The sequence below is a fragment of the Phoca vitulina genome, unplaced genomic scaffold (assembly GCF_004348235.1).
Source record: "Phoca vitulina isolate PV1807 unplaced genomic scaffold, GSC_HSeal_1.0 scaffold52, whole genome shotgun sequence".
NCBI lineage: Eukaryota > Metazoa > Chordata > Mammalia > Carnivora > Phocidae > Phoca > Phoca vitulina.
The window spans coordinates 1088520-1159344 of record NW_022589755.1 but is presented as its reverse complement, the minus strand read 5'-3'; the positions used below and the strand labels follow the sequence as shown (position 1 = coordinate 1159344).

Here is a 70825-nt window from a genome sequence, read left to right as displayed (position 1 = left end):
AGTTTGGGAGTCCTTTTCCACACCTTTCTTATGTTCATGCCCTATCTGCAACCCCAGCTGAAAATCCTTTAGGGATTAAAAGAAATAACTTCAGAATATATCAAGTGTCTAATGATGCTGTACCCAGTACCGCTCCAACTTTGATTGCAGACCTCATTCCCTCTCACCTAGATGTCTGTAATAAGTCATCTAGCTAGTCATCCCTTGGCTTCCAACCTTACCTCTCTTCACTTACTCAGCCCACCTTCTCTTCACTTCTCATTCAGGCACTTAGCATGATGTTCCAGTTCCTGTCATGATTCCTCTATCAATCTGAGTAAAATGGAAAGTTTTTCCAGTGGCCTACAGTGCCTTTCATGATCCAACGTACCTTCTACCAAGCTGTTCCTCACTCACACGCTTTTGGTTGCATTAGCTTTCTTACTCTAACTGGAACATGAAAGGTATGCACTGGCCCAAGGCATTTATTCTAGTTGTTTCCTCTGTGGAACACAAGGCTATACAAATGGTTAACCCCACATTCTTTTATTTTTTTTTTTAAGATTTTATTTATTTATTTATTTGACAGAGGGAGCGAGAGAGGGAACACAAGAAGGGGAGTGGGAGAGGGAGAAGCAGGCTTCCTGTGGAGCAGGGAGCCCGATGTAGGGCTCGATCCCAGGACCCTGGGATCATGACCTGAGCCACCCAGGCACCCCTCCCCCCCACATTCTTTTATTAATGGAGCAGCCTACTCAACTCTCTTTTTTTTCCAGCTTTATTGAGGAATAGTTGACAAACGCTCTTCAATATCACAACCGATCTGCACTCTCCTGCACTTCTCATTGTTGTTACCCTGTTTTCTATTTCAAAGCACCTATCCCCTTAAAAGACACTATGTTGTTTATATTTACTTTTATTATTCTGATTAATATCCTTAATATGATTATAAGCAACATGAGATAGGGTTTGTTGTCTTGTTTCCTGAGACATAACCCACCAAAAAGACTAACACACCAATATGCTCAATAAATGTTTATTGAAATAAAAAAAATGAGACACCGCTGCCTCCTTGTTCATCTTTACTACACTAGAAATGTTTTCTTAATTCTCTTTCTCTGTGTCTCCCTCAAATCTGGTATTTTTAAGTATCCACAAGGATTTTTAAGACATCACATTTGGAGACAAACCCTCAGGATAGCCAGGAACCCAGAATGCAGTCTGCTCACATCATTACCTTATTTTATAGGACAGAAGGTCCTTTGCTCACCTGCTATTGATATTTAAATTATCTCAATAATTAAAGATATGTATTCTCCCTGGTATTACTGGCACTTTTTATGGGTAACATTAATATCAGTAGCATTCAGGGACTTGCACATTTTGCAAATGTTTTGCAGAGATCATCTCAACTCTTCATGTAGATGCAGTCACAGCAATTAGAGGTGAAGTGATAATAACTTCCCAGAAGGAGATGAGATCACAGATACAGAGACCTCTATCTCAGGGCTCATATATTTATTTTCTACACGTGCATGGATACAACCATGACAGCCACTGTCCTGGCAGCAAGTGACAATTTGGTAAGTGCTATTTCCAGATAAGTGTCAAATTATAAGAATAGAACATTATGCAAATCATAAATATTATCTTGAAAATCAATTCTGCTTGTTTGGGTTGGGACATAAATACAAAGAGAGGCACTGGGATGGTTTCTGAGGGACCCAGAGACATGTCACCCTTGTCTACTTGCTTTAGGGTTACCTACTTTTCCGTGTTCTCTCTGATAGCCTGAGTTCATCTTTCATCTCTGACCAAACTGACTGATCCTCACAATACCCAGTCTGAAGCCTCCACTATGCATGAAGTGAAGATCAGTAAGAAGGTGTGTTTAACTTACAGCTACTGAGTATTCTTTTAGCATTTCTATAGCCATTATTGGCATACACATTTTTTTTTTTCATTTTCAGGCATAATTTGCTAATGGAAGTTGGTAGGAATATTTTTTTCAACCCTTTACTGATGTTTTCCCAGAGCTATCCTGCCACTATCTTTGAATGACTACATAATCATTATTAATGGTTTTCAGTGATTTTCATTTCACAACTTTTTCTGAGATAATTGCAGCTCCTCATACAGACACCCTCCCTGCAATAACAGTAGGAATGATAATAACTTCCCATCAAATGGACGAGATGTTGGTGTCCCAAAACCTTACCTCATGGTATCCCCTTTGCACATGTGCTCCCATATTGGGAACACTGTAGACACTGTCCTATTTCAAAATGACATTTGGTAAGTGGCTCTTTAAATAGTTGTCAGATTCCTAAAAGGGACTGATGTATCTAAGGCTATGGAGTAAGAAATACGGATATAAAACCCATGTTCCTCAGAGTTGGACACGATCGCTGAGAGTCATTTTCTGTGGGAACCCCAAACAGAGTTCCACCCTTGTCCTCCTGCTTTACAGCAGCCCAACATCCCTTTTGTATCTTCTCTGTTCTGTCCCTGTGTGGAGTCTTTTTCTTGTGTTCTTGACCCAGCATACTGAAATTCACAAAACTGACTCTAAGGTTTCAAGCTAGAGGCACTTGAAAAGAAAAAAGATAAACTATTAGGTGGATACATTTTGTGTCTGAATGACTCTAGAACAGATTTATAGTCATTGGGAGCATCTGAAATAACACTGAGAATTCAGGAGAATGCTAAGCTTCAAGAAGTCTGAAATGTCTCTAAACACAGGTGATCACTTGATCTTAGTCAAAAGGCCGAGAAGCGATAAAACACAGGTGATCAGTGGCAGACAACACTCCTCATAAATCTTAAGTGCAGCCCCTGAAAGGAGAGAAGGCCCTCCCCCACCCTCGGAAGCTGGAGACACCACCTCTCAGTATCTCTCCCTCTCAGTCCTTCCCCGTGGGTTTCCAGGTGAGCGACGACCAGCGCCAGGGCTTTTCAGCTGTGAGAACTACATTACCCAGAGGGCGCTGCGCCGGTCGCCGTCGGCGTGTAGCTAACGGAGGCTCCTGAGAAGGGCAACTTCGCGCGTGCGCATCGCGTCGGGGCGGGACTTCGGCGTCCTCTTCGTGGCGGTTGTTTTGGCTGCTCTTAGGTCTGTTCGCTGAATCACACCCTCTGATGCGCCGGTGGAGACTGAGGTAACAGGACCGGGAAGGCGCGAGAGGAGGCGCTGTCCCCTGGGGTCCGCGGCTGGCGACGCCGCCCGGGCTGCCCTGCGCGGGGGCCGGGACGGGGACCGCGGGTCCGGGTGTCCGCTCCGCCACCGAGTCCGATGGCGGCGGCCGCGCGCAGGGCCCCGGCTCAGGTGAGCGCTCGTCCCCCGGGCCCTCCCGCCGTCCCCCCACCCAGACCCCGAAGGCCCGAGCGCGGGGCGCCGGCTCGCGTCCCTGCGGCCCAGGCCCCGGTGTCCGGGACGGGGAGGCGGCGGCGGGCGGGGGCCCCGTGCGGGAGCGGGCTCCGGGCCGAGGGGGCTGCGGCGGGAGGACTCTGCCCTCAGGGGACAGCGCGTGAGGGGGTCACGCCTGGACTGCGGGCCGAGGTGCCGGACCTTCGTTCCGAGGGCCCTGGAGGGTCGTGAACAGAAGAGGGACACAGTCAGTGTGAGGGTGTTCACAGCTTTCCAGAAGCTGCTCAAGGGAGTGAACAGGTTGGGATGGGGGTGATGAAGGCAAAGAGGCCCCGGAAGTGGAGTTCTTGTCCAGGGTCGCAGAGCTGGTGGCAGCACTGCAGACTGAAGCACAGAGGTCAGCCTGAGGTCACGGGGTTCCAGGGCTGGGTGAGACGCAGGGGAGCCTGGAGCCCATGGAACCCTGCCACGGTCACCTGCCTCTCGCAGCTCTCTTCATGCAGATTGTTACAAGTACAGAAGCACTTAGGGAACCGCGAGAGGTGAGTGAGTGGGTGGTGTTCCAGAACCTCACTGGTCCTGATCCCTCCCATGATCTTGGTGATTGTGGTGTCCTGGAACTCTTCACTTACCATTCTTCCGGGCCTTGGGCCTGGGGACTGGAACAGATTCTAAGCCAGGGTCCTCAGATCAGGCTAGAGGTTATATGGAGTGGTTCCTGTTGCTGGCAACCAATGGAGTGAGGTGTGGAGGAAGGTTGCCCCAGCATAGGTACCAGTGTGTGCAGACCCTTGGAGGGGAGACTGAGCTGAATAAGGGAACCTCAGGGTCCTTTCTTGTGGGAACGGAGAGCAAGGGGGCAGGAGCCAGACCTGGATGGCACCCTGAGAAGTTGGGTGTCTATTTGTGGAGTGGCAGACATCATAAACACAAGTGAAAGACAGAAGTGGTGGTGGGAACAGTGTAGAAGTGTATGAGATGGCCACCATGTACAGACGGCCAAGGCTTCTGAGGGATGAGATGCACCTGCACATGAGGTGGATGCAGAGCCATAGGGGTGGTGGAGGCAGTGAGGCCAGGACTGCTGCTTATTCAGTGCTCTGGGGTCACCAGGATTTTGTCATGACCTTGGTGTGTCAAGGGAGTTTCAGCCAGGCACGTGGATTAGCTCAGGGGCCCAGTGGTCATGTAGGAGAATTGCTGGACCTGGGGTGGAAGGTCTCTGGCACTGGTTTTGAATGAGGGTTAGGAACAGAGGAAGGCTTGACAGGCGAGAGCCCATCGAGTACAGCACAAGTGGAGGAGGGTCATGGGTGGTTGTGAGTGGCTGAGGTTGAAGCAAGGACTAGTCAGGCAGGGAGAGCTGTAGAGCAGGATTCTGGGCTGCCTCTGCCACTGGAGATGGGGCAGTTCTGGATCCTGTTTGAATTGCCAGCACTCTATGCCATGTGCTGAATAACATGGAGCAAGGAGAACTGGGGGAGGGAGTGGGAACTGAAGGCCCGAGGGCCCTGGCATTGAGGACATCAGGGTGAAATGGGAGCCACACCCTTAGTTATGTCTGGGGGTTATGATCTGGGGGATCCTAGCAGAATTGCTTAACGAGAAAGAGTATTTCCCTGCAGGCCAGGCCCAGAGCTTAGGTATCGTCTAACTGCCCACCTGCCTGTGGCTGCTGTGGATGGATATAGTGATCAAAGGGACCAGGAGGAGAGAGTGGGCATCAGTGGCATCAGGGCATCTCTTCTCTGAGATGCGGAAATGAGGAGGTGGGTGAGCAGGGGAAGAATGAGTGGGTAGATGAACTTGGGGTCCTAGGAGAGAAGCTGATTATAGAATGAACCGTCCCATTATTGGCAGAGTTGTGTGACCTTTGAGGATGTGGCCGTGTACTTCTCCCAGGAGGAGTGGGGGCTCTTTGATGAGGCACAGAGGTTCCTGTACCACAATGTTATGCTAGAGAACTTTGCACTTACAACATCCATGGGTAAGGCCTTCATTTTCCTCTCAGTATCCTGAACTGTCTTTCTCCCTCTCGCAGAACCAAACCTTGGGCTTCTAACTTCCCACTTCCTTGGCATATGTGTTATGGGTGCCAGTGCTGAGCTGTGTGCCCTGTCCCATGCAATGCACTCCTCAAGCAGCCCTAACACCTGCGACCCCATAGTGTGCAGGGAAAGGTCTAGGAGTCTGGAGTCTGGCAACCACCCTAATGGACCTCACTTCATTCACTCTCTCCCTGGTGGGATGACTGTGTCCAGATCGATGGCACCTTGTGCCCCAGGTTTTGCCCCTTCTTTTTATTTTATTTATTTATTTGACAGAGAGAAAGCGTACAAGTGGGGAGAGGGAGAGGGAGAAGGAGGCTCCCCGCTGAGCAGGTAGCCTGATGCGGGGCTCGATCCCAGGACCCCGAGATCATGACTTGAGCCAAAGGCAGACACTTAACCGACTGAGCCACCCAGGTGCCCCTGCCCCTTCTTTTTTTTTTTTTTTTAATTGAGATGTAATTGACATAACATTATGTTAGTTTCAGGTGTACAGCATAATGATTTGATATTTATATATATTGCAGAATGCTTACCATATTACATCTGATTAGCATTCATCACCATACAGAGTTCCAAATATTTTTTTCTTGTCATGAGAACTTTTAAAGATTCCTTGTGATTGCCTATATCAGGAATTGTAAGCATTGTCATGGTCACTATTTACATGGTCCATAGACCTTTCTTTTTCTTTTCTTTTTTTTTTTTTAGATTTACTTATTTTAGAGAGAGCACATGCGCATGAGGGCATGAGCAGGAGGGGCAGAAGGAGAGGGAGAGAGAATCTCAAGCAGACTCCCCGCTGAGCATGGAACCCAACGCAGAGCTTGATCTCATGACCCTGAGATCTTGACCTGAGCAGAAACCAAGAGTCAGATGCTTAACTGACTACACCACCCAGGCACCCCCTATGTGGTCCATAGACCTTTCTTGAAAGACCCTCTTTTGAGATTTTATTGTAATGTTCTTTCCTGTGGTCTAATGTTTCCTGAGTTGCTCTGGGCCGGTGCTGACCACTCACCTGTCCTGTCTTTCCCTAAGGACTTGCTTCATTCGGGTCCCATGTAGTTACACAACTGGGAGTCTAGGGAGCGCCCTGCTTGCTTCACAGGGTGAACATGACAGGATGGTCTCCGAGGAAGCCTGGCCCTGGTGAGTGGCTGCTGGTGGGGGGTGGGGGGCATGACATCAGGGCTGTGTTCCGAGCATACCAGGAACCTGCCCTGTGTCCACCAGTGTTTTGGTACATTGCCACTGGACACATCATTTACACTGTTTTCTGCGTACTTGACACTTTTCTGATTCTGAGTGACATTTCATCTGTGACTTCCATTCCCTGGCCGTCCCCAGGTTTCTGACCTCCATGTATCATTTGTTCCTCTCCACTGCATGGTCTGTAGTTCTCCCACACGTAATGTGTTGTGAGGTATGCACATAGCCTTAAACCCAGATACTCAGTCCCACTTGTATTTCCCTCGGCCTGGACACAACCATCATTCTGTGTAGCGCGGACTTGTCCCCAGACAACAAGTTCCTGCTGAAGGCTGTTGGAGAGGAGTGAATCCGTGATTCTGCCTCCCCTCCCTGTGTTGCACCCCATACTTGTGCCCTTTGTCTCAAAAGGTCTCCCTCATTCTCATCTTTAGAGGCCCAGTACTGCAAAGCAGCCCTCCCTTCACATTGCTGCCTCATTCTGAAATTACTCCCATGGATTAAACATTTTATTTATTTATTTGAGAGAGAGAGTGAGAAAGAGCATGAGAGGGGAGAGGGTCAAAGAGAGAAGCAGACTCCCCGCTGAGCTGAGAGCCCAATGTGGGACTCGATCCCAGGACTCCGGGATTATGACCTGAGCCGAAGGCAGATGCTTAACCAGCTGAGCCACCCAGGCGCCCCTATAACACACATCCTTGATGGGACTTCACTCTCTGCAAAGTTAAAATATACTGTATCAGTATTTCTCCACTTTTCACATTGTTGGTTTGGAGCAGAGGATGAGGAAGTACCTTCTGAGCAGAGCGTTCCTGTTAGAAGGAGTATCACAGGTCAGGACTTCTAAGGCAGACTCATCAATCCAAAAGACTCATTTCTGTGAGAATTGTGTCCCAGTATTTTTTTTTAAAGATTTTATTTATTTTTTGACAGAAACACAGCGAGAGAGGAACACAAGCAGGGGGAGTGGGAGAGGGAGAAGCAGGCTTCCCGCTGAGCAGGGAGCCCGATGTGGGGCTTGATCCCAGGACCCTGGGACCATGACCTGACCCAAAGGCAGATGCTTAACTGACTGAGCCACCCAGGCGTCCCTGTGTCCCAGTATTGAAAGACGATTTGCACCCTTCTGAGCCAAGCAGCATATTCTGGGCAGAAGTCATACTTGGGTGGGGCATCCAGAGGCTTCTGGTTTGGTGCAAACCTTCACCAGTACCAAAAGCATGACAGTGGAGAGAAAATCTTCAGAATAGATGTGAACAGTGCCTTGTTTGTGATGAGCTGCAGATTCCATGTATCAGGGAAGCCCTTCACCTGTGGGGAGTGTGGAAGGGACTTTCCAGCTACCTCAGGCCTTCTCCAGCACCCGGACACTCCCAGCGGTGAGAAGCCACAGTGCAGCATTGAGTGTGGGGAGCCCTTTAACAGTGGAATAAGTCACAAGTGGATTGAATGCAGGACAGTTTTCAGTAGCACTCACATCCTTCACCACCAGTGACTCCACACTGGAGAAGGTCTTGATGAATTTAGCAAATGTGGAAAAGCCATCAGCTACCTCTTCAGCACCAGCAAATTCACGCTGGGGAAAGGGCTTACGAGTGTAGTGAATGTGGGAGATGCTTTAGCCACAAAACCCGTCTCATCTGAGGAGTTCACGCTGGAGCAAAGCCTTACGAGTGCATAGAATGTGGCAGATCTTTTAGCCAGAAATCTGACCTCATTCAGCACTGGAGAGTTCACATACAACATGGTGAGTTTGGACATGTGTAAACACTTAGGAAACCATCATTGTTATCAGTGATGATGAGCATGTCCGTCACCTGCGTCTTTTCCTTATTCCCTTTTATAATCTCTCCTTGACCCTCCAGGCCACCTTTGATTTACATTCCTTTACAACTGATTGCATTTTCTAGAATTTTATGATTGATCATAAAGTGTTTACCCTTTTTTTCTGTTTTCTTGACACTGCTTTGAGATTCATAAATGGTGCTTATAGGACTATTTAATTCTTATGCTTTTTCTTTCATGTGTCGTCAACAATATTTATCCATTCATCGGTTTATGGGTATTTTGGTTATTTCCACTGTTCAGCTATTGGAAATCTGATGTGAAAATTTGTTTATAATTCTTTATATGGATATATGTTTAATTTTTCTTATATTAATGACTGATGCACTGTCTGAGTCATAGGGTAGGTAAATATTTAACTTTTTAAAAAATACTGCCAAACTGTAATCTAAAATGGTTGTGTCTTTTTGTACTCCCACCAGCAGTTGTGAGACTTCCAATTCCTTCACACCCTTGTCAATGCCTGGTAAGATGACTTTTTAATTTTACTGTTTTAAAATAAGCATTGGTATCTCATTCATTTTAGTTGCATTTCCTTATGGATTGATGATGTTGAGCATTATTTCATGTATTTGCCATCTATTTATCTTTTTTAAAATATTTTATTTATTTATTTGACAGAGAGAGAAAGAGCACAGCACAAGGAAGGGGAGCAGCAGGCAGAGGGAGAGTGAGAGGGAGAAGCAGGCTTCGCGCCGATCAGGGAGCCCGCTGTGGGACTCGATCCCAGGACCCTGGGATCATGACGTGAGCCAAAGGCAGACGCTTAACCAACTGAGCCACCCAGGCACCCCTCTATTTATCTTTTTTAATAAAATGCCTATTTTTCACTTCGGGCTAGTTTCTATTTTATGAAATTTGGTTATTTTCCCTTTAATAACACATAAGATGATGAAACAACAAAGACTTATGTTGGAATTTTATTTGTTCTTCAGTAATGTGAGCAACTTCTTTGTTGTGTGGAATAATTGTTTTTGAATACTGGAAGAATATTCTGTCATTTTTTTTCTTTAATTTTTCTTGGGGGCATGTGCAATGTAGTGGCTACCTATACCATTTAGTAGCATATTTTCCATCACTTTTCTAGGTGTAGACATTTGATATATTCAGCAATACAATAAATTAAGCCCTAGTTTGCAGCATTTGCCAACTTCCTTGGTATAAGTTCTCCCACGATGGCCAGTTTCAAACCGAAAACGAGGTTGGGACGAGTTGGCAGGAGCACACCGTTCTCTTCACCCTGTTGATACAGTAGCCAGAGATAACCTCAAGAACACGTATGATAAAACAGTGAATGACAAGGGAGTGATGCTGTTTGGGTATTTGTAATTTAAAGTTTGATATATAATTGACAAATGCACATATTTGAAATGTATATTTTGATGTTTTGAGTCATAAAAACTAAAGTTTCGGGGCGCCTGGGTGGCTCAGTCGTTAAGCGTCTGCCTTCGGCTCAGGTCATGACCCAGAGTCCTGGGATCGAGCCCCGCATCGGGCTCCCTGCTCCGCGGGAAGCCTGCTTCTCCCTCTCCCACTCCCCCTGCTTGTGTTCCTGCTCTCGCTGTCTCTCTCTGTCAAATAAATAAAATCTTTAAAACAAACAAACAAACAAAAAACTAAAGTTTCCATGTGCCCTTTTTAAATTCGTTCTTCCCGCCATATAGAATTACTGATACGAGGACATACTCTATCATTTGAATTAGTAATGGCTACTTTCAAATATAAACAGAAGTGGAAAAGACTCTCATGGAGCCTCAGTCTTCCATCGTTTTTTATGGTCTTTCTGGTTTCATCTTCCTTTGTACATATCAGTGGGCTATTTTACCCATGAAACATAGACATCATGTTTTTCAATGCATACTAAAGAATGCTTTTCTAAAATGTAAGAGCTTTTTCATAATGCTAATAACTTTCTCCCAGAATAAAAATATTTTAAATTATGATAAATATGAAAAATTCAATGATGAATTTTATCAGTTTTCTCAAAAATGTGTTTGTTCTTTAAGGTAGACTAGTTACAGGGGCACCTGGGTGGCTCAGTCGTTAAGCAACTGTCTTCCGCTCAGGTCATGATCCCAGGGTCCTGGGATCGAGCCCCACATCGGGCTCCCTGCTCTGCGGGAAGCCTGCTTCTCCCTCTCCCACTCCCCCTGCTTGTGTTCCCTCTCGCTATGTCTCTCTGTCAAATAAATAAATAAAATCTTTAAAAAAAGGTAGACTAGTTACAATCAGGATACAAAATACGGGGCGCCTGGGTGGCTCAGTCGGTTGAGTGTCTACCTTCAGCTCAGGTCATGATACCATAGTCCTGGGACCGAGCACCACATCGGGCTCATGCTCGGTGGGGAGCCTGCTTCTCTTTCTCCCTCTGCCACTCCCTGTGCTTGTGCTCTCTTTCTTTCAAATAAATAAATAAAATCTTTTCTTAAAAAAAAAAGGGTACAAAATGTGTTTTGTGGGTCTGTTAACCTATAGGTGCTGTAGGAAACAGAACGCCACAACGACCACTGGTGCATGTTCGTTCGGACTCTGAGATCTCTGAGAAAACTCGAGATTGCAGGGTTAAAAATAACCCGAAAGGATCAGAGTGAAATGCCCTTGGGACGTGTGTGGTCAGTTCTAAAGTACGCAGCAGAAGATGTTTAGTAGATAGGAAGCCAGCTGTGAACAGCACACTGGGCACTCCCCTCTTTGTTCCTTTATTCTGTTTTAAAGATTCTTACGTGCTTGACTAATCCTGTATACGTGGAGGAATGTGCCTTCCTACGCCCCTGCTGTAAATCATTAGAGATCTATATCGCTGTAGAAGGTATGTGAGAGGATGGAAAATAAACCTCGGCGCCTCGGGCAGTTTGCTCGGGGTCCCCTGTGCCTCGCTATGCTGTCGTCTCTTTTTCTCAGTTACTTCGCTGCCCCAGGTCCCCGACTCTCAGAGGTTGACAGGTGCCACTTATCTCTTTTTTAGTATTTACTTGTTGAAGTGATGAGCCATGTGTCCATTACAGTTTGCAGCGTTCTGGCTTTGGCTCCCTGTAGCTCGTAACATGCTGACCCTTCCCCCAGTTTCCTGTGCACTAGGTATCAGTGAATGACGCGTCCCCGCAGATGGGCGTCTGGTGGTGGCAGCACCTGGAAACACGTTCAGGTGTTCGAGGGGATGGATGCGTGGCGACGGCCTGCAGTGCAGCCTGGGGACACACACACACTCAGGTACAGGGAGCCCTGTGTGGCAGGCGTGTGATACTGACTCCCCTCAGCACGTCCTGGGAGACCTGACGTGCACCCTGGGAGCGTGCGTGACGAGTGCGCGATGCCGACATCCTCAGCGTTGCGTGGACATGCATGCAGACACCATGTCCCCGACACTGATGGTGGGGACAGATGGGAGGCGCTCACAGCTGGTATATGTAGAACTCACTGGGGACCTGAGAGGTAGACATGAGGTCTTGACACCTCCTAGTAAGTACGGGGACACAAATTGCACAGACACTCCACAGGGACTCGGGACAGGCATGGTGTAGGGGCACTACTGAGTCTGGTGTGTGGGCCACGCAGTCATGGTACAGTCCCCCCGGACCAAGTACAGTGTGGCAGGGGCAGCCTGGTTTGGAAGGAACAGCCCTCTCCTCTGTCACTGCGGGTTTGAGTGCACTGATGGGGGCAGAGGCGGGGCCTTTATAGTCATCCCTGTTTCCTTAAGGCCTGGGCCACAGTCCTTAGGTAGGGGAGATGGTTTTAGAGGGCGTGCTGACATGGCATCAGGTGGCATAGGTGGGCATTCTGGGAGCCAGTCCTTCTTCCCTTCTCTTTCCTTCCTGATTGGCATCAGGAGAAAGTCTTGGTTTAGTGCTGACTCTGTATGCCCCCCCCTAAATATTACTGACTTCCCCTTTGGCAAACAGGGAGCAGTCCTAAGCAGGCCCCATGAGTTTGCTAGGATGTAATAGCATTATTTTGATTTTATTGTTGTGTTTTCATGGTAACCTATCCTTTATGGCAAGGAAAACTTTTTCCCATTTACCAGAAAGATGTAAAGACTACAATAATTTAAGAAAAATAAAATGTGTATCCGTTTAAAGAGAAGAAAGTATTTTTCTTTAAGATCTATTTATTTTGGGAGAGTGAGTGAGTGAGTGGGGGGATGGGCAGAGGGAGAGAATTTCAAGCAGACTCCCTGCTGAGTGGGGAGCCTGATGCGTGGCTTGATCCCAGGACCCTGAGATTATGACTTGAGCCAAAATCAAGTTGGCTGCTCAACCAACTGAGCCACCCAGGCGCCCCTAGGGAAGAAATTATTAAAAAAAAAAACAAAAAAACAGAGCTAACATCCCCTGAACACCAACCACACGTCTGGCCTGTTCAGGGCCCCAGTAGTGCCTCACTCAGTTAATCTTCCCCGTACCTGTCACCTCAGCGGAGTAAGGAATATGTGCCCACCGCAGGAAGTGCCTCACATCTGAGCTCACACGCTGTAGGTGACATGCCTCTGGCTTCGGTGGTAAGGCTTCTTCAGGAATGTTGGAAGTGTTTGGAAATGCTGGGAGGTGGATGATACTTGGTGTCTGGGTAAATGTGTTTATTTTATTCAGTATAGATTAGTTTGCCTTTTTTAAAATTTCACATAAATCTAATCCTTACTCCTTGTGTGGCTTCTCTTATGTGGCACAGTTATTTTGGCATTTATCTCTGTGGTGTCATGAATAGTTAGGATTTTTTTTTTAATAGTATACTATATAGATATATATTTTATACTCTACAAATGTAACACCATTTGTTTATTCATTCATCTGTTAATTAACATTTGGATTGTTTTTCAGTTCTTGCTTTTTACAGATAAATCTGCCACAGATGTTTATGTGAAGTCTTCATGGAAATATGTTTCGTTTCTTTTGAGTTCATACCTAGGAGTAGAGTGTCTGAGTCAGGGGGTAGGTAGATATTTCTCTTATTAAGAAACTGCCAAACTGGGGCACCTGCGGGGTGGGTGGCTCTGTTAGGCATCTGCCTTTGGCTCAGGTCACAATGATCTTGGGCTCCCTGCTCAGTGGGGAGTCTGCTTTTCCCTCTCCCTCTGCCCCTGCTTGTACGCTTTCTCTCTGTCCTTTGCTGGTTGAGTAATCATTCCAGAGGGCAGTCTCCTATTTGTATGAAAATGAAGGAATCCAAATTATAATATCAATGACCTATTTTATAGTAGGATAGTAACAGAATAATTCACCATAAGCAAATTGGATTATTTTGTGTGAGTACAGTTCCATATAAGGATGGCAAAGTCAGAGATTTACTCCTGTTTCATTCAGATGCAAATGTACAATGGCCACTACCACACTATTACTACCCCCAAACAATAGGGCACGCAAATTAAAATAAAAACACTGTAAAGGAAAAACACTAAAGGATCTCATTTGTAGAGGATATAATTACCTTCTTTTTATATGTAGAGGATTAATTTAAAATGTAGTAGAATTAATGATACCCAAATATAAGAAAAACATACAAAATTAATAGTTTTCAGATATCTCAGCATTAATTAATATACATATATTTTAAATACCTATTTTACAACATCCTTACATATTCATAAAAACTTGAATAATGAGGAGAGAGTTATCCCAAATGTCTTTTTTCAGGAGGCTGGGCCTGTGGTGACAGTCACCACAATCAGAGGATGGGTGGTGGGGAATCAGCAGAACCCTAAGACATAATTTAAAATTCTCTGATCTCACCTCAAATTATCCAGTCACCTGGTGCAGTAATGACAGTGCCTGCTTGGGGAGTTGAGAATAACTCTGGAAAGCTTTCTGTCTCTTCTATCGATTAGCAGAAACAATAGTGATTAATAATGCTCTTCCAAGAAGCAGGGGGAAACATTAGTGAGAGAAACTTTCCTGTGATCTGTGGAGACTGAGAATCTCCCCAGAGGGGGGCAATAAATAGTGAGATCTGGGTCAGGAGATACTGCAGCCCAAGGAGATAGTCTAAGTGGACAATGTGCTTCCATGATAAGGTTTCTATCCGTATTTATTATTATTGTTATTATTTAAAGATTTTATTTATTTATTTGACAGAGAGATAGAGAGCACAGATAGGCAGAGTGGCAGGCAGAAGGAGAAGCAGGCTCTCTGCTGAGCAGGGAGCCTGATGCGGGGCTCGATCCCAGGGCCCTGGGATCATGACCTGAGCTGAAGGCAGACGCTTAACCGACTGAGCCACCCAGGCGCCCCCAAATTTATTATTAATATTAACGATTCTTCAGACCTCAGAGAAGCATCCTTATTCATGATGTGGGCAGAGAAATAACATCTTACAAAAGAACCAGAAAATGAGTTGTGGATAGATAAGGAGGAAAAGGAAGACTGGGAGAGTATAGATTGGATTTCAAGAAAAGAAAGAGCCTAAAAGCATCCAAAGATACTAGAGTGGCTACTTTTAAAAGACCTGGAAGTGACCATTGCATTTAGTGACCGTAAGCTTTAGCTGACCATGCTGACAGCAGTCCTGGAGGACCTACAGGCCGGAGCCCGTGGGTCGTAGGGGGCAGCCTGCCATGAGACAGGGACAGACTAGATACCCGCTTTTAGCTCTGAAAGGAACAGACATGGGGCGCCTGGGTGGCTCAGTTAAGCGTCTGCCTTCGACTCAGGTCACGATCCCAGGGAGCCTGCTTTTCTCTCTCCCTCTGCCTGCTGCTCCCCCTGCTTGTGCTCTTTCTCTCTCTGTCAAATAAATAAATAAAATCTTTAAAAAAAAATAAAGGAGAAGACATGAAAACTTCCTCTCCCTTAAGTCCTCCCATACAACTAATTGAAGTACACAAGAAATGAAGACAGAAAAAAATGGTCAACTCTTCAACTCACCAGTCAACATTACTTTGTCAGTGTAGGAGTCAGAGAATGTCAGTCATTTGGTTAACACCTTGCAATGTTCCCTAGCTTTTCTGAGAAAAGGCAGAATCCTTGCAGAGTCCTGGGGAGCCTCACTGGCCTTGGTGCCGTGTTGCCTCTCTAAGCTCTTCTCTGACGAGCTCCTTCCGCTCTCCTGGTTCTATGTGCATGGCTGCCGGCTTTGCTGGGTCACGACTGCTGCCTCTTCCCTCTGCTTTCATCTCACCTCCCCACTACCCACGTGAGCCTCCCGCCGCATCTCTTTTCTTTTCTTTTTTTTTTTTTAATATATTTTTATTTATTTATTTGACAGAGACACAGTGAGAGAGGGAACACAAGCAGGGGGAGTGGGAGAGGGAGGGGCAGGCCTCCCGCCGAGCGGAGAGCCAGATGCGGGGCTCGATCCCAGGACTCCGGGATCATGACCTGAGCTGAAGGCAGACGCTTAACGACTGAGCCACCCAGGCGCCCCCCGCATCTCTTTTCAACTCTTGCCTCACAGTAAGGCCTCTCCTTATATCTCATCCTATCCGCACCCCTACCCTACTCTTTCCCCTGACTGTTTTTTTTTTTTTTTTTTAAGATTTTACTTATCTGACAGAGAGCACAAGTAGGGGGAGTGGTGGGCAGAGGGAGAAGGAGCCTCCCCTCTGGGCAAGGACCCCCAAAGCGGGACTTGATCCCAGGACCCTGGGATCATGACCTGAGCGGAAGGCAGACGCTTAACCAACTGAGCCACCCAGGCGCCCCTCCCCTAACTGGTTTGGTGCTGGTTTTCTGGCTTTCTTCCATGATCTTTCTCATACACTGAGAATAATGGGTGACAGGTTATGTGCTTCATGGATTTGTTGATTGAAACAGTGCCTAAAGTTTTCTCCACTTTCTACAGGTTTGTCTCTAACACTCTGGCAGTTCCTTCTCATTTCCCCCTCATTGTTCTGCTCTTCAAGGTGGTTACTGCACATGGTTCTCTGAAATAAAACGTGATCCTAGTTGGGAGACACACCCTCAGGTTGGCCGCAAACACAGCTGCCCCTGTCCCAAGTCTCTCCGGATAAAGTAAGTGGTACTTACTACAGCATACAGGAATGTAAACCCTTCTCAAACCTCCTTCTGGGATCATCTTAAGTCCCTGTACAGGCATGGTCAGTACATTATAGATGGGATGATAATTACTTCCCAGCAAGGGGGCTGACCTCATGGTGGGCCAAACCATTCTCCTGAGGATAAAATGCCCCCTTTTCATTTGTGCTCTGTGACCATGACGGCCGCTGTCCCCCCAAGGAAATGTAATTTGGTAAATAGACCTTCTCTTTAGGCAAAGCACAGAAATAGAATATTTACTAGAAAACCTAATATTCCTGACACTAATATAGCACTGTATGTTAATTATACTGGAATTGAAAAAGAAAAGGAAAAAAGAAAACCTAATAAATAGTGTGTGGAAATTTAATGATCTTGTTTCTCCTGAGGTTGCAATATGAGCCCTGATAAATATAGGTAGGAGGCATATTTTCCAAGTGTTCCTCAAATGTTTAGTCCTCATCTTCCTGTCCAGGGGTGCATGAGATTTAACCTCTGTCTTCTCTGTTATTGCTGCATCTGGAGTCTTCCTAAGTAAATACACTGAACTCAAAGTCTTCGTCCTCTTACATCTAAGCAAATGTTAATTCTATTTTAGAGACTAGATTGTACAGGCAGGAAAGCCAATCTGTGCCAGTTCAATCTGTTTTTGTTATAGAAATTCTTTAGTATGTAAAATTTTTATCCTGTTAGATCAGATTATGGAAACTTGTTTTAATTTAGTTATATACACATGAGATGCACAATTTATTTAATCGCCTTTTAATTTTTCTCCCCCTGCATCTAGGGGTCTGTTTTCAAATCAGTAAGTAATTAAGAACTAGCATTATGCTTGCAGCACTTGCATTTGCTTAGTACCTGGGGGTAAAGTTCTTTTCCCCCCCCTCCATCTTAGGCCCATGTCCCCTAGAGCGGCATGCTTTTTTTTTCCCCCTGAGGCTTTGCTCCTGTCTTTGGTTGATAAGCTGAAAGTGGGAGGAGAAAGGGCCCTGGTCTATCCAGGCAGTAGCCTCCCCTGGTAAGGCCCCAACTACAGGATAATCAGCCGTTTTTTGCCTTTTTTCTTTTTCTTTCTTTTCTTTTCCCTCTTCTCTTAGCAAAACCTTTTAGAATGGCTCTTATCTGTAGGCAGCTAATTGTTACACCCCCCCACCGCCCCCGTGGGCTGTCCATCTGACCATCTCTCCAAGTGGTGTTCTCCCTCTCCAGGGCGTCCCGATCAGCCTCAGAGGGGCTGGGACCACGAGCGACCCCAGGAGGGATGAGGGGTGGGGTGGGGGCAGCCAGGACCCTTAGGAGGGGTCGGGGAGGACTGTGCGGGGAACGTGCAGCCTGCCCCCAGAGGGAGGGGCGCGAGTGATCTTCCCCAAGGGCTACTGCGAAGCACCGAGCGGGTCTCCCTCTCGGCCCAGCCTCCAGGCAGCGCGCAGCGGTGTGCCTCGGGGGAGGTGCGCAGCTCGGTGGCTGGAGACCTCCTGAAATCCCTGTCACCAGAGGCGCACTGAGAAGTATTGCTTTACATGCCGGGTGGCTGGGAATCCGGGAGCCAGGGGATAATTACCCCTTCTTGTCGGGATCGCGGCTGTAGAGCGGTATCTCGGGTGTATTGTTGGGATGGGGACAGGGTCCGCACTTTGAGAGGCAGACTTGGCTACACTCGGAAGGAAGGGCAACACCGAGGAGCGCCGAGCAGGGCACTGAATGCCAAGACAGGAAGTCTTCCCGGAGGGCTCAGGCAGTTGGCGCAGTAAACAAGCCAGGCAGTAAGTGCTCAGTCAAAGGCATCTCTTGGGGGCGCCTGGGTGGCTCAGTTGGTTAAGCGACTGCCTTTGGCTCAGGTCATGATCCTGGAGTCCCGGGATCGAGTCCCGCATCGGGCTCCCTGCTCAGCAGGGAGTCTGCATCTCCGTCTGACCCTCCCCCCTCTCATGCTCTCTCTCATTCTCTTTCTCAAATAAATAAATAAAATCTTAAAAAAAAAAAGGCATCTCTTGGGGACTTTCCCCAGAGTTCAGAATCATCCCCTCCCCCTGGCCAAATGGAGGAATAATTCCCCTTTAAGGGAATTATTAATTATTACTAATCTTTAAGGATCACTCCAACACGGCAGCAGAAATTACACTTGGAGAGGCATATTAAAGAATTTATTATACTCACAGGTCCTAGAAGAGAGAGGCCAGATGCAGACTCAGGAGCCAGATGGAGGAGAGCTCAGGAAGCCGGTTCAACCAAGCAGGAGGGGAGCAGAGAGAGACAGAGACACAGAACAAAGACCAACCGGAGTCAGAGACAGGAGAAAGCAAGAAGGAACACTTGTGGCAGGGGCCAGCCTTATCACGCTGGTGCATTGGTCACCTGGTGTTCACAGCCTGTTTGTGGGGATGTTGAAGCATCAGGGACATAGGAAGTTTAAAAATTTTAGTTCACTGAGTGTGTGTGTGTTGTTTGATTGTTTTATGGGCTACGTTGTGTTTGGGTGTCTCTAATAGCATGTCTCTAAAAATAGTGATAAGCGTGAGACTGAAAACCTCCACCTTCTTCTCTTTTGTTTGTGGGTTCAGGATTCTTTTTGTTGTGCCTGTGACATTAGATTTCTAGTAAATATCTGTGGCTGATGCAAAGTAGATTAAACTTCATTTCCTATTTAGAGAAATAGAAGTCATGCTAAATAAAAAGTGATACAAAGGTTGCAAAAGTTGGAGAGCAGGAATGACCAGGAATTGTAGATGGGTTCCATGTGACCCCGACATGTAACCAGATGTAAAAGTGCTTTGATAGACTCTGAACTCAGCACTCGCTTTGGATCTGCGGAATTTGTTGGGATTTCTAAAGCTTTCGCCTCTCTCAGCCTTTGATTAGTGATAACTTAGTCTGTCTAACTGCTTAAGTCCCAGCCAGAAAAACTGTGGGGTGGGCATTTTCCTATTACTGTCCCTGAAAGAGAGATGCACCCAGCTTAATCCCTAATTGTGCCTGCACAAGGAAATGAGATAGGACTTTATTTGTCCATGAATGACTGCAGTTCTTAACAGCATGTTAATCTAGAATTCACTGAGATTCACAGAACATTTGTAGACTCAGTTCACCTTTTTTATTTTTAAATTTTTTGATGACTTTCATCTTACATAAATTATACACTTTTACATACTCTCATTGAATTACGTAATTTTTAGCTTCTATTTTTGGCATTGCTTACTAAATATTTGCCCTAACTCTTGGAAGAAATACACACATTTCTAAGTGGTTTATTTATGTGCTCCATACACACTTGTTAGAACAGTGCGTAAACCTGACACTTCAGATTCCGTGTTTATGATTACTCTTCCAGCTACTCTAAATGTCCTCTTCAACTCTCTCTCCAACCTGTTATTGCTCACTGTGCTCATGAATGAAAAAGAATCACCTTTTGGAGATAATAGCCTCAGAGTGACCAAGGTTCCAACACAGACACATGCTCTCATACCTAAATGACTTCTCAAAGTCACTGAGGTCTTAAATTTTTTCACCCTTCCCTGATGTTTCCCCAGAGCTTCCTGCCACTATCTTTAAAGAAATACATAAACATTATCAATAACTCTGTCATTTCTATTTCACTACTGTCTTTCTGAGATAATCTGAATTCCCCTTGCAGAACTTTCCCTTCAGTAACAGAAATAATCATTATTTCCCAGCAAGCTGATGAGACCATGCAGTTCAGGTGCTCCCTTCCTCTTGAGATTCAGATACCCCCTTAGTATTGGGGTTCGTTGCTCCTTTTGCACTTGTGCTGCAAGTGTGAAAACTGCAGCTACTGTCCCATACCAAAGTAGCATTTGTTGGGGCGCCTGGGTGGCTCAGTTGGTTAAGCATCTGCCTTCAGCTCAGGTCATGATCTCAGGGTCCTGGGATCAAGCCCCACCTCAGGCTCTCTGCTCATCGGGGAGTCATCTTCTCCCTCTCACTCTCCCTCTGTGCTCTCTCTCTCTCAAATAAATAAAATATTTTTTTAAAAACAGCATTTGTTTAGTTGCTCTCCATTTGAGATACATATCAAATTCCTGAAAGGAGTTGGATATCTTGGAATATGGGGAGAGAAATATCCTGTGGATTAAAGTGTTCCTCGATGGGTAGGACACAGTCACAGTATATACGCGGGAGAGATGTTTTCTGTGGGAACCAGAGGCAAAGCTTCACCCTTGTGCGGTTGCTGCAGGGCAGCCTCCACCTCCCTCTTCTGAAGAACCTGTCTAGAGTCTTTTCCTCCTGTTCCTGACCAAACATACTGAAACTCACAAAACTCACTTCTAACTCTTGAGGTTTCATGCATGTGAAGAACAATAAGATGATGTTTATTAGTTTACAGCTAAGAACGCACATATTTTATGTCGAAATGACTTGACGGAATGATATGTCCACTTGTATCAGTAGCCTTTGGGGACACCTAAAATACTGTTTTATTCTCTGGGAGCCTGCTGAGCTTCATGGGGTCTGAAATCATGTTTCTAAGAACTTTTGAGCACTTGCAGACAGCACCCCCTATAAGTCTGCGTGAATCCCTTAAGGAAGCCTCCGGAACCTTATTAGACCCTCGCAGAACCTCAGAGCCTTTGGGATGGTTCCGGTGGGGAGCATCCTCTCCTCTACCGCCTCTACTACATTACCCAGAGGGCGCCGCGCGGAGAAGCTGCGGGTTGAGCCAATGAAGGCCCAGGATAAGAGCTCTTCCGTGCGTTTAACAGCGCTTGGGGCGGGACTTCCGGCGTCCTCGTGGTGGCGGTGGTTTTGGGTGTTCCTGGGTTTGTTCCGGCACCGTCAGGCCGGTTCGGGACTCTGGTGACAGGACCGAGAAGGCGCAAGGAGAGGAGCTGTCCCTGCCGCACAGACTGGGGCCCCCGGCTAGCGACGCCGCCCGGGCTGCCCCGCGCCGGGGGCCGAGACGGGGACCGCCGCTCCGGGTGTCCGCTCCGCCCACCGAGCCCGATGGCGGCGGCCGCGCCCAGGGACCGGGCTCAGGTGAGCGCTCGTGCTCCTCCCTCCCCCCACCCAGACCCCGAAGGCCCGAGCGCGGGGCGCCGGCTCGCGTCCCTGCGGCCCAGGCCCCGGTGTCCGGGACAGGGAGGCGGCGGCGGGCGGGGGCCCCGTGTGTGAGCGCCGGCGTGCGGGAGCGGGCTCCGGGCCGAGGGCGGCTGGGCAGAGGCTGGAGGGGGCTGCGGCGGGAGGACTCTGCCCTCGGGACAGCGCGTGAGGCGGAGACGCCTGGACTCGCGGGCCGAGGTGTGGTTCCTCTGTCCCGAGGGCCCTGGGAGCCGTCGATGGTTGTGAAGAGAAGAGGGACACGGTCTTAGGGCTGTGAAAGTTTGCACGGGCTGCTCCGAGGGAGAACAGGCTGGGCCGGGAGTGATGAGGACAGCGAGGCACTGGGAGGTTGAGTCCAAGTCACAGAATTGGGAAGAGGGAGTACTGAGAACTGGAGTACAGAGTTTATTTAGCCTTTCAGCCCAAGGTCTGGCCTCCAGGATTGGGTAGGGGTACAGGGGAGGTTCGAGCCCGCTGAAATACCCCATGGCCCCCAGCCTCTCTGACTTGCTTCTGCGCGTAGTTCTCTGAGGCTGAAGTAGCACTTACGGAACCTACACAGTGAAGTGGAGGGTGTCCCTCCCCTCACTGGTTTGGGTCCCAGCCATATCAGCTTTGGGACTGTGGTGTCCTGGGACTCTTCACCTGCTTTTCTGCCAGCCCTTTTGGTTTGGTGATCTGGGAGAGATCCCAAGGGCAGGGGGCAATCTAGATTCACTTTGAGTCCAGGTTGTATGGACTCAAGGGTTATATGGAGTTCTTATACTGGCCACCAATGGAGAGAAGTGTAGACGCTTATCCCAGGAACAGGGCACAGCATTTAGAAACTCTTAGGAACAAAGAGCAGGGGGACTGGAGTTAGTTTTGGGAATGGCTGCCTGAGACGTAATGGGAGATTTGGAACAGAGGAGGGAGATGATCTTACCCAGGTTTAAGTAGGCTCCATCTGGTTGTAGAGTGGAAAACAGACTTCGGGATTGAGGGAAGAGGAAGGGTGACCAGGGAAGAGGCGACTGCGATAGTCCAGGAGAGTGTTCATGGGCCAGAGTGCTGGCTGTGGAGGTGGGAGAAGTGGTTGGATTCTGGATCCATTTTTCAAGAAGGACTGATTTTGAGGGCGAGAGAGAAAGGAAAGAGTCGGAGATGACACTAAAGTTTGGTCTTAGCAGCAAGAAGTGTGGAAGTTAGATCAACTGAGATGGGAAAATCAGTGGTAGGAGTGATCCCCCACTGGGGATATCAGGAGCTTTGTTTTGGACCATGTTAAGATTCTAGATACTTCAGAGACCAAATGAGTAGTGGCATCAAAGGGGCACTGGACACAGGTCTGGAAATCTGGAGTGGGGTTTAGGATGGAGGCATCCAAAAGTGGTGACTAGTATGTGCACCAAGGTGGAGCTGTGGATCATATTTAGAAAGTAGAATTCAGCTCATGGCAGTAATGTTATTAGCGGGTCAGAAAGAAGAGTAAGAGTTCCAAGGGCTGGATCTATTGCTCGGGTGCCTGTTTGGGGGTTATGGGTATCATAAATACAGATGTAGGACAGAAATAACCACGAAGGGCGTATGTGGGGAGGCTGGTCTTGCAGGTGGCCAAGACTTCCAAGGGAAGAGTGGACGTGAGATAGATGAAGAGAACTATTTGAGATAAGATGGGTTTATTATAATTTTTGGTGGGCTTTGGTGGGTTCTGGGGTATTTGCTGGTGTGTAAGGTCTGGAGCAAATGTGGTCATCTGTGAGAATCACTGTGCTTGGTATGGGTACCAGTATGGCTGAGCTTTGAATGAGGGTTAGGTGGAAAGAGGAGAGTGTGGCTGCTGGGGGACGGCAAGTGCACACAGAAGTGGGAGAGGGTTGTGTGTATCTGAAATTCACATATGGCTCCATGTGACTAATGTTGAAGCAAGAATTAGAGACAGGCGGAGAAGGCCTTCGAAGCAGCATCCAGGGCTATCCCTGGTGTTGGGCTCCATCGGAGGTCTGGGGTAGGACTGGATCCTATTTGAATTTGCCAACTTCTTTCTGGATGCCATGTACCAAGTAGTATGGAGCGAGTCCAGGGAGATGCATATGGTGTGGGGCAGGGAGTTGGCAGTGGCTGTGGGGATGCAGCTGTGGGGTGTGAGGATGTGAGAGCTGCATGTGGAGAGAGGGAGTGTGAATTTATGGTCCTGGGCCCTGGTACTGGAGACTTAAGGATGATAGGTGACCCCAAATTTTATTGTGAGGCATGATATGGAGGACTCCATGGAAATTGCCTGGCAGGAAGACATGCAGCCCTGTAATCCAGTTCCTGAATGTAGATGGTGTCTCTCTGCCTACCTGCCTGCAGTTGCTGAGAGCTGGGCACGTTGATTAATAGAACCATGAGGAAAGAGCAGTACCAATGGCATCAGGTCCTGGTTTCTCCTCTCAGGTGGGGAGCTTGGGAAGGGGATGGGCATGGGGTAGATGTGTGAGAGTGGATTGTGGGTCCTCAGGAGGGAGGCTGTGGTTTCATCTGTCCCCAACATGACAGGACAGTGTGACTTTGGAGGATGTGGCCGTGTACTTCTCCTGGGAAGAATGGGGTCTCCTTGATGAAGCTCAGAGACGCCTGTACCATGATGTGATGCTGGAGAACTTGGCACTGATAACCTCTCTGGGTAAGTCCATCACACCTACCACAATGACCTCGGGTAGCAACTTTGCCTTTCTGCTTTTCCCTACGGGCTGCTCTGTTCTTCCATCCAGACCATGGGCACTACATCCTTTCCTAGTTCCCTGGGTAGGTGCTGTTGTTGCTAGGACTGGATTGTTCGCACTGCCCTCTTCTCTCCCTACTACCTCAACACCTGCTGCCCTGAAGTCTAGTAGCAAAGGATTCTAGGTAATCCTTCTAAGTCTTTGCAGTCAGATGGATCCCACCTTGCTTGCTCCCTCCCTGGCTGGGTGACTTCTGCAGATCCATGGTACCTACTTACTTCAGGTTTTGCTCCCTTTTTCTGATAGTTCTACATGCCTACATGTGCCAGGAATTGCCATCACTGACATGGACACTACTATGTGCACTATGGGCTGCTTTTGGAGACCTTTGTGTGAGGTTCCTTTTGTAATGTTTAGTTTTCTGTGATTTGTCATGTGGGCTGGTAGTGGCCACTTACATGTCCTGTCTTTTCCTTAGGACTTACATTATCCATGTCCCATGTAGTTGCTCAATTTGGGTTGTGGGGAAGACTTCTGGGCACTTCACAGAATGATATGACTCCTGCCATGGCAGGAGGGGCTAGAGGAGGCGTGGCCCTGCTGATTGGCAGCTGAAACAGGACATGACATCAGGGCTGTGTTCACCTAATACCAGGAACTTGTTCGAACTAGTGTTTTGGTGCCATTTCCATTGGCCACACCTCATTTTCACCTTTTCTTCCCTATTCTTGATACTTGACTAGTTTGTCATTTTTACTCTGACCTCTAGTCCCTGGCTGCTGGCAACTTCCCTGCATCTATCAGTTGCCCATTCCTTTCCACTGCTGCCATTGCAGTGTGCCCAGCATTGGCTCATGCATGACAGCTGGTGAGCACATATCCTCAGTAGTCCTTGAACACTAGCTACTCACTAGCAATCATTTTTCTGTTCCTGGACAAAAACTTCTTCATAATACTCACATGTGAGCAACACCCCTCCTGGAGGTCATTCTGAGAGGAGTAGGTTGGAAACTCTGCCTGCTTCTCCTTAACTGTGCTGCGTCGCATTCTTAACTTCTTTCATTTTGTGAGGCCTCCCTACTTCTTAGAGGAGCCTTTTAGAATCCCAGTACTGCAAAACAGCCCCTTCCTCATCTTGCCTCCCAACTTCTTCGTCCTGAGAACAGTCTCATGTATTCATTCTTTGGTATGTCAGGCACATATTTATAATGTGGCTGCCACCTGTCCCCAGAGACAACATACTTTACTAGCATTTCTCTGTTTTCAGATTGTTTGTGTGGCATAGAGAATGAGGAGGTGCCTTCTGGACAGAATGTTTCTCTGGGAAGAATGCCACAAATCAGGTCTTCAGAGCCAAATCCATCCACTGAGAAGGTTCATTTCTGTGAGATGTGTGTTCCTGTCATGAAAGATATTTTGTACCTGGCTGAGCATCAAGAAACACATACTGGGCAGAAATCATACACATGTGTGGCATGTGGGAAACAATTCTGTTTCAGTGCAAATCTTCACCAACACCAGAATGAGCACAGTGGGAGAAAACCCAATAGCAAGGACATGGACAGGGCTTCCTTTGTGAAGACCTGTAGAAGTCATTCATTAGGGAAGCCTTTCACCTGTGAGGTTGAAAAGGACTTCTTGGCCAGTTTGGGACTTCTCCAGCATCAGGCCACTCCCAAAGCGGTACTGAGTATACACAACAGTACTAAGTGTGAGGGTTCCTTTCACAGTGGAAAAAGTTCTTACAAATGTGGTGAATGTGGAAAAGCCTTCTGTCGCAAACGTACACTTGTTCAGCACCAAAGAATTCACACTGGAGAAGGACTGTTTGAGTGCAGTGAATGTGGGAAAACCTTCAGCTACAAGCATACATTTGTTCAGCATAAGACAATCCACACTGGAGAAAAGCCTTTTGAGTGCAGTGAATGTGGAAAGGGCTTCAGGTTCAAATATAAACTTGTTCAGCACCAGCGTACTCACACTGGAGAAAGGCCTTATGTGTGTAGTGAATGTGAGAAAGCTTTTGGATGCAAATCCAAACTTGTTCGGCACCAGAGAATTCACACCGGAGCAAGGCCTTATGAATGTGCTGAATGTGGCAAATTCTTTAGACAAAGTTCTAGCCTTGTTCAACATCGGAGAATTCACACTGGAGCAAGGCCTTACGAATGTGACGAATGTGGGAAGTCTTTTAGCCAAAGCTCTATCCTCATTCAGCACCGGAGAGTTCACACTGGAGAAAGGCCATATGAGTGCAGTGAATGTGGGAAATCCTTTAGACAAAGCTCCAGCCTCATTCAGCACCGGAGAGTTCACACGGGAGCAAGGCCTTACGGGTGTAGTGAATGTGGGAAATCATTTAGCCAAAGTTTTAGCCTCATTCTACATCGGAGAATTCACACTGGAGAAAGGCCTTACGAATGCAGTGAATGTGGGAAATCCTTTAGCCAAAACTATAGCCTCATTCAACACCATAAACTTCACACTAGAAAAAGGCCTCAGGAGTGCAGCCAGCCTGAGAAAGTTTTCATTTAACAGTCTTCTCTGATTCAACACCAAAACCTTCATTACTCACATCAGTTTTATGAATCAGATGTGGAAAAACCTTCAGCCAAGATCTAAACCCATTCAGCATGAAAAAGAAATTCCACGTAAGATAATGGCCTTAAACCTTCAGGGAATATGCTATCTCCTTGTTCAGTGTGACGGCACTAGAGAGCCTCTGTGAGGAGCCATCTACCATGCATTCCAATCAGGAGTTTTCAGGAGCTGCATTTCATATTCTGACCTGCTCAGACCTTGCCAGAACTCTGTCACTGCCAGTGGTGGCAGAAGTTATCTCCCTCTGACACCTAGCAGGTCCTCCTCATGGCATGCATGTCACCTTAGCATGCTCAGAGAAGACAGATGTTTGTGCTCTCTCCCGTTCTCTGCTGGAAATCATAGTCTGAACCCCTGGGGTGGGAGCTTCCCATTCCCTTCTCTCTGACTATGGCATGGACCTGATCCACTTTTTGCCCAAAGAACTCAGTCTAGGAACCACTGATATTTTGCAAGTTTTACCTTCTTCATGGCATTGTTGGTCTTATGCAATATTTTTTATGGATTTTCCAGCCTCCCAAGTCACTGATGTGGGACCTGTCTGCCTCACATTTGCTCTGATTTGTGCAATAATAAAGGTCTTATTAAGTCACATTTAATCTTAAGATTTTTATTCATTGTGTGGAGTGGGTTGAAAACAGTTGGGCTCTGCCGTTGTGGAGAGGTAGACAGCTTTCTTGAGGACCTCAAGGGGGCAGTATAATATCAGAGACTACCTCTCACTATAGTTTTTACCTAATCAGCATTCCTATCTGGGTAAAAAAAAAAAAGAAGAAGAATTAATTTGGTGTTTGTCCCCAGCTCCTGGCACAGAGCTTCTAAAACCCTTGGGATTTCCTGGATAAGAGTATCTTCTCTGATAGTGAAATGGCTCAAGGTGGAAGACAATAAAGGAACTTCAGGATGGGAGCTGGTCACCAGACATTAGAGGGTTCTAACTTTAAGCCCCACCCTTGACATCTGGGGAGGGGAAGGAGCTAGAGATTGAGTTCATTCACCAGTGGCCAATGATTTAGTAAACCATGCCTATGTAATGACACCTTGATAAAAACCCCTAAACAGTAGGGCTTAACACCAGCCAGCCAGGACGGGGGTGCACACTGATTCTACTGTGATAGAGGTTCTTGCTCTTGGAATTCTTTTGGAACTCACCCTATGTACCTCTTCATATCTTTGTTGATTTGTGTCCTTTATAATAAACTAATAGTAAGTATAGCATTTTCTTGAGTTCTGTGAGTTATTCTAGCAAATTAGCAAACCTGAGTGGGTGGGGACTCAAGGCAACTCCAAATTTGTAGTCAGCCTGGTAGAAGTGGGGGTAGTCTAGGGACCCTATTTGCGCCTGGCATCTGAAGAGACAGTTGTAGGACTGAGTCCTTAACCTGTGGGGTCTCTGCTAGCTCCCAAGCAGCTAGTGTCAGAATTGAACTGAACACCCAGTTGGTGTTGGAATGACACATTTGGTATCAGAAAAGGCCGTATACTGCATGAGGCCTTCTAAGAAAGACTACAGGTATCTGTGGTCCTGATTTGTGGCCTGGATGCCGGGATTTGTGTAGGCCCAAAGATCACCCTGAGGAGGGTACAGCTGTGACAACCAACAATGCTTTTGGAAAAGGCTAGTACATGATAATTTCTCCCAGTTACAGTGATGGAAATCGGCAGCACTTGAATTATGCTTGAACATGACATTAAGGCCTGATTGTCTAAAATGAATTAGGAAAATGCAAAGTGCTTAATTTTTCTCTGAAATTATTGAGATGCCTGAGTATTAAAAGCAGGGTTTGTTTGGTTTTTTTTTAAGATTTATTTATTTGAGAGAGAGGGTGTGCACACGTGTGCATGATTGGGATGAGGGGCAGAGGGAGAGAGAATCCCAAGCAGACTCCCCACTGAGCACAGAGCCTGACATGGGGCCCAGTCTCATGACCCTGAGATCATGACCGGAGCCGAAATGAAGAGTTGGATGCTTAATCGACTGAGCCACCCAGGCACCCCTTAAGACCAGTTTTAAAAGGCCTCATGGGAGCTTGGGAGTTGCCTGAGAGGCTCAATCTGTTAAGCGTCTGCCTTAGGCTTGGGTCATGATCCCGCGGTCCTGGGATCGAGCCCTGCATCTGGCTCCCTGGAGTCTGCTTCTCCCTCTTTCTCCGCCCCTCCCCCACACTTGTGTGCTCTCTCTCTCTCTCCCCTTCCCTCGCTCCCTCTCACTCTCAGATAAATAAATCTTTGAAAAAAAAATAAAAGGGGGCGCCTCGGTGGCTCAGTCAGTTAAATGTCTGCCTTCGGCTCAGGTCATGATCCCAGGGTCCTGGGATCGAGCCCCTCATCGGGCTCCCTGCTCGGCGGGGAGTCTGCTTCTCCCTCTCCCTCTGCCTGCTGCTCTGCCTACTTGTGCTCACTCTCTCTGTGTCAAATAAATAAAATCTTTAAAAAAAAGAAAAGGCCTCATTAGTAATGGAAATCTTATTGACACCATTGATGGTGACTTCCTCATTGCACAACGTCCACTTAGATTTTTATCGGCCCAGAGAACCTTTGCTGCATTCTCCATGTTCTGTTTGCTCAGTCATCATCTCAAAAAAAGAGCCTCACTTGCAAAGCTGAGATACAATTCTTTTTTTTTTTTTTGAGATACAATTCTAAGGTGTTTTATTGTTTATACCCCAAATCTGCAATCTTTGATCTGACATCCAGATGCTAAGAGCTTCTTGAAATCTTATTTTTGCATTGTACACTAACCACACTTCAATTCATATATGAACTCAGTAGCATCTTTATGATGTGTTATAGGCTATTTGTAGCAGAATACATAATTCCTATTTATGATTCTGATGGGAACTTTCCTTACAGCAAAACCACTAGATCCAAAAAATTAGGGAAGTGTACTTGCACCCTACCCCATAACCCTTGGCCCAGTGGCACATGGCTGCCATTTATATCATGGAGCATAAGCTGGTCGCAGATAGAGGGGAAAGCCAGATCCACCGTCTGGGATCACAAACACGTTCTCTACTCTAGAGCCATGTACATCCCTGTGCTCAACAATTACTGCTCTAACATTCCGCTGTTGCCATTGGCTAAAAAAGACTCCATATTTTGATTACTAATTGGGCTTGTTGCCACCACCATCAAACCTCACATCATTTAGTTGGGAGAATCCAGAAAATCTAGGACCTCTCTTCTAACCTGAATTGTCCTAATAATTATCTATAAAGAGGTCATTCCATATACTCAAAGAGCTGTCATTACTGATCTGTCACTTAAAAGCTTCCGAAATCCTAGTCAAGGACCTTACCTCAATCTTCCAGCTGTCCTCTACTCCTGCAGCCCCTTTTGCTCTTCTGTTACGTGCCTGTCCATCTTGATGTTCCTAGTTCAATATATTCACTAATCTCAAGAATGCCAAATCTGTTTTTTACTTTAAGAAGTTCCTCCAGTATTACTTTTGTCTTTGTTAATATTCTGCCACATTTATACAGAGAATAGAAGATCATTATTTGATATTGTTTGACAACATCCCTGCCTCCTAAATCTAAAACAAATCTCTTGTGGGCTGCCTGTGTTGAAATGGAAATGATGCCTCCCCTCAATTTAGCATCAATCCCTCCATCCCGCCTATGACTTTCCCATGTCTTAGCTTCTGAGAGGTTTTGTTCTTGATTTATCAAATCTCTTGACTAATAAATCACCCATCACTGATCTTCAGTCTCTTAATCTCCTTGACAAAAAACATCAATACAGTTTGTGTACTTCATAAAATAACTACCCTTCACTCTGAGCTAGTACATTTTCTTTTCTACTATTGCTCTCCCTCATCCTTTATTGCTAAACTTTTACAAGCATTTTCTCTCCTTTTGTTTCTATTACTTCAGTTCCTATGTAGTTCTCTACTCATGTGTATGAAAGTTTCTGTCTTCACAACTCCGTCACCATTAATGAACTTAAAAACACAGTAATGACATCTAAAATTTTCTTTAACGTTTCAGCAGCTTTTGTACCATGGGGTTTTTGTTGTTGTTGCTGTTGTTTTGTATTCTTAACTGAATATGCTGGCTTAAAAAAAAAGAAGCATTCTCTTTGTACTGTAATGAATAAAAGCCCAATCAGCAGTTATTTCTTCACAGTCTGTCTATGTTCTGTTGGTCATCTTACGCAGTGGCATGGTTGTAAATATCATTATAAGCTCAAAACTTTAGTGTGTATCTCCATGTAAAAATCCTGTGATCCTCTATCTAATGATCTACTTGCAGCCTGTTCCGGGACATCTAGTAGACATCACAGACTCAACACCTTTAAACTTCTCCTGAGCTTTCTTTAAAAAACTTTTTAAAAAATAAATCTTATTTTTTTTAGAGAAGTTTTAGGTTCACAGCAAAATTGACAACAAGGTACAGAGATCGCCTCTATATCCCATGCCCTCACATATGCATAGTCTCCCTCTTTATCAACATCCCCCTCTACAGTGCTACATTTATTATAATTGATGAACCTACAATGACTTGTTATCACCCAAAGACCATGGTTTACATAAAGGTTCATTCTTGGTGTGCATTTTATGGGTTTAGGTAAATTATAATGACATGTGTCCACCATAATAGTTCATACAAATTAGTTTCACTGCCCTAAAATTTCAGTTTCTGCTCTAAAAATTCTCCACTAATTGTCCCTCCCTCCTGCCTAACCTCTGGCAACTACAGATATTTCTGTTGTCTCCATAGCTTTGTCTTTTCCAGAATGTTATACAGTATGTAACCTTTACAAAATGGCCTCTTTGACTTAGTAATATGCATCTAAGTTTCTTCCTTGTCTTTTCATGACTTGACAGTGCTCTAAGTGTTGAATGATATTCCATCGTCTGGATGTACCACAGTTTTATTTATCCATTCACGTACTGAAAGACATCTTGGTTGCTTCCAAGTTTTGGTGATTGTGAATAAAGTTGCCTGTAAACATCCATATACTGGTTTTTGTCTGGATATGTTTTCAACACCTTTGGGTAAATACCAAGGAATGCAATTGTTGGATTGCCTGGTAAGCCTATGTTAGTTTTATAGGAAACTGCCAGACTGTCTTCCAAAGTGGCTGTGCCACTTTGCATCCCCACCAGCAATGAGTGAGAGTTCCTGTTACTCTACATCCTTGCCAGCATTTGGTGGTATCACTGTGAGCTTTCTTTTCACTCTGCTCTGACCATAGCTTTCCCATTCTCAGTTGATATCAACTCCATCCTTCCAGTTGCTGAGACTAAAAATCTCAGGCTCATTCTTGACTCATTCTTTTTCTCATACCACAGAACCAGTCCCATAGGAAATCTGATTAAGTCTACTTTCAAAACATCATGAATCTGACCCCTTTTCATCACTATGCCTGCCCTTAGCCTGAGAAGAGCCACCATCCTCTACCCGAATTTCTGCAATGGTCATCTAATTGATCTTTATCCTATGCTTCTTCTTTTCCAGTCTTTTGTCAACTCTCCAGCCAACATGACCCTTTCAAAGTATGAATCAGGTAATGTCCATATTTGATCAAAACCCTGGAAGCACTCCTCATTTTACTTGGAGAAAATTCAAAATTCTCATAGGACCTTAAGGGAGCTTCACAGATCTTTAGCTTATGTTCCTCTCTGACTAAACCCTCTGCTTTACTCATCTAGTTGCATGGGCATAGATACCTGGCTTTGCTTGGCACATGACACTGGCCGATACCTGTGCTTGAATCATATGCTCAAAAATGCCACATGGCTTAATTGATCTTTATTCAAGTATTGCCTGAAGTTTCATTTTGCCATGAAGTCTCCCTTACTATTCTTTTAATATTGCACCCTCTTATTCCCTGCTTATCCCCCCAACTCTAGCTTATTCCCCTCCAAGGTACCTATCATCATATAGCATAGTGGATAATTTATTATTCATTATTATCTATTATTTGTCTCAATACAGGTAAGTTCTTTGCTAGCTTCCCCCTTCCTCTCACCCCCTATAGATCACTTATACCAAGAATAATGTGTGACACACTTTAGGTGCTTAACATCTGTTTATTGAAGGAGTGAATAAAAGTTGCCTTGGGAGTGCCTGGCTGGCTCAGTTGGTAGAGTGTGTGACTCTTGATCTTGGGTTGTGGGTTTGAGCCCCATGTTGGGTGTAGAGATTCCTAAAAAATAAAAATCTTTTAAAAAAATGTTGCCTCACTTTCCTCATGTTTATTTTTTAACACTTTAGCAATTTTTACTTAATGTTTCTTTCTTTCCCCCTGTCTTTCAGAATACAATTGGACTTTGTAAGAATCATATTGGGGTAGGCAAAATCCTCAGGTTGCCCAGAAACACAGACCAGCCTTGAGTGAAACTTCCTTCTTTCACTTCATACATACATGAGACCAGTGTCATCTGTTTCCACCTGACACTTTTCAGACAACTTAGCTTTGTTTTCCTCTTGCTTCCTGCTTTTCTTTCTTTCTAAATGGATTAATCAATCACTACTAACAGCTTCTAGTAATTTGTCTGTGTTACAATTTTTTTTTCAGAGATAATTTCAACTCTCCGTGGAGACACTGTCACTGCAATTATAGGTGAAATGATAATCACTTCCCAACAAAGAGATGAGATCATGATTTCAACTCCATGCAGACACTGTCATTGCAATTTTAAGTGAAATGATAATCACTTCCCAGCAAAGAGATGAGATCATGATGCCCCAAAACTTTATTTCAGGGATAAGATACACTCTTTGCACACATGCTTCTGATGTGACCACAAAATCTGCTGTTTCTATGGGGAATGATAGTTGGTAAGTAGAGCTTCCTTTTAGATGAAGAGAGATTCTTAGAGAAAAATGACATTGCTAAGAAAACATTTTAAGAAATATTATGTGTTAGTATAATCTCATTTTCCTGGGGTAGGAACATGGACACAAATATATGCAGAAGAGATATTTTCTGAGGGTTCCCAAGAAGTAGAAACCTAATAGCTGATGTCTGTCCTCTGCCTTCTCTGTCATAGCCCTCTCTGAATTTCTGAGGTTAGGGAGCAGGAATCATCAGGTCATATTACTGTGTTAAAAGCTCCATGTGACCCTGACATTTAACCAGATTTATAAAAGTCCTTTGATATTCCCTGAACCTTAGCAGTTGCTTTTATTCTGTCGTGATTTTTTTTTAGAGATTTTATTTATTCATTTGAGACACAGAGATAGAGAGCATGAGCAGGGGAAGAGGCAAGGGGAGAGGGAGAAGCAGGCTCCCCGCTGAGCAAGGAGCCCGATGCGGGGCTCGATCCCAGGACCCTGGGATCATGACCTGAGCCGAGGGCAGACGCTTAACCATCTGAGCCACCCAGGTGCCCCCCACCATAGTACCTAATTGTGCCTCTACAGAGAGCAGTTTGCTCAGAGAAATGAAATGGGGACGTCTAAGTGGCTCAGTCGGTTAAGCGTCTGCCTTTGGCTCAGGTCATGATCCCAGGGTCCTGAGATCGAGTCCCGCTTCGGGCTCCTCGCTCAGCGGGGAGCCTGCTTCTCCCTCCCTCTGCCTGCCGCTTCCCCTGCTTGTGCACTCGCTCTCTCTCTGACAAATAAATAAATAAAATCTAGGGGCGCCTGGGTGGCTCAGTCGTTAAGTGTCTGTCTTAGGCTCAGGTCATGATTCCAGGGTCCTGGGGTCAAGCCCCACATTGGGCTCCCTGCTCGGTTGGCCAGTCTGCTTCTCCCTCTCCCTGCCCCCTGCTTGTGTTCCCTCTCTCTCTGTCAAATAAATAAATAAAATATTTAATAAATAAATAAATAAATAAAATCTTTAAAAAGAAAAAAGACATGAGATGGGGCTTTTTTTGTACATGAATCTCTGTGTTTCTTAAAGAACACGTGGGGCTAGTATTCACAGAACATTTGTGCTACATTATTTACCCAAACATTGTTCTTCTCACTCTTGCTCAATTAAAATATCTAATTATTATTAAAATTCATGTTTATTAATCTTTATTACAATTGTGATTCAAGGGCAATCCTCCTACCTCTTTCTTTTACTTGGATTTGTTAATCAACTTCTAATGTGTATTTTATTTAACTTTACCTGTGATTTCCTAAATTTTTCAACCGGTATTATAAACCTTCTACCTTTTTTCCGAGAAATATTTTAACAAACATATTCATATGCATAAAATAAATGTTCTTTTCTTCTTCACTCTCCCACTTCCCTAAGCTCACATGTCACTGGGTTTATGATTTGTTATCAGTTATTGTGTATCCTTCCAGAAATGTTTTGATTCATTAGCATTTCTTTTTCTTAATTAATCTGTACTTCACAAAGATTCCAGTGTTTCCCAAACTTTAATGTCAGTTACATAATTTATTTTAATTTGATAATTTATTGCCTATTAATATAAACAACTGAAATATTGCAAAAATGAAGACAGCTCCTGTTTGATGAATCCTAATTTAATTCTCTGGAAAACATCTAAAATTTAGAAGGTTATAAAGAATTGCTATTTAATAGGGCGCCTGGGTGGCTGAGATGGTTAAGCGTCTGCCTTCGGCTCAGGTCATGATCCCAGGGTCCTGGGATCAAGTCCCGCATCAGGCTCCCTGCTCCTTGGGGAGGCTGCTTCTCCCTCTGCCTCTCTCTCTGTCTCTCATGAATAAATAAATAAAATCTTAAAAAAAAATTAAGAAAAAGAATTGCTATTAAATTAAATGTGGATAATGGAACTGAACATTTTTAATAATATTTTATAAATATAGAAAGATAAATATAGATTTATAAATATAGAAAGATCCTATTCTTATATCATTATAAAAATGTTCAAACTGAGAAACCTTAATTAATTCATTTTATATTTATATTTAGGCAAGGTTATATGAGATTATAATATGATTATGTAAAGTGAAGATGTGAATGTGAATTAAATATTTGGCAAATGAGTGTATTTTTACATATAAATGGTATCTCCTTTTATATTTATTATGCATTTGCATGATAATTTCTAAGAAAAAACATAAAAATTTTTGAGAAATATTTATATAACTTTCAATGTTAGAAAATATATGATCATTCATCTCATTGATGAGAGTGGGCATCTAGAATATGATTGGTTGCCTCTCCTTTCCATTGTTCTTTTTTTTTTCTTTTAAGATTTTATTTATTTATTTGACAGAGAGAGACACAGAGAGAGAGGGAACACAAGCAGGGGGAGTGGGAGAGGGAGAAGCAGGTTTCCCGCGGAGCAGGGAGCCCAATGCTGGGCTTGATCCCAGGACCCTGGAATCATGACCTGAGCCGAAGGCAGATGCTTAATGACTGAGCCACCCAGGCGCCCCTAGCTTTATTTTTTCAAATAAGTGTGGAAATATTTTAATAAGTATGTATCGTTTTTATTTTTAAGAAATACATGTTTTTATTTTTAAGAAATTTACCTTTTTTTTTCAAATAAGTGTGGAAATATTTATTTTTTAAAGATTTTATTTATTTATTGGACAGAGAGAGAGAAGAGAGGGAACACAAGCGGGGGAGTGGGAGAGGGAGAAGCAGGCTTCCCGCTGAGCAGGGAGCCTGATGCGGGGCTCGATCCCAGGACCCTGGGATCGTGACGTGAGCCGAAGGCAGACGCTTAATGGCAGCCACCCAGGCACCCCAAGTGTGGAAATATTTTTTATTTCTTTTTTCTTTTTTGTTTTTTAAGTGTGGAAATATTTTAATAATATGTATCGAACAAACTTTTCTTTCCCAACTGATTTTTAAATTCATTTTTACTCACACTAAGTTTCTACTATTTTTCATACCTGTAAATCTTTATCTCTCTATCTTACATACAAAAAGATCTATCCAATTTTATCTATATTTGTCCCCTACCTCCCTACATGTCCAATACTTTGCAACATTTTATAGCTCTGTTTATAATCTATCTCATAACCTTGATTTTACTCTCTGGCTATTGACTAAAACCAAGCTGTAATTGCATTTATTTTTCAATAACCAAGAGAATTAATCCTCTAAACAATTTCATTTGGGGATGCCTGGCTGGCTCAGTTGAAAGAACATGCAACTCTTGATCTCAGGGTTGCGAGTTTGAGCCCCACGTTGGGTGGAAATTACTTAAAAATAAAATCTTTAAAATAAAAGAAAATCCTTTAAAAAAACAATTTCATTTGTTTTTCTTCTTTTCACTGGCACAGGAAACTTGTATACATTATTATTTGGTTATAAGTTAGGTTGTTTAAGCATACATTTATTTATTTTATGGATTCATTTGTTAATGTTAAAGCTCCCCATTTGGGACCATGGCTTATCTCTGCTTTATTTGGATCTTTTTAAAAATTCATGCATTTTCTTTCATTGTTTCTTCCACATTTCTATAATTTTATTATCAAATTATATAAATAAGCATATCTTTCATAACATTTTGTGCTTACATTTTTAAATACAACACTGTCTCTAGAGAGAAAAATGTAATTTATTACTTTTTTAAATGTAGCATTTGTGTATATTCTAAACACTTATTAGTATTAATAATAATTCATTTTATTCATTGTATTTAGCCATTATGCTCCTGCATCTTCTCTGAATGTTATACATGTGATTTTGTGATTTCCATAAATACATCCAGGATTATATTTCGGCTTATTGACAGACTATGCCTGAAATATATTAAGCAAAAAATGGTGGTGTACAGCATTGTGATCTTATTTCAGAAAAATTTGTAATAATATTTATCCACTATAATACAAAAATAAAAAAGAAAGGCAAAAAAAAAAAAAAACCAATACCCAGTAATTTTGGAAAAAGTAGAAGTTGTCCTTGAGGTAGTGTCTCCTTAATATACTGCATCTTTATTGCTGAGACCATGATTGGAAGCCCAGATGTTACTCCTAAACAATAGATATGTTTTGCTTGCCTGTATAGTGTTTTAATAAAAATTGAGAATATTGCAGAAACCGACCTGGGTTTGTTGATATGGCAATACAAGTTAAAAATTGGTCAGAGCTGGGAAATACCCACCCACCTGGTTGGGTCTTGCATGTTTCACTTTGCAACTCTACCTGTGTGGCTGGCTTTCCTTTTATCACTTTCCTCTCCTTGTAATGAAGGCATATAAATTGGTGCTGACTTAGGAAAAATACTAAAAAAAAAAAGAGTAATATAAATAGATTTCAATGAACTCATATCTGAAAATGACAGGGTAAATATGCAAAATAAAAAAGAATGGTGCTGTAGACAATGAAAACAAAATTATGGCAAACAGAACAAACAGTGTTTGTCAGTTATTGCAACAAATACTTTCCAACTTTAATATAGACCTTTTCAAACATCTACAAAAGAGAAGCCGGTAATGATATGAACCACATGAATCCTTCACGTGGTTACAACAGAAACCACCCAAGGGGGCGCCTGGGTGGCTCAGTCGTTAAGCGTCTGCCTTCGGCTCAGGTCATGATCCCAGGGTCCTGGGATCAAGCCCCACATCAGGCTCCCTGCTCCTCGGGAAGCCTGCTTCTCCCTCTCCCACTCCCCCTGCTTGTGTTCCCTCTCTCTCTCTCTCTGTGTCTCTCTCTGTCAAATAAATAAATAAAATCTTTAAAAAAAAAAGAAACCACCCAAGGCCACACTCATTTCATCTGTGAACCTACCCCATCTTTCCTTCAGCAAAAATTCATAGGTCCTTGTATTGCCCTCTGGACCCATCCATTATGACATTCATCATGGTCCCGTCACCTATGGGTTTCCGTAGTCATTAATGAATATTGCCTCCATTTAGGTGCTGTTCCACTTCTGTTTCCCTTTTCTTATCAGGTTGAAACTTCTACAAAAAGAGAAAGTTTAGATAGCAAAAAGATCTGAATCCTTTCTTTATTTTCCCTTTAGAATGTGTTGATTTTGGCAGGCTCTGTAGTGCAATGGACTTCTAGAATGTGTTGATTTGGTCTTCTATCATTCTCCAAAGGTGGCTCAGTTGGTTAAGCGTCTGCCTTCACCTCAGGTCATGATCCCAGAGTCCTGGGATCCAGTCCCCTATTGGGCTCCCTGCTCAGCAGGGAGTCTGCTTCTCCCTCTGCCCTTCCTTCTGTTTGTACTCTCTCTCTCTCTCTCTCGCAAAAATAAATAAATAAATACTCTTTAAAAATACTATTTTTTTTACTTACAATACGTGCAGTAATTTGTTCTTATCTTGTTTACATATGTATTAATATAGAATATATGTTCAAATTATGGTGTTTAAAATATAGAAGTAATTCCTTTTCTTTGGATTTAACCTGAATTTGGCACACATTTAGGTTTATTTATTTATTTTTTTGGTTTTATGTTCGAGTTATGTTTTATAATATTTTTGGCACCATATATATTTAAATATGTAAAAAAATTGAAACCAAAACCATGAACCAGATATATTGAGAGCAGTCTGACTTCATACTTTCTCCTCTATTCTTTTATCACTATCACCTACAGGTGCTCATTTTTATAATTTTTAAATGTGTTCTTACATTTAAAAAATATGGTCATATACACACAGATAAATGGATATTAGTTATACTCCCTTTATTAGGAAAATATAGCTAACTGCACACAATATTCTGACACTTTCTATTTTTCACTTAATTGTATGTCCTGGAAATGCAGCAGTAGAAAGAACTTTACTCATGGCTGCCTAGTGCCCCATTGTGAAAATGAACTATGATTCCTTCAGTCTCCTCTTCATTGACATTGGGTTGGTTCCAATTTTTGTTATTACAAATAGTCCTGCAAAAAATTGTCTTGCATGTATGAAAGGCATGTCTAAATATTCATATTGAGTTGAGAAATTATGTGATCAGAGATGTTTTATTAGTGTATTGAGAATAACAAAATTTTCTATTTTAGTCTCCAGATTCCTGTGATTCAAATAAAAAGAGCCACCAGTATCCCCTTTAAATTGATGAAATGGTTTCCATTAACTTAAATGTGGGTATTATTTTCCTCACTCAGGCTGGAGCTGGGATCCTTGGAAATTCCTCACTTCTTTGTCTTTATATCTTTTCTTCACTCACTAGGCACATGTTGAGACCCACAGACTTGATTCTCATCCAGCTAGTCATAGCTAACAACTTGGTTCTTTTTAATAAAGGAATTCCTCAGACAATGGCAGCATTTGGGTTGGAATCTTTCATGGATGATGCTGGATGTAAGCTTGTCTTCTATTTTCACCGAGTGGCCAGAGGGGTTTCCCTCAGCACCACCTGCCTTCTCAGGGGTTTCCAGGCCAGTCAGCTCAACACTAACACCTCTATGTGGTTAGAGCTCAAGATTAGATTCCCAAAGTGCATTGGCTTCTGCTGTTTCCTCTGCTAGATCCTGCATCTGCTGTTAAATATCTTTATTGCTTTGTATGTTACTGGACCAAAAAAGAGGAACACCAGTATGGAAAAAGCATATGAATATTGTAATTCGCCCATTCCGAACAAATCTGTAGTTTTACTACATGCAGTCATGTTCCCCTTCGTTGATCTTGTTTCGGCCTCATGGCCTGGTCTAGTGGCTCCATGGTCTTTGTCCTGCTCAGGCACAAGCAGAGAGTCCAACACATCACAGCAACAACCTTTTCCCTAGACCTTCCCATGAGGCTAGAGCCACACGTACCATCCTGGTCCTGGTGAGCATATTCATCTCCTTTTATTTTCTCTCTTCCATTTTGTCTTTGTGGGTAACACTTACTGTGAACCCAAGCCACTGGTTGGTGAGGGTCTGTGCACTGGCATTTTCTGGCTTTCCAACATTCAGCCTCTTTGTCTTCCTTGGCGGTGACACCCGTGCCTCTTAGTTCTTCTCTGGTTTCTGGGGAAGAAAATTATTTTCCCAAGTATGGTCTCTGGACAATAAGTTCCCTATAGGGCATCCTATAATTTATTTATTAAATTATTTATTTAATCACTTTTTTGTGTGTGTTTACACATAAAACATTCATGTTTTATGCCAGATGATCTATTATCACATAGGGATCAGTATGGAATAACAGCAAAAATAACCCTGGCCTCATACTGCTTATGTGATTGCCAAAAATGAACATGGTGTATGTGTGACAATGACTTTCTAAAACTGCATAAGCTATTCATTGGAGAATATCAGGCAATAATGATAATGACATGGGGGAGATTTTCAGTGTTCAGGAGTTCTGGAATGGAAACTCACTGTTGATTCAAACTCTGAAGTGGCATCCAAAAGATTTATTGCATTGTTAAAGCAATTGAGTGAAAAATGTTTCAAGGGAAAAGAAAATGACTGGGGAATACCCTAAATTGGTACAACACAGGTGGACTTCAAAGAATGAAAAGAAGTTCATGGTGTTTAGCTAAGAGTATGTGGTACACAATGTGGCAAGGCAGGAAAGGAGGTGATGTCTTCTGGCAGGTGCTGGAGGTCATGTCAACGATCAAAACCTTTCATAGGAAAGATGGATCTCTGAGAATTTTTGTCAGTGAAATAATCAAAATTGTGGTAAATAAATAACTTAAATAAATAATTTAATTAAAATAATTTAATTAAAATGAAATTTAGTACACATTATAGTTTTTATAAAAAATATTTTATAAAAAATATTTACAATATTTTTTCCTTAAAAAAATAAGTGGTAAAATAATGCACTTCCAATTTAGCAATATTTAGGGGTCAAAGCTGAGAAAGAGTCTCTCCTTGACCAAACTTTAGTCAGGTTCCTCAGAATCCTATTCCCAACTAGACCTCAACATTTGGACTTCTGTGCCCATCTTTGCATTGCCCAATTTTAGCAAGAATTCTATTAAGTTAGTTTAGCCAGAATCCATCCCTCATTAATAGCTGATAACCCTTGATATCTGATCAAATTGCTCATCCTACCATCCCCCAGATGGTACTAATCACACTTGCCTGCTTTCAGCAAGGATCCCCCTTACCCCTGAGGTTTCCTACTACTTAGTACATTTACATCCACTGACCCCCACACTGCTTCTTGGCTATGAACCCCTAATTGTTCATGCTATATTTGGAATTGAGCCAAGTTCTATACTGGAATCTCTTTTCCACTATTACAACAATTCCTGATTAAAACCTGCTTTTACTGCTTACCTACTGTTCAGCTCTGGTTTTCTTTAATAGATCTTGAAACTTATTATTCTTTATGAAATAAAATTGATTTTTAAAAAATTTTGTCAGTTGTTGGTACTTAAAGGAAACTTTCAAAGAATTCCATTTTTATTTCACCTTTATTTTCATCTTTAAATAATCATTTGGAAAGCCTGGGTGGCTCAGTTGGTTAAGCATCTGCCTTTGGCTCAGGTCATGATCCCAGGGTCCTGGGATCAAGTCCCACATCCAGCTCCTTGCTCAGCAGGGAGCCTGCTTCTCCCTCTGCCTGCTGCTCTCCCTGCTTGTGCTCTCTCTCTCTGTGACAAATAAATAAATAAAAATCTTAAAAAAAAATAATCACTTGACTTATCACTAACTTCATAAATACTTGGTCATTAAAAATATATGTGGTTAAGGGCGCCTGGGTGGCTCAGTTGGTTAAGCGACTGCCTTCGGCTCAGGTCATGATCCTGGAGTCCCGGGATCGAGTCCCGCATCGGGCTCCCTGCTCAGCAGGGAGTCTGCTTCTCCCCCTGACCCTCCCCCCTCTCATGTGCTCTCTCTCTCATTCTCTCTCTCAAATAAATAAATAAAATCTTTAAAAAAAATATATATATATATATATGTGGTTAAATGTACAATTCTGCATTTCTATTATGCCTACAACTAAAATTGTATTAAAATTAATTTTATTTGTTATATTTTTTCTTTTTTAGAGAGAGGGTGTGGGAGAGACAGAGAGAGGGAGAGAGAGGGAGAGAGAGAGAATCTTAAGCAGAGCCCAACATGGGGATTGATCTCATGACTCTGAGATCATGACCTGAGCCAAAATCAAAAGCTGGACACTTAACTGACTAAGCCATCCAGGCACCCCTACTATAGTTCTGAAAGTATCTCATGTAAAATACAGTTTAATATATATAGAAATAAAACATGTACCTAAATTATCTAAATACCATTTTAATCCAATATATTTAAGCAACCTGTTTGTTATGAATGATAAATCATAATGAAATAAATTTCTGGCTTTTAGTTAACTCAAGAAAAACATTGTGTCTCATAGAAAGAGCTGTTCTTTTTCTTTCTGTTCAATTGTCTTCTAATTGAAAATCTGCACATTTCTTTTTTTTTTTTTTAAGATTTTATTTATTTATTTATTTATTTGACAGAGAGAGACACAGCAAGAGAGGGAACACAAGCAGGGGGAGTGGGAGAGGGAGAAGCAGGCTTCCCGCTGAGCAGGGAGCCCGACGCGGGGCTCAATCCCAGGACCCTGGGATCATGACCTGAGCCGAAGGCAGACGCTTAACAACTGAGCCACCCAGGCGCCGCTCTGCATGTTTTCTTTAGGGAGTTTAACTTGTGTTAATATTTTTCATGGGCTCAAGGTTTTATATAAGCACTCAGTGGCTTACCTTAAATGGGGAGCTCCATTACCTAGGAATGTTGAATCATTTAAGTGTTTCCTGAAGAAAATTGCCTGCCCTAAATCATCCCAGGGCCAGGTACTAGACAACTGGGGACAACCCCTATAACCCAAAGCCCACTGGAATTATTCAAACTAGCCAGTTCTCCTTGCCTTGCTTTGCCTGTAGAAACACAATAAAGTCTCAGGGCTAGGCCTTCCCTTGGCTCCTGCTTTTGTGTCCTAACTAAAACCTGGTGTTCCCTCTGTGGGCTCTTATGGTATGCTATGCCTCTCATTTCTAGGGAAATGGTAAGTAACATTAAGCTTTTCTCTCAATGGCATTGACCTATCCATGTTGTCACTAAGTCACCTTTATAAACTAAGACATGGGTTCAAATCAGCCTCCTCTGGCTGTATAATACTACATCTCATATACCCCATTTCTTGGCGCCCTCATCTCTCTTTTCTATTGTGCCTATCACATTCTAACATTGTACATAATTCAGTATATATTTTGTATTTCTTCCTCTGTCTTTCTTGAATACTGTAGAGTGTAAGCTCCTTGATGGCTGGGGTCTTTGTCTCTTGTTTTCAAATATATTCCATGCACTTAAGATAGTGCCTGAAATGCACAGGTGTTCATTGAATGTTTGTTAGAGCTGTGAATAAGCATGGTATTACAGTATCCTTGTTCATCTTCATCATCTGGCAACACTTTTTTGTTTATTTTGTTTTTGATGGGCAGCAAAGCAAGGTTTATTGAGTGATAGTACAAAGCTCCCAAAGAGGGAGGGTTTAGAAGGAGGGTTGCCCTCTGGCAACACTTCTAAATGTTTTAATTCTCCGTCCAAGTAGATATTCAGCATTTTCAAGAATGGAAAGAAATTACATTTTGGAGACTAAACCCTGTTGTATTCAATGTTTCAGCCCCCATGTATGCTCAGCCTCATTCTCTCACTTCTCAGACAACTTAACCGTTTTCACTTGTCACAGGTATGTCCCCCAGAGCCATTTTTGAGTATATCTGTGCATAACCACAGAATTATATTAATAGCTTTCAGTAATTTAAACAATTCATAAATGTTTTCTTTCTTCCTTTCCTTCTTTGCTTTCCTTCCTTCCTCTTTCCTTCCCTCCTTCCTTTCTTCCCTCCTCCTCTTCCCCTGCCTTCACCCTCCCTCTCCTCTTCTTCATCGTTTACCAAAAATAATCTCAACTCCCAATTCAGACACTGTCCCTGTAATTGCAAGTGAAGTGAAAATCACTTCCTAGCAAAGAAATGAGATCACGAAGCTATAAATCTTTATTTCTGGGTTCAGATGATCACCTTTGCATATTTATTGCCACCAGTCCTGGCACATGAAAAAGCATTTATAATGGCCCTTTTCAGATAGGCGGCATATTCCTAGAGGGAAATCAATATATCTCAGCTTTGGGCTAAGAAGGATCTTTTGAATTACAGGGTGCTACACCCTGGACTGGCCGCCATCAGCGCCCCCACCGGCAGGAAAGTGCCTTCGTCGGCCCAATAAGCCCCCCGGGCGTCCTCCCCGGGCCCTGTGCGCTGACCTGACCCCTGATCCCGGGCCCCTGACCCAGCCAAAGCGCCCAAAACTGACTTAAAGCTTCCATCTACATGGATTTATAAACCAGCAAGGAAATACGAGTGGACTGTGAGTGACTCAAAATGACATTTCACACGATGTGTCCATGTGGTTTTGTGGCTTTGGGAATAGCTACAAGAACGTTCCCAGCATTGCTTGGACCCACCCCGCAGCCGACTGCACAGCACGGAACCTGGGCGCCGAAGCCCCGCCCCGGCCTCTGAGCCTTGAGGCACCCTTTCCCAGCGCCCCCCGCGGGACCGCGCTGCCTAGGCCCTGCGGGGAGCAAGTCCGCGGTCACTGGGGCCGGTTGCTCAGGGAAACTACATTACCCAGAAATCTCTGCGCCGCGCGGTGGCGGCACTATTAAAAGCGCCCAGGCCGTCTGGGCGGGACTTCCGGCGTCTTCCTCGCAGCGGACATTTTGTCCGCTCCTGGTGGAGCCCTCGGAGCAGATCGTTGGGAACGCAGGTTCGGTTCAGAGTGACGGAAGCGGGAAGGCACGGGAAGAGACCCTGTGCCAATTGCGGAAAGGCTCGGCGGTGGCAGCGCCCGCGAAGGCTCCGCGAGCAGGGCCAAGCGACGGCGGTGCGTGGGTCCCGACCTGGGACTCCTCGCGGCTCCGTGTGGTCCAGATTGTGATGGCGGCGGCCCCGGTGATGGATCCCGCGTAGGTGGGTACTTTATTCGCCGGACCTTGACGCGTTTCGGTCTTTCACTCTGAATCACGAAGCCCTGAATGAGGGGCGCCTGTTGAAGTCTTTGCAGCCCAGGCTCCGGTGGTCTGGGCCGTGGGGGCGCTTCTGGGGGGAGCCCCCATTTCTAACAGCCGGTGTGGTGAGCCGTCGAAGTGTTCCTGGCCGAGCGATGATCACGAGCGAAGGCTTGGAGGCGCGACTGAGCCGGCAGGATTCAGGAGACCCGGGTCCTCGTGTTTGCAGGGAGCCTGAAGGGCGAGTGGTAGTCCCGCATGGAAAGGCTGGGTGAGCCGAGGGCGCTCTGGCGAGGACGCTGGGAGCCGTGCAGGAACATGGTGTGATCCGGCTCGGGGGGTAGATGACGGTAGGCTGGGGTGATGAGCATGGAGGCAGGAGACTCCGGGAGCGTTGTGGCGGGGAGCTTGGAGGTGGAGAAGTGGGATTTTAGAGGCAAAACCAGCAGGATTTCTTGCCGTGTCAGATAATGGCTGTAGTGAAAGTAGGGAGTGAAGGGCCTAAACGCTTTTGTTTGCCCCCCCCCCCCCCCCGAACTTCAGTGGGAATGGGTCCGTTGAAGCAGGGAGCTCCTTTGAAGGAATCAGGACTTGCCTTTTGGACATTGTAAAGCTAAGGTGCTTCACAGAGGAGGTGTCCCGTGGGCATCTGGCCGTGCAGGTCTGGAGTTTGGCCGGGGGGGCGGGGGCTGTGTTGGAGACCGCTGAGGGATGAGGCCTCAGGTCAAAGCCTGGAGATCAGACTCGGAGGAGGAGTATTAAGGATGTGTCTATCTTGTGTAGTCCTTGAGGTGAGAGATTGGAAGGCAGGAAGGAAGGGGTGGACATCCTTCGTTCCCTCCAGAAAGAAGCGTGGGAAGGAGTTCTGGCTGGTCTCAGCAGGAGAGGGCTGCAGGGTGTAAAGACCCTGGCCTGAGAGGCAGAGGCCGGTGTGAGGCGCTCTGGACTCCGCAGAGGCACTGCGTGTGGAACAGAGGAAGAGTCAGCCTCAGCCCAGTCCAGGGACCGGTACATCAGTTCTCCAGCTCTTAGGTGAGGAGCGATTAGGAACATCTCTAAAGAAGGGCCAGCGGCAGGCCCACCTTCAGAGGAGTATGTACCAGGTAGGCTGGTTTGGTGCGAGGACTAACGGACACTTGGCAGGTATACAGAAGCAGTTGAAAATGTGAAATGTATAGATATGATAAGTTTTTATTAATGCTTAGTAAGTGATTGAAGTGGTTGCCTGTAAGTGTTTGATTATGATGAAAGTCTTAAATATCACGTTTTCTTAAAAGCTTAAAAACAAATCCCAAATATCAAAAACCTATCCCTTCATTTGCTCCAGAACCATTTGGGAAAATGTGAAGCTTGTGGGCAGTAAAAGTTAATTCAAGGATCCTTGACATTTACTAACGTGTCTGATACAAACAGTAGCCCTGTGAGGTGGGTACCACTATTATCCCTGCTTTACACATGAGGACACTGCAGCACATCTTTGTTCATGGACACCCATCTGATAGGAGACAACACTAAGGTCTTAGTATCTGAGATTAGACATTCAGAAATCATTCTCACCAAAAGGCAGGGCAGGAGTTAGGGGAGTAGTTCAGTCCATGATACCCCACTCTGGTAACGCCACTCTCAACTCCTTCTTTCTGCCAGGTTGCTTTGATGGTAGAAGCACTGAGGATCTCTGCACTCACTTTACCTACCCTTCTACTTGCCATTGAGTTTGGGGATGCCGGTGTTACCAACGGTCTTTTGCCTTGAATTGAGTGCAGTGGGATGAAGTGTGAAACAGTGCCCTAGGCACAAGAACCAGCATGTGCAAAAACATCACTTGAGGCTGAACTAGGAGTGTTAAGGGAACCTCAGGTCTCCATACGTCTAGTGTGATCAGAGAGCAGGGGACAGGATTCAACTCTGGAATGGCAGCTTGTGGAACTGGGCTTCTGTTTTGAGAATGGTGGGAGCCATGGAAGGTTTGGAACAGGAGGGAGTGATCTGACTGTGGTCTTAACAGGCTTTCTCTGGCAGCACAGTGAAAAAAAGACTCTGGGGTGAGGAAGGAGCACTGTTGATGATGGCTGGACTAGACTGGTCACTCTGGAAGCGAGGGACAAATGCTTGGATTCTGGTCCTTTTTTTGTTTTGTTTTGTTTTTCTTTAAGTAGAGTTAACCAGATTTTCTGATGTGGTTGGTGAGGGAAAGAATGGGAAGAGTCAGGGATGACTCCACAGCTCTCAAAGTTTTTGGCCTGAGAAGGTATAAGGATGGAAAAATCCTCCATTGAGATGGTGAAGTTGGTGGTGGGAGTAACTTTCAGAAGTAATATCAGGAATTAGGCTTTGACCATGTTGAATCTGAGTGGAGGTACAGGTAGACAGCTGGGCACACAGGTTTGGATTTTAGAGGAGGGATTCAAGTCCACAAGGAGGCAGTCAGTGTATGGATTAGAGTAGAGCTGCTTATCAGATTTATAGAGAGGACCTTTATGTCAGAGTGGCAGTGCCATTAAGGGTCTGGGAGGGGGTAGACCTGGCAGAGTGGGATAGGAGTCATCTAAGAGACAGGAAAAGGGAGGTTAGTGTCCATTTTGGAGGGAGAGAGTAGGATCTGGCAGGTGGGAAAGTCTTCCAGAGAGCGTGGACACGACATGGATGCTGGGGTAGAGCAGTATTAGAGATGAGATGAAAGTGAGGCCAAAGCAGGTGCTTTCCCTTCTCTGTGTGCTTCCCAGGTGTTTGTGGTGACCTTTAGTGGGATGTGGGGAGCTGCAGTCAAGCTGGTAGAAGAGCTCAGGGGCAGATTGGGTCAGCTGGCAGAGTAACTATGCTTGAGGTAGGACAGTGGGTGTGGGCTTTGAATGAGAATTTAATATTAAGTGTTAAGTCTTTTATTGTTGAGAATATAGCATCTTTAGTATATGACAGCAAAGTGGGAAGGGGCTGGGTTTATCTGGTATCTTTATGTTGTTCTGGATTGCTGAAGTTGAATCAAGGAATAGGGCCAGGAAGGGAGGATTTAAAAGCTGTGTTCAGAGTTAAATGGCAGGGGGGGACCATTGACTGGAGCCAGATGTGATCTTGGATGCATTAACCAAGAATTCTCTGGATGCTATGTGCAGATTTGCATGTGGGAGATACCTGCGTTGTGGGTATCCATAGACATGAGGGAGCTCTGGTCTCAAGAGTGATGTGTACTGGAGATAGAATCTGAATTCATAGCCTGGGGGCTCTAGGGAGAATTCTGACCTCAAATTTGTATATGAGATGCATAAACTCTAGACCCCAGGGGAACTAGCTGGCAGAAATGCCTCTCTGGGGGCGCCTGGGTGGCTCAGTCATTAAGCGTCTGCCTTCGGCTCAGGTCATGATCCCAGGGTCCTGGGACCGAGCCCCACATGGGGCTCCCTCCTCCACGGAAGCCTGCTTCTCCCTCTCCCACTCCCCCTGCTTGTGTTCCCTCTCTCGCTGTGTCTCTCTCTGTCAAATAAATAAGTAAAATCTTAAAAAAAAAAACAAAACAAAAACAGAAGTGTCTATCTGTCCCCCGCCTGTTGTTCTGGGCTGGACAAAAAGATTATTAGGAAATGGGGAGAGTGAGTAGGCACCAGTCACAAGGGCCTGGTATCTGGTCGGAGTTGGGGAGCTGGGGAGGAAAGTGAACGTGTGGTGGGTAGACCAGGAGTTCTGGGGAGAGCTGCTGCCCCTGTGCTCAGTTGTTGACTTCGTGCAAGGTCATGTGACTTTCAAGGATGTGTTTGTGTATTTCTCTTGGGAGGAATGGGGGCTGCTTGATAAGGCCCAGAGACTTGTGTCACACGCAGTGTTTTCTATGTTTTGTGCTTATGTGCTTACGGTCTTCCTGGATAAGGCCCCAAATACCCCAGTTTTCTGGGCTGTGTTCTACTCTTTCTTCCTTCATAGGTTGCCATTTTCTTCTCCTAGCTGCCACGGGCACTGCTATTTTCCCTCACTAAGATAGGTTTTCTGGGTACTGGGACTTAGCTGTGTATTGCCTCTGTCCTACCTGTGCTTCCCAGCCCTGCTGCCCTAAGCCATTACCAGAAGGGGTTTGAGGGTCAGGAGTCTAGCGGTCAGCCCGTTGGACTACCCTGCTTGCCCTTTCCCTGGCTGTATGGCTCTACCCACATTCGTCATACCTCTGTACTCTAGACTCTGCCCCTTTCCTATAATTTTCTTGGGCCTACCTGTCTTATGATTTGCCGTCATGGTCACTGCCGTAGGCCCAGCGTGCTGATCCTGCAAGACATTTCTGATGTTCATTTTGTAATATTTAGTTGTCTTAATCTCTTGTGGGTGGGCTGCTCTGGGCCACTGCTTTCCTACTTTCCCTGTCTTTCCTCTATGACTTGTTTTCTTCCAGATCCTTTGTGGTTGCTGAACTTAGCAGGGGAAAGAACTCTGAGTGCCTGACTTAGAGGGACTCTAGCCATGGCAGGAGGGACGTGGACAGGCCCTGGTGAGTGGGAGCTTGGGGAGGGTGTGACTTCAGGGCTGGGTTCAAACAGTGCCAGAAGCCTGTCCTGGCCCCACTCCTGTTTGGTGCCTAGGTTATAGACCATACCTCTTTCTTTTTCTCCTCATTCTGGACACTTCACACACTTGTCGTTTCTGTTCTGACCTCCAACCCAGGGCTGTCCACGCCCACTTACCAGTGCTCTCTACTGCTCCTTCTGCAGTGCTCTCCTATGTTGGACAATGCTAATGTGTTGTGAGATGTACGTATATCCTGAAATGATTCTTGAGTACCACTTGCTCATTTTAGATCACATTTTCCTGGGCCTAGACATACATTTCCGTAAAGTGCTCACCACTAGCCACGGCCCTTCTAAAAATCATTTGCACAGGAGTAAATTGGACATCCTGCCTGCTGGTTCTCTCTGAGCTACACCCCATCCTTGTGTCTTTGTCCCTTGTGCAGACTTCCTCATTCTGTCACTCTCTGAGGCCCAGTATTGCACAGCAGTTTTTTCTTTAACCTGATGCCAAGGCTGCTGTCCTGCCAACACCCGCATGGACTAAATCCTGGGTATACTAGACACATTTGTGATGGGGTTGCCCCTTCCCACCAAAGTCATCATGCACTTCAACAGCATTTTTCTGCCTTCAGGTTGTTGGTGTGCAGGCAGAAATGAAGAGGATGAAGAGGCACCTTCTGAGCAGAGCATTTCTGTAGAAGTGTCACATGATAGTATTTCCAAGGCACGTTCATCAACCCAGATGGCTCACCCTTGTGACATATGTGGCCCCATCTTGAAAGATATCTTGCACCTGGGTGAACACCAGGAAGCACGCCAAGGACTGAAACCTTACACATGTGGGGCATGTGGGAGACAATTCTGGTTCAGTGCAAACTTTCTTCAGCACCAAAAGCAGTACAATGTAGAGAAACCCTTAAGAAGAGACAAAGGCAAGACCTCGTTTGTGAAGAACTGTAGAGTTTATGAAGAACCTCACCTGTCAGAAAAGCCTTTTCCATGTGAGGAGGAGCAGAACTTCCAGGCCAGTTTGGGCAGTCACCAGCAAAAGGCCACCCATAGCAAGAAGAAGACAAGGAGTACTGAGAGTGGGGAGGCCTCTCACAGTGGACATATGCATTACAGGTGCAGCGAATGTGGGAAGGCCTTCAACCGCAAAGACACACTCGTCCAGCACCAGAGAATCCATACAGGAGAAAGGCCTTATGAGTGCAGTGAATGTGGGAAAGCCTTCAGCCGCAAAGCCACCCTTATCCAGCACCAGAGAATCCATACCGGAGAAAGGCCTTACGAGTGCAAAGAATGTGGGAAAGCGTTTAGCCGCAAAGACAACCTTACTCAGCACAAAAGAATTCACACTGGAGAAATGCCTTACAAGTGTAGTGAATGTGGAAAATACTTTAGCCATCACTCCAACCTAATTGTACACCAGAGAGTTCACAATGGAGCGAGGCCTTATAAGTGCAACAATTGTGGGAAAGTCTTCAGACACAAATCCACACTTGTTCAACATGAGAGTATCCATACTGGGGAAAATCCATATGTTTGCAGTGATTGTGGGAAATCCTTTGGCCACAAATACACCCTCATTAAACACCAGAGAATTCACACTGAGGCAAGGCCTTTTGAGTGCGTCGAATGTGGGAAATTCTTTAGTCGAAGCTCTGACTTTATTGCACACCAGAGAGTTCACACGGGGGAAAGGCCATTTGTGTGCAGCAAATGTGGGAAAGATTTCATCAGAACATCCCACCTTGTTAGGCACCAAAAAGTTCACACTGGAGAAAGGCCATATGAGTGCAATGAATGTGGGAAGGCCTATAGTTTAAGCTCCCACCTCATTCGGCACCAGAAAGTTCACACTGCAGGAAGGCTTTAGGAGTGCTTTCAACACAACGGGACTCATAGGGAGAGGAGCTCTGTGATTACCCTTTGAGAGGAAGACATCAATCAGATGTTGAACTTCATATATCAGCATTATCACCAGGGTGATACCTTATGAATGCCAGGTACAGGGAAGCTTTCATGGGTTGTGTTGCACTTTCAAACAGGTCCTTGCCAGATTTGTCATGCAATGCCTGTGGCTGAAACCATCTCAGCTCTACCAGCTTAGTTACCATAACATCCTCAGAGAAGGTAGAACTTTGTAATCTCCAGTCCCTGGAGGGAATTACAAGAATCCTGAATTAAATGGGATTTCTCATTTCCTCCCCACTGACTGATGAAAGGTGTGGACTTTACATCTTTAGCCAAGAGGATCTGAGCTGTGTTCTGGCTTACAGAAGAGGTTTACTTTCTTCATGGACATTGTTGGTCCCATGTGGTACTTGTGACAGATTTTCCAGCCTCCAAGTCACCTAACCTGGAGAACTACTTGTCTTACGTTGCTCTGGTTTCTGTGATAATAAAGACCTTATTATTTAAGCCATCGTTAATCTTGGATATTATTTTTACTGTTTGGAATGGTTTGAAAACACTTAGGCCCTGCCAAACTGAAGAGATAAACTGTGTGTGGTGGGGGGGGCTCTAATTTCATGTGCCTCAGATGGAAGAGCAGGTTGGCAGAGAACCATTTTCAGTCCAGTTTAGGGGTTTATGGGCCTGATTTTGTCTGGATTTCAGAGTTATTTGAAGGCCCAGACATCACCCTGGGGGTGACAACCTTCATTATGTTTGGGAGCAGCATGGATTGTGTGTCTTATTTCCAGCATATGTACCGTATTTCGCAGCCCTGTTGAGGGGAAGCTGTTTCTGAGGACCTGCCGAGTGCCATATGCCCTGAAGGCCAGAATCTGATCTGGTACCCAAGTCTGACCGCAAGACTTACCATCCCAGGAAGGAAACAAAATGGATACAGAAACACTGGGTGCGAATAATCGGGTTTGGGGAGACTGCAGCAAAGGAGAGCGGATGTGCCCATTTTAAAAAGACATCCGTGAACATTCCTGTCACTGTGGCTCTGTGAGATGGGGATGCGTGGGAATTCTTAGCATCTCCAGGGCTGTACCAGTCTATGACCAAGGTCAGTGGCAGAGCAAAGAATGTAAGGTGTATTGATTTCTGTACCTCCCTAGGCTCTATACCTAGTGTCTTTGCTGCATGGGCAAGAACTCTGGGGTAGACACTGTGGTGCAAGGATGTAGATTTTGTGACCAGCCAGAGCTTCCGGTGACTCAGCTTGGAAACGGCCTTCACTGCTTGCCAGTTTTTCTTGCTGCTGGGGAAGAGGTTCTCTTACAAGGCATTTGGAGAAAGATGGTAGAGTCACTATATTGATGCTCAATCTGGTTTTCCAGTAGAAGTGGAAGACCCAGATGTTGCAGTGGGATCATTTTTTACAGTTTCATTGAGGTGTAGTCAATATGCCATATGCTGCACGTACGTAAAGAGTGCAATTTGTAATCCTTAATATATGTATAAACATAAGAAATCACCCACCGTTGTATTGGACATATCCACCCCCAAAGTTACCTCATGGCCCTTCCTAATCCCTCTCAGTGCCCTTCTTTTTTTTTAAATATATGTATATATATATTTTTTAATATCTAAACTATATATATATTTTTTTATTAGCATATAATGTATTATTTGTTTCAGGGGTACAGGTCTGAGTCATCGGTCTTACACAATTCACAGTGCTCACAATAGCACATACCCTCCCCAATGTCCATCATGCAGCCACCCCATTCCTCCCACCCCCCTCCACTCCAGCAGCCCTCAGTTTATTTCCTGAGATTAAGAGTCTCTTATGGTTTGTCTCCCTCTCTGGTTTAGTCTTGTTTCATTTTTCCCTCCCTTCCCCTGTGATCCTCATATCAGTGAGATCATATGATAATTGTCTTTCTCTGGTTGACTTACTTCGCTTATCTCAATGCCCTTCTTAATACCTCCTATCCCTTCCCGTAGGCAACCATTGATTTACTTTCTGTATAGATAAATTTGCCTTTTCTGGAATCTTATTTAAGTGGAACCTTAGAAGTTTATTAATCGGGGCGCCTGGGTGGCTCAGTTGGTTAAGCGACTGCCTTCGTCTCAGGTCATGATCCTGGAGTCTCGGGATCGAGTCCCGCATCGGGATCCCTGCTCAGCAGGGAGTCTGCTTCTCCCTCTGATCCTCCCCCCTCTCATGTTCTCTCTCTCTGTCTCATTCTCTCTCTCAAATAAATAAATAAAATCTTTAAAAAAAAAAAAGTTTATTAATCGTTCACTGTCTTTCATGCAACATTATTTTGAGAATCGTTTGTATAAATAGTTCATTCTCTTCATTGGTGAGTAATAGTCTATGGATATACTGCAATTTATCCCTTTATCTTCTTTTTTGTGTGTGTGTACAAAATGGTGGTTTTATTAAAGCACGTCCCCGTGGGCAGAAAGAGCTGCCCCTTTATCTTAATTGACATGTTTTTCCCCAAATTCTAGATACTAAAAACAGAGCTGCTGCAAATATTAATGTACAAGTCCATATATGGACATTTAGCTGAGGAAATTTCTAAACAAAGTATTTTAAGTGTGGCCTTGTTTCTTAATGTTTATGGTAAAATGTGATAGGAAAGAGATAAACATAGGGAACAACTATTAAACAGAAAAGACCCCAAGACTTTATGATTTGGGAAATTCTTATTCCATCTTAATTGCAAAAGACATTGAAGTAAAGTGGTTCATGGTCAAGAAAGCATGTTCTGGAGAAATAGCCAAGGGTGTAGCTGTACAACCTTTTGTAATATCTCAGCAAGATCCAAAGACCAGATTGAGCCACATAAAATGTCTTTGAAGAGATTGTGACTAAGCAGGTCTCAGTATAACCAGAGACCATCTAGGAAGTTTAAAGGCATCCCTTGGCCATCTCAGCAAAAGCCAAAAAACTGATACAGGATTATCCAGGGAAAAAAATGTGTGAACCAGCCTCTTGTCTGATGGAACGAATCTCTGTGGTACATACAGAAGAACCACAAAGTTCTTGAAAATTCCTTTCTAGTAGAAACACCTTGAATCTTAAAGGGACAGAATATGAAATTAGGACCTACAATATTCTGCACACATGAAACCACCTGATAAAATTACTAAGCTGCAAACCTTTGTTACCTGTCAGAGAAGAGGAGGTGGAGGACAGAGTAGAACACAGGGTGGGGAGCTGAGAGCCCAGGGGCCAGAGCCCTGAACCATAGAAGGTATTCCCAGGCCTTGCTACCTAATGTAGTTTGCTAAACTTGATTTCAAAATTTCTTGGAACTTGTGGCTGTTGGTTTATTTTTTCACTTTCTCCCATTTGAAACAATGTATATAACTATTATCCTAGGTCTGTTCCACCATTTTATTTTGGGAGGCGATACCTGGTTTTCTGTTTTTACGGATCCACAGATGGAGAGCATTGTGTGCCAGGGTGGAGTATACCCAGAGCCTCAGCCGTGTCCATGTCTGATTTAGACAATCTAGATGATGAGATTTGGGATTTTTGAGCTGGTGAGATTTGGGTGTTGAGTTGATACTGTAATGGAAGGAGACATTTTATGATCTTGGGATGGGTAGCATATATTTTACAAGCAGGTCAGATGGGAATCTGAGGACTAGACAGCAAACTGTAGTAGATGGAATCACTGCTCCCAAAGATGTCCATGCTCTAATCCCCAGGAACTGTGAATGTTCCTGTAGATGGCCAATGGGGCTTTGCATATATAATGGACTTTGTCATTAGACTTACCTAGGTGGGCTCAATCTAATCACACGAGTCTTTTTTTTTTTTTTTAACTTTTTATTTTTTTTTTTTTTAAAGATTTTATTTATTTATTTGACAGAGCACAAGCAGGGGGGAGCAGCAGGCAGCGGGAGAAGCAGGCTCCCTGCTGAACAAGGAGCCCAATGTGGGGCTCGATCCCAGGACCCTGGGATCATGACCTGAGCTGAAGGCAGATGCTTAACTGACTGAGCCACCCAGGCGCCCTTCACACGAGTCTTTAAAAATAGAGAACCTTTTCCAGCTGTAGGGAGAAAGAGGCAGACAGAAGAGTCAGACGTGGCTGTCTCAGGCCCTTTGATGCCCCATTGCTGGTCCTGAGATAAAGCTGGGAACTAAGCTGAGCACCACACATCTGACAGCATCTTTAGTTCTGGCTCAGCAAGGTCAGAAGGTCAAGGTATTGATCACACACAGAGCCCTTTGAAGAAATTATGTGACTTTGCAGATCACCTCATTACAGAAAGCATCCCGGAATCTTAGAAACCTCAGTCCTACAACCACATGGAGCTGAATTCTGCGAACAAAGCACACAAGTAGGAATCTGATTTCCCAGAGCTTCCAGGAAGAAACAGCCTGCCAACCTCAGGCACAGCTGGAGCCCCAGGGGCTGGGGGAGAGCTCCACTGGCCCATGCACTGCATCAAAGGTGTGAGGGAGCTGGGGCCTGCCAGGGTAGGACTGGCCTGCGGAGAGGCTTTGGTTCAGAGGGCAAGGAAGGAAGCCAGAGCCTTAAACCCTGAACTGCTGGCTCAGAGGTGGGGTGTCACGTGGGTACCCAGGCAGAGTCAGAGAGAGCTCTGGTCTAACTGGCTGTACCTCTCTGGGCTTTCTGGCCCCCGGGCACCAGGTTCTGCTGCCTCCCACCTCTGCAGTCCCTGGCAGCCCAGGGCTCTCCATGTGCCCTATTGGCCCTAGGAATTCCCTCTTCGCCTAATGGCTCCTTGGCGGCAGCACTGACTCCCTGGACCTCTTGCACTATCAAGACACCCAGCCCTGTGGCTGCCCTGTTCTGCATCCTTGGCAACCCAGTCCCTCTATGGCCCGGCCTCTGTCTGGCTTCTGTACCCCCATCCCCATGCCCTCCTCCTGCCCGCCCCCTGCGTCCTCAAGGCTGCTTCTCTCACCTGCTTCTGCACTGCTGCCTCCTCTGCTCCAGCCCCTATAACCCACCTCCTCCCATCTGGTCTCAAGCTCAAGCTGCAGGCCCCTGTGCCCTATCCCTGGAACCTCGAGGTTTTAGCTTCTCTCTGCCTGCTGAGCCTGCTGCAGAATCACTCCCTCTCTGGGGCGCCTGGGGGGCTCAGTCAGTTAAGCATCTGCCTTCAGCCCAGGTCATGATCTCACGGTCCTGGGATTGAGCCCCGCATCGGGCTCCCTGCTCAGCAGGGAGTCTGCTTGGCCCTCTGCCCTCTCCCCCTCCCCCTGCTCGTGCTCTTTCTCTCTCCCTCTAAATAAAATCTTTTTTAAAAAAATCAGAGGAAACACTGAAATAAGAAGTATAGTCTGGGGTGAGAGCAGGTATTCCAAAGGGCCCAGGAAGCTGTGGACCTCCTCTGGGGGTGAGATCATACTGGGGTTTGAGGGAAACCCTAGCGTGTGCAGTACAATGTGAACAAGAGGGGTGCTTCTCACCCAGGGGGCACCTAGGTGGCTCAGACGGTTAAGCATCTGCCTTCAACTCAGGTCATGATCCTGGAGTTCCAGGATTGAGCCCCAGGTGGGGCTTCCTGCTCAGCAGGGAGTCTGCTTCTCCCTCCTTGCCTCCCCCTGGTTGTACTCTCTCTCAAATAAATAAAATCTTAAAATAAATAAATAAACAAATATCCTGCATTTGTTCTTGGAAGGATGGGAAAAAACAAGAACTTGATTAAAAGAAATAGATGTAAAAACTGATACATGGCGGAATCTTTAGGGTTTTCTATATATTGTATCATGTCATTTGCAAATAGTTTTCCTTACCAATTTGGATGCCTTTTATTTCTTTGTGTTGTCTAATTACTGTGGCTAGGACTTCTAGTACTGTGTTGAATAAAAGTGGTGAGTCGACATCCTTGTCTTATTCCTGACCTTAGGGGAAAAGCTCTGTGTTTTCACCATTGAGTATAATGTTGGCTGTGGATATTTCATATAAGGCCTTTATTGTGTTGAGATTTGTTCCCTGTAGACCTACTTTGTGGCAGGTTTTTATCGTGAATGGATGTTGTACTTTGTCAAATGTTTTTTCTTCATCTATTGAAATAGTCATGTGGTTATTATCTTTCTCTTATTGATGTGATGTGTCATGTTGATTGTTTTGCAAATATTGATCCACCCTTGCATCTCAGGAATAAATCCAACATGATTGTGGTGTAAGATTTTTTTAAGGTATTGTTGGATTTGGTTTGCTAATATTTTGTTGAGGATTTTGCGTCTTTATTCATGAGAAATATTGGCCTGTTCTCTCTTCTTTTTTTTTTTTTTTGGTGGTGTCTGTCTGGTTTTGGTATCAGGGTGATACTGGCTTCACAGAATGAATTTGGAAGATTTTCTTCCTCTTGCATTTTTTGGAATAGTTTGAGAAGAATGGGTATTAACTCCTTTAAATGTTTTGTAGAATTCATCTATGAAGCCATCTCTTGTAGGCAGCATATAGATGGGTCTTGTTTTTTTTATCCACTCTGTCACCCTATGTCTTTTGATTAGAGTATTTAGTCCATTTACATTCAAAGTAATTATTATTATTTTTATTATTATTTATTTATTTGAAGAGAGAGAGAGAGAGAACAAGTAGGCAGAGAGGCAGGCAGAGGGAGAGGGAGAAGCAGGCTTCCCGCCGAGCAGGGAGCCCAATGCAGGGCTCGATCCCAGGGTCCTGGGATCATGACCTGAGTCAAAGGCAGCCGCTTAACCGACTGAGCCACCCAGGCACCCCACATTCAAAGTAATTATTGATAGGTATGTATTTATTTCCATTTTGTTACTGTTTTGTAGTTGTTCCTATAGATTTTCTCTGATCCTTTTTTCTCCTGCTCTCTTTCTTGGTTTGTTGGCTTTCTTTAGCGATATCCTTGGAATTCTTTCTCTTTATTCTTTGCACATCTATTACTGGTTTTTGATTTGCAGTTACCATTCGGTTTGTATATAACATCTGCATATAGCAGTCTATGTTAAGTTGATGGTTGCTTAAGTTTAAACGCATTCTTTACTTCTTTCCCCCTCACATTTTGGGTGTACTGTCTCATATTTTACATACTTTTATTTTATGGATCCCTGGGCTGATTTTTACAGAAATATTTATATTTGCTGCTTTTGTGTTTTTTACTTTTCATACTCTCACTTATGGTCTTTCTTTCCAGTCAGAGAGTCCCCTTTAATATTTCTTATAGGTCTGGTTTAGTGGTCATGAACTCCTTTAGTTTTTATTTGTTTGAGAAACTCTTTATCTCTCCTTCTATTCTGAATGGTAGTCTTGCTGGATAGAGTATTCTTGGCTGTAGATTTTTCCCTTTCAGTGCTTTGGATATATCATACCACTCTCTTCTGGCCTGTAGTCTCTGCTGAAAAATATTCTGATAGCTTTATGGGGTTTCCCTTGTATGTAACTATCTTCTTTTCTCTTACTGCTTTTAAATTTTTTTTTTTATCACTACTGGTTACAAAACACAAGAAGCAACAGGTGTTGACAAGGATGTGGAGAAAAAGGAACTCTCTTGCACTGTTGGTGGGAATGTAAATTGGTATAGCCACTGTGGAAACAGTATGGAGGTTCCTCAAAAAATTAAAAAGAGACCCTACAATCCAGGAATCACACTAGTGGGAAAGTGAGAGATTACACTTACTATCATGATGAAAAAATAAAATAAAATAAAATGATTTTAAAACTATCTGAAGCTAGGCAAGAGGCAAGGAAGGAATCCTCCCCAGAGCCTTCAGAAGAAGCATGACCTTACTGACATCTTGGCTTCAGATTTCTAGCCTCTAGAGCTATGATAGAATACATTGCTGTTGTTTTAAGCCACTCGGTTTATGATAATTTGTTACATCAGCCATAGGAAACTAACACATTAACCAACTTGGTCTAATTGACATTTAGAGAATCTTTATGTCCACATAATCTTTATGTCCACAAAGGATCTTCATCAAAATTGACCATAGGCCATAAAATAAATGTCAATAAATGTAGAATGATTAAAACCATGAAACTGTATACTCTGACCATAAGGGAATTAAACTAGACATCATAAAGGAATACTCTGGGGAAAAAAATGCCCACATATTTGGAAATTTAAAAAAATTGATAAACAATGTTTGAGTCAAAAAAGAAATCACAAGAAAAAGACAATATTTTGAACTGTGTGAAATGAAACCCAATATATCAAGATTTGCTATAGCTGAGATTAGAAGAAAATGTATGGATTTAAATACTTATTTTGGAAATAAATAGGAGATGAATAAATACTTCCAATACTCAAGCTAGGACACTGTAAATATAAAACAAATTAAAAACAAAGTAGGCAAAAGGAAAGAAATATTAAAGAGCAGAAATTAATAAAATAGATCATAAGAACAGAGAAAATCAATGAACTCCAAAGCTGTCATTTAACTAGATCAATAGAGTTGATCTGTAGGTAGATTGTTCAGAAAAAAAGAAAGGACACATAACCAATATATATATGAAATGAAAGATAGTTTAGCACTAGATATATTAAAGACATTAAAAAAGATACATGATAGGGCGCCTAGGTGGCTCAGTCGTTAAGCGTCTGCCTTCGGCTCAGGTCTTGATCCCAGGGTCCTGAGATCGAGCCCCGCATCGGGCTCCCTGCTCAGCGGGAAGCCTGCTTCTCCGTCTCCCACTCCCCCTGCTTGTGTTCCCTCTCTCACTGTGTCTCTCTCTGGCAAATAAATAAATAAAGTCTTAAAAAAAAAAAGATACATGATATTTTAAACAACTCTATGAAAATTAGAAACTGACAAAAAAATTCCCTTGAAATACTTCAACTACTCAGGTTCACTGAAGAAATGAGTAATCTGAAATGCCCTCTATTATATATAGACATTGAATTGGTAGTTTTAAATTTTCCCACCATAATTTCATGCCAAGATGGCTTCACTAGTGAGTTCTTTTAAACATTTAAGGAAGAAATAATTCCAATCCCACTAAAACTATTTTTTTAAAAAAGAGGATGGAACTCTTCCCAACTAGTTTTATGATTTTAGCTTTTTTGTTTAATTTGATACCAAACACAGGTAATACTATTAATAGAAAACTGCAGACCAGTACCCATATGAGCACAGATGCAAAACATCCTTAATAAAAATTTAGGAAATAGAATACAATGATGATACATAAATAGAAATTACATTTTAACTCGTGAGGTGATACACACACATACACATATACACAGGCATATACATATATATATAAATATGTTTCCTAAATAAATGGAAACTATCATAACATCAATACAGTGATCAAAATGAGAAGGTTATGCTGGGTAAGAATAGGATATACACATGAATAGAACAAAAGCATTTGAAATAATAGCATTCTAAAGCTTTGAAGCGTTTGGGAAAAGGGGTTAAAATAATTACTAATTTTAGATACTGACACAACAATGATGAAAGTTAAAATATACAAGGTAACCTCCAAGGAAAGTAGGAAAAGGGTTTTCTATACAGGTGGGAATTAAATTGATTTTAAACAAGTCAAAAGGTAGAAAGAAAGGACAGAGAGGTACATAAATTTATGACTATGGAAAAATAACAAAAGTTAGAAATTAATCCAACCCTTAAGCATTTAAAAATTAAAGTAGATTGACTTTTTATTTAAAAGTTTCTTGTTAGGGGCGCCTGGGTGGCTCAGATGGTTGGGCGTCTGCCTTTGGCTCGGGTCGTAATCCCAGGGTCCTGGGATCGAGTCCCGCGTCGGGCTCCCTGCTCAGCGGGGAGCCTGTTTCCCCCCTCTGCCTGCTGCTCCCCCTGCTTGTGCTCTCTCTCTAATAAATAAATAAAATCTTTAAAAAAATTTAAAAAAATAAAAGTCTCTTGTTAGACTTGTATGGATAGTAGTGGTCAGATGGGGCTTAATTGCTAAAGAAGCCTCACATGATTCAAAACGACTGACACCAAACGGCAGTTTATTGAAGGGAAAAGAATAAAATATAACAACATTTAAGTAAGAATATCTATTCCAAGCAAGCCCTGTCTCACAGCAAAGGCTAGAGAAGCCAGATGTAGCTCAGGTTGTCCTCCCTCTGTAAGTAGCTCTGCATGACTTTACTCTCAAATCAGGAACCACTAACATGTAGACAGAACATCTGGGAAGCAGGGAACCCAAAATGAAGTTTATACTCTTCTGGTCCTGTAGGCATATTCCCTCTGCATAATCAGCCTCGACAGCCGAGAGCCTCAGGCACTCACAGACCCCTGGTGAAAATCATCAATGTGGTAAGTCTCAATAAACACTATCAATAAACTTGTAGAAACTGCCCCAATACTCACCTCGAATTTATAAGTACAAAGCAATACCAATCATCACTATGTGGCATGCTTTGACTGTGAGTCACTGTTGTGCACTGTTTTCAGCAAAACAGCTCAGGCTAGTTCAGACCAGCTGGACTGAACTCACAGAATGGTTTACCCATGTAACCCTTGGCCTTTTATGACAAGACAATCATTCTTTATTTTTTTTTAAAGATTTTATTTATTTATTTGCCAGAGAGAGACACAGCGAGAGAGGGAACACAAGCGGGGAGTGAGAGAGGGAGAAGCAGGCTTTCCACTGAGCAGGGAGCCCGATGCGGGGCTCGATCCCAGGACCCTGGGATCATGACCTGAGCCGAAGACAGACGCGTAACGACTGAGCCACCCAGGCGCCCCCCATTCTTTATTTTTTATTTTTTATTTTTTTAAAGAGTAAATGCATTTATTTATTTATTTTTTTTTTTTTTAAAGATTTTATTTATTTATTTGAGAGAGAGAGAATGAGACAGAGAGAGAGCACATGAGAGGGGGGAGGGTCAGAGGGAGAAGCAGACTCCCTGCCGAGCAGGGAGCCCGATGCGGGACTCGATCCCGGGACTCCAGGATCATGACCTGAGCCGAAGGCAGTCGCTTAACCAACTGAGCCACCCAGGCGCCCTCATTCTTTATTTTTTAAAAAATTATTTCAAAATACTTTATCTTTAGGTCAACACTAAACTCTCGCCCCATTCAGTGTACAAGCTACAAATGCTTGCTCAGCAGCTGAGGGGCACTCTTGAGTAGCACGTTTGAAAAGTGAATAAAAATCCATATAAAACAAATATTCAGATAGTTTCCATAGGAACACAGATAAGCGACCCCATCTCCTAGTCTTCCATATTGTTGCATCCATGCCAAGCCTACTTAGGAAGACATTTAGCAGTTATTAAGAAACAGTTAGCAGTAATTAAGTTAAACAGTCCCCCCAAATCCCATAATTCAAGATAAACTCAAAGTTAACAGCTACAGGAGCGGCACGTCCGTGTTAATGCTGCTGAAGCACAGATAGCAAGGGGACACTTCACCCCTCTTCCAAGCACAGAACACGGGCAGAGTGCTGACATGCTGCTCCTCCACTTCAGGGGAGAAGTCGTGGTTCTGGATATGCTGCATCAGGTGCCGTGTTGGCCCCAACATCACACAGTGGAGAATTGGCCTCTGGAACCCATTGAAAGTAGAAGCAGCAGCAACAGCAACAGCGTAAGCGCCCATGTTTTCGAAGAGCATCCAATTGCCTACATGCATCTCAGGCAAGTCATAGCATTCAGTGATGCGATCGAGCCTGTCACATGTCTGTCCCCACAAACTGGTTGAATAATTCTTCTCATCACGTGTGCGTGGTCAGCAACATCGCATAACCAGACAACTAAATGCACAGGCTACGCATTTATAATCAATAGCGACTGATCGGTATGGGATTAAATAGAGAACTGAAGCATCAAATATTACCAGCAAAAGCATTTTCCGTATTCTGTTCTAATTTCACAATGATTTTGGCCACCTTGATCTACATCTATCTATACTTTATAGTATGCATATATGGAACAGTCAAGAACTGTAACTAATTTATTATTAATTTAAATCTACAGGTCAATGCTCCTGCATAGAGACAGCATCCTATGAAATAACCAAAAAACATAGCCACATCATTATGTTCCATATAGTCATAGTCAAATCAAACAAAATTCTGTCCTATGAGTTTTGAAAGATACTATTAAGCATGAAGGCAGGGGAATCATAAAGCTAAAGGATGGAAATAGCTATACCAGGTAAATATTTACTAGAATATAGCTGTGATATATCATAAAAGAAAAATCCTTCTTTAAAACCCATGTCAGGATAGACATGATTGCTCTCAAGGGATTAAAAATTCAATCTCTTGTGAAAACCTGGTACTATAATACTTGCATGCATCCAGACAGCTCACACAGGAGGTGCACAAGGGATAGAACTTCCAGGAGAAAAGAACCCATCTGAATCTGACCCTGAAGTTGATTGAATCTCTTGGATGATTTGAGCTACCGATGCTGTGCTTTTTTCTTTTACAAGTTGCATTTAAATACTGTCTTCTCCATAAATGATAGTCTCTCCACTGACTCCTTGGATGAATATGCTTCCTGCTTCTTCCGTGTCTCTTACTTTTGTGCAATGGGTTCTCAGGCGTATTTTCTGCACTCCCTGTGTTCATATCCTGAACTCTTATTTCATTTCTGTGGGATCTCGCCCTGGCTTATGACTGATGTACCATCTGTGAACTAACAGTTTCCAAATTTATGTATTCAGCCTGGTTTCTACTCCCAAATTTCAGACTTAGAGCTGATTCTGCTTGACATTATCCTTAGGTGTCTGGTAGGCACCTGAGACTGAGCAGGCTCATGACCAGATTCCTGATCTTCCCTAAAAACCTACTCCAACTTCACCCTCCCTATTCCTTTTGATAGCAACTCATATTCAGAGTTGCCCAGGCAAAAATTCTCAGACTCACCCTCAATCCTCTCTTTCTTACTCTTCACCTCTGTTCCATAGGCTTCCTCTTGGCTTCACCTTCAGAATTTACCAGGGTTTAACCACTTTTCATTGTCAACCCCTCTCTCCAAGTCAGAACCATCATCATCTCACACTCAGAATCTTCTTTTTTTTTAAATCTGTTCAATCCAGAGTCCTTTTTTTTTTTTTTTAAGATTTTATTTATTTGAGGCCCAGAGATACAGAGAGAGAAAGAGAGAGCATGAGCAGGGGGAGAGGCAGAGGGAGAGGGAGAAGGAGGCTCCCACTGAGCCAGGAGCCCGATGTGGGGCTCGATCCCAGGACCCTGGGATCATGACCTGAGCCGAAGGCAGACGCTTAATTACCTGAGCCACCCAGGCGCCCCGACTCACACTCAGAATCTTCTAAATGGTTTCTGTGCTTCCACGTGGTCCCTTCCACATCATACTCTCAGCAGAGCGACTGCGCACCACTTCCGGTCAGGGCCTCGTACAGCCTCTGGCTTCTTCTGCCGTGCGCACAACTCCGCACCTGTTGCCCCTCTCACTTTCTCTCCCAGCCCTCTCCTCCTAATGGCATGGCTTTAGGTGCATCACCCTGCTTGCTCTTCCCTGGACACACCAGGTCGGCTCTTTATTCTGCCTGAAAACAAGATACACACCTGGCCTAACCCCTCACGCTCATCTTCATCAGGTCTTTTGTCAGATACCCTCTAATTCGGGAGACCCCCTCCCCTCCCCTTACTATTCTAGTTACCATGGCCACACATGCCCACCTCCCTATAGCACTCACCACTCACTCCATATTCATTGTCCACAGCAACATTACTTTTCAGAATGATCACCAAATGATCTGTTTCTGTTTGTCATCCTCAACCAGAATGTGAGCTTTATGAGGGATTCTTGGCCTAGTTGGTTTCCTTTTATATCTTGATGGCTTAGAAAAGTATCTGGCACAGAGTAGTTACTTAGCACGTGTGTACTAAAGCAAAACATGAGTGGTTTGTGCCCTCTAGCAACTTTTCCTTGCTGCTTTCTCTTGCTCACTTCAAGGCCATTGTGGGGGTTTCTTAGGAGTGAAAAATAATAATTTTGGGGAATGGAATAAAGACACTCAATATAGGGGCGCCTGGGTGGCTCAGTCGTTAAGCATCTGCCTTCGGCTCAGGTCATGATCCCAGGGTCCTGGGATTGAGCCCCGCATCGGACCCCCTGCTCAGTGGGAAGCCTGCTTGTCCCTCTCCCACTCTCCCTGCTTGTGTTCCCTCTCTCGCTGTGTCTTTCTCTGTCAAATAAATAAATAAAATCTTAAAAAAAAAAAATGCGAAATAAAACCACTCAATATAGGCAGTAATGAGGCATGGAGTCATAATCTGCTTCATTCTCTTGCTTCTTAAACTTCAGTGTCGGGGCATCTCTCCCACTCTTCCTGCTTGTGCATTCTCTCTCTGTGTCAAATAAATAAATAAATAAATAAATCTTTTTATTTATTTTTAAATTTCTTTCTTTTTAAAGATTTTATTTATTCATTTGAGACACAGATACAGAGAGAGAGAGAGAGAGCATGAGCCGGGGGAGAGGCAGAGGGTGAGGGAGAAGCAGGCTCCCCGCCATGCCAGGAGCTCAATGTGGGGCTCGATCCCAGGACCCTGGGATCATGACCCGAGCCTAAGGCAGACACTTAGCCATCTGAGCCACCAGGCGCCCCTAAACAAATCTTTTTAAAAAATTAAAAACTTCAGTGTCTTCTGCTGCCCTTCCCGTGACACCTTATCATTTTTTTCGACACCTAAAGTAAGACTGTCCTCTAGTTATTTCTGTTCACCTCACCCTCTTGGATAACTTTTTTTTTTTTAATATTTTATTTATTTATTAGAGAGAGAGAGAGAGAGAGAGCACAAGCAGAGGGGGAGCAGCAGGCAAAGGGAGAGGGAGAAGCAGGCTCCCCAGCTGAGCAGGGAGCCCAAGATAGGGCTCGATCCCAGGACCCTGGGATCATGACTTGAGCCGAAGGCAGACGCTTAACGACTGAGCCACCCCGGGCGCCCCTCTTGGGCAACTTTACAAATAAACGTTAAGAGCTATCAGTGTTATGCACAAATCACAGATGTTTTTCAGAGATAATCTCAAATCCCTGTGCAGATACTGTCAGCGCAGTTAGAGATGAAATGATGATTATTTCCCGGCAAGGAGGTGAGCGCACTGAGTCTCAAACCTTTATCTTACGGTCCAGAAGACCCCTGTCTACACCTGTGTGAATGCTGCCCCTGCAGTCACTGTCCTGGCATCAGCCATCAATTTGGTAAGTAGCTATTCTTTTCAAATAACTGTTAGACTCTTAGGAGGAATAGAATCCATCTCATCATCCCATATTTCCAGTAGGAAACAGTGTATGGATGAAACCATTCTGCCTGCTGGGGCTGGAACATGGGCACATGAACAGAGGCAGGATGGCGGGGTTCTGAGGAATTTAAGGAAATGCTGTTGCCAGTGTCCAGCTCCTCTGGGACTGCCAGGCATTACCCCTGCATCTTTTCTGTGCCCTGAAATCTCCTCCATCTTGTTGCTGACAAACCCACTGACCCTGAAAATATTTCCCCTAAGACTCTTCTCTGTAGACCCATGAAGGGCAAGGAGACACGTTTGTCAGCTCCCATCCCTGAGGAGACGCCTGGCACCTGCTAATACTTGTGGTGCTGGCGTTTGGTTTCGTCATCTCTGGGAGCCAGTGTGCCCAAGCCTAGCTGGTCTGTAACAGAACGTCTCCAGAATTTCTGTCCTCAGTGGACGATAGTACACTTCTCATTCCCCTTTACAGAAATAAGTCTCTTTAAAGGAAAAATGACTCAAAAACTGCAGTTTTAAAATGTGCTTTGATATTCCTGTTCATTTAGTAATGTGTTAACCTATCGGTACTCACAGGGCCTCTACATCAAAGGGCACTCTAGGAGTCACGCCACCTGTCCACCCACAATTAATAAGATGGTTTATTATTCCTGCATTAATAATTCTAACCAGCTGGGTGCTTTCCCTTCTTCCTGAGAGCAGGATGCTTTTCATGAAGTTATCCATAGAATACCTGTGAGCAGAGAAGAGCTGAGCTTTATCAGTCCTTCGTGGACAGATGGGATCAGTAACCACAGTAGTTTTAGGATTCACAGGCTCAGTTGAGGTCTAGGTGATGCAAACTTTATTCGTTTTCCCATCAAGTCGATTGACCTGTTTATTGTCTAAATTCATCACGATTTAGAATAATTTTACTCTTTCCCTTCTCCCTTAACTTAGTTTGCCTCATTGATTAATTCGATTTATTTTTATCCTAAATGTGCTTCCCTCTTTCTTTTTAAAGAGTCTATTTATTTATTTATTTATTTATTTATTTATTTATTTGAGAGAGAGGAGGGAGGGACAAGCAGACTCTGCACCGGGCGCAATCCCACGGCTCCTAGATCATGACCTGAGCCAAAATCAAGAGTTGGAGGCTCAACCAACTGAGCCACGCAGATGCCCCTCTTTTTAAGTGCTACTGTGTGAATTAAAATATCTTCCACGAAAGTTCTGTATGAGCCGTGTGTGTGTGTGTGTATGTGTGTGTGTGTGAGAGAGAGACATTGGAGTAGATACTGCTTTCTGAAGCCATCTGCCACTCCGTGTCTCCTCTATATCCATGGGGTGAGCACTCTTGTCAGCAGTGTGGGCTCTCTGAGAAGCATGGTTTACTTAGAAATACATGGTGCCTTCTCTCCTACTTGCCCTTCTGTCTTAGCTAATCATTTTCTCATTAGCTCTATAAAATACACTCACTGAAGTTCCAGAATGCAAATCATTGCTTGGATGATGTGTTCTCTCATGCCTCTGTTCCCACCAGAGGGTCTTATGTTTATCAAAATTCAGTTGATTTCCTTGCCAAATTCTTAATTCCAATGTTACTTTTAAATTTTATCATTTATTTAATATAATGTATACCAGTGGAATGCAATTGCATGTAGAAGTTTCTATTTAAGAGATTCCTTAAAAAAAATAGTGTTCGGGGTGCCTGGGTGGCTCAGTCGTTAAGCGTCTGCCTTCGGCTCAGGTCATGATCCCAGGGTCCTGGGATCGAGCCCCGCATCGGGCTCCCTGCTCCGCGGGAAGCCTGCTTCTCCCTCTCCCGCTCCCCCTGCTTGTGTTCCCTCTCTCGCTGTGTCTTTTTCTGTCAAATAAATAAATAAAATCTTTAAAAAAAAAAAAATAGTGTTCACTTCGTTAGCACATATGCTTAATAAATAAATAAATAAATAAAAATTAAAAATTCCTCACTTTAAAAATTTTAGGTCCTTAATGAGGGTTAAAACTATAAATGATTAGGATGTAATATATAATCTATGACATTCTGTACTCAGACGATTTGTGAAACCTTTTGAAATTTTTAGTCCACTAATTTTTTTTAAGATTTTATTTATTTATTTATTTATTTATTTATTTATGAGAGAGAGAGAAAGAGAGAGGGAGAGCACAGAGGGAGAGTGAGAGGGAGAAGCAGACTCCCCAATGAGCAGAGAGCCTGATGCAGGGCTCCTTCCCAGGACCCTGAGATCAGGACCCCAGCCGAAGGCTTAACCTACTGAGCCACCCAGGTGCCCCTTTAGTTCACTTAAAGAACTCTAGTAATTAAATAGCAGTTGTATTTAATTCACTTTTGTTTTTTTTATAGACACAAAGGATGATATAAAATATTTATCAGGAGATCCATAATAAAAATTGGATCATATGAGAAATTATAGAAAATTAGGTACCTTAATGGTGAAATATCAAATGTCATTTATTATTTAACTTGTATTTTCATAAACATATATGAGATGAGCATTTAATACGTGTTTATGATTATTTTCCTCCTAAAATACTTTTTTAATAAAATTTGCTAGAATTTTTGTCTTTTATCAAATTGATTAATAGGGGTACTGAAAATTGTCAGGACAGCTTCCTCTATATAATTTATGTATTCAGTATTTTAATTAGGTTGCATTAAAAAAACCTTGTAGGGGCGCCTGGGTGGCTCAGTCGTTAAGCGTCTGCCTTCGGCTCAGGTCATGATCTCGGGGTCCTGGGATCGAGCCCCGCATTGGGCTCCCTGCTCCGCGGGAAACCTGCTTCTCCCTCTCCCACTCCCCCTGCTTGTGTTCCCTCTCTCGCTGTGTCTCTGTCAAATAAATAAATAAAATCTTTAAAAAAAAAAAAAAAACAACCTTGTAGTATCCTTTTTTTTTTTTTTAAGATTTTATTTATTTATTTGAGAGAGAGATTGTGCACTAGAGCACAAGAAGGGGAGAGGGAGAAGCAGACTCCCAGCTGAGCAGGGAGCTGGATGAGGGGCTCCATCCCAGAACCCTGGGATCATGACCTGAACCAAAGGCAGATGCTTAACCGACTGAGCCACCCAGGCGCCCCTCAAATGATATATTTAATTCACTGGAAATATTAGTAGCCAAGTTGGACCTGATACGATTGGTGACCGAAAGTTTCAGAATGCTATTTTATTGACAAATAAATACCAAAAAAGGCCAAATGCTTTTCTTTGTCCCTGACGCAACCTACTGAAGCTCACAAAAATGACTTTAACCCCTCAGGCTGCACGTATTTAAAGAGCGGTAGGATAATGCTTATTCGCCTCCAGCTACCAGTGATGTCCACTAGAGTTGGCTTCATAGAGTCTGAAATAATGTGGAAACACTTCAGTGGATCAGTAGCACCAAAGACTTTAAAGGGCACTTAAGACTCCCCAGAAGTTGGCCCGCTGCCCCTTTAAGAAGAACCGAAGTCCTTCCCCCACCCTAGAAGTATAGGAGGGTCATTTCCCTTAGGCCTCGCCTTGCCATTTGATCACTTCTCTGAGAGTTTCTGGTGTTGGGCGCCCCTCTTCCAGGCCTCAACGACGAAGGAACTACATTACCCAGAAAGCTTTGCGTTGAGCGGCAGCGGTAATAACCCAATGAAAACCCAGAAAGGGAACATTCCCGGCAGGACGAACCGCCTTGAGGCGGTGCTTCCGTCGTTTCCGTGGCGGTCGTTTTAGCGGTTCGGGGGTCT

General features: G+C 44.2%; 3 protein-coding genes, 1 long non-coding RNA gene and 1 pseudogene across 10 annotated transcripts in view; all 5 read left to right on the top strand.

Moving 5' to 3' along the window:
* The first annotated feature begins 3051 nt into the window (after window positions 1-3051).
* On the top strand, window positions 3052-11504 carry LOC116622059. Of its 4 annotated transcripts, XR_004297519.1 has the most exons (6): window positions 3052-3137; window positions 4972-5115; window positions 5207-5333; window positions 6436-6546; window positions 8877-8917; window positions 11167-11504. It is a non-coding gene; the product is annotated as an uncharacterized LOC116622059 (long non-coding RNA). The 4 variants fall into 4 exon arrangements; XR_004297518.1 differs by lacking the exon at window positions 4972-5115; XR_004297521.1 differs by lacking the exon at window positions 4972-5115 and having other exon boundaries at window positions 8874-8917.
* A 9652-nt stretch (window positions 11505-21156) lies between these two features.
* LOC116622036 (zinc finger protein OZF-like) lies at window positions 21157-28554 on the top strand. Its single transcript, XM_032388165.1, has 3 exons — window positions 21157-21410; window positions 23994-24120; window positions 25428-28554. The coding sequence occupies exons 1-3, from the start codon at window positions 21378-21380 to the stop codon at window positions 26693-26695; spliced, it is 1428 nt and encodes a 475-aa protein (XP_032244056.1). The 5' UTR covers window positions 21157-21377; the 3' UTR covers window positions 26696-28554.
* Window positions 28555-39148: 10594 nt separating this feature from the next.
* LOC116622414 lies at window positions 39149-40544 on the top strand (annotated as a pseudogene).
* A 4880-nt stretch (window positions 40545-45424) lies between these two features.
* Window positions 45425-53526, top strand: ZNF134 (zinc finger protein 134). Of its 2 annotated transcripts, XM_032388170.1 has the most exons (3): window positions 45425-45510; window positions 49921-50016; window positions 50668-53526. In XM_032388170.1, exons 2-3 carry the CDS (start codon window positions 49989-49991, stop codon window positions 51912-51914), a joined length of 1275 nt encoding a protein of 424 aa, XP_032244061.1. In that variant the 5' UTR covers window positions 45425-45510; window positions 49921-49988; the 3' UTR covers window positions 51915-53526. The 2 variants fall into 2 exon arrangements, with proteins under 2 accessions (XP_032244061.1, XP_032244062.1); XM_032388171.1 differs by lacking the exon at window positions 45425-45510 and having other exon boundaries at window positions 49038-50016.
* Window positions 53527-70680: 17154 nt separating this feature from the next.
* ZNF211 (zinc finger protein 211) overlaps window positions 70681-70825 on the top strand; it is a 12934-nt gene continuing 12789 nt past the window's right edge. For all 3 annotated transcript variants that reach the window (XR_004297529.1, XM_032388294.1, XM_032388293.1), the window contains exon 1: window positions 70681-70825. This exon is cut by the window's right edge and continues 237 nt beyond it. The gene's annotated coding sequence lies outside the window, so the exon portion shown is untranslated.

What these genes read in the sequence shown, in the direction of transcription:
- LOC116622036 (XM_032388165.1), top strand. Translation starts at nt 21,378, where the DNA reads ATGGCGGCGGCCGCGCCCAGGGACCGGGCTCAG. An exon ending in CGCCCAGGGACCGGGCTCAG is followed by an intron (nt 21,411 to 23,993) that starts GTGAGCGCTCGT and finishes CCAACATGACAG; the next exon opens with GACAGTGTGACTTTGGAGGA. An exon ending in GGCACTGATAACCTCTCTGG is followed by an intron (nt 24,121 to 25,427) that starts GTAAGTCCATCA and finishes CTCTGTTTTCAG; the next exon opens with ATTGTTTGTGTGGCATAGAG.
- ZNF134 (XM_032388170.1), top strand. Translation starts at nt 49,989, where the DNA reads ATGGCAGGAGGGACGTGGACAGGCCCTG. An exon ending in AGGGACGTGGACAGGCCCTG is followed by an intron (nt 50,017 to 50,667) that starts GTGAGTGGGAGC and finishes TTCTGCCTTCAG; the next exon opens with GTTGTTGGTGTGCAGGCAGA.